Source organism: Medicago truncatula, chromosome 6 (assembly GCF_003473485.1).
Source record: "Medicago truncatula cultivar Jemalong A17 chromosome 6, MtrunA17r5.0-ANR, whole genome shotgun sequence".
Classification (NCBI taxonomy): Eukaryota; Viridiplantae; Streptophyta; class Magnoliopsida; order Fabales; family Fabaceae; genus Medicago; species Medicago truncatula.
Window position 1 is genome coordinate 10019407 of NC_053047.1, and position 62631 is coordinate 10082037.

At 32.6% G+C, this 62631-nt stretch overlaps 7 protein-coding genes across 7 annotated transcripts; 5 read left to right on the forward strand and 2 right to left on the reverse strand.

Moving 5' to 3' along the window:
• The first annotated feature begins 15734 nt into the window (after window positions 1-15734).
• On the forward strand, window positions 15735-19497 carry LOC25495818 (FT-interacting protein 7). The gene is made up of 2 exons (XM_013596066.3): window positions 15735-17597; window positions 18008-19497. The coding sequence occupies exons 1-2, from the start codon at window positions 15908-15910 to the stop codon at window positions 19345-19347; spliced, it is 3030 nt and encodes a 1009-aa protein (XP_013451520.1). The 5' UTR covers window positions 15735-15907; the 3' UTR covers window positions 19348-19497.
• Window positions 19498-24905: 5408 nt separating this feature from the next.
• On the reverse strand, window positions 24906-28156 carry LOC25495819 (beta-glucuronosyltransferase GlcAT14A). The gene is made up of 4 exons (XM_013596067.3): window positions 27409-28156; window positions 27196-27271; window positions 26537-26652; window positions 24906-25520 (listed from the first exon to the last, which is right to left on the reverse strand). The coding sequence occupies exons 1-4, from the start codon at window positions 27905-27907 to the stop codon at window positions 24997-24999; spliced, it is 1215 nt and encodes a 404-aa protein (XP_013451521.2). The 5' UTR covers window positions 27908-28156; the 3' UTR covers window positions 24906-24996.
• Window positions 28157-32297: 4141 nt separating this feature from the next.
• On the forward strand, window positions 32298-35494 carry LOC25495820 (protein PNS1). Its single transcript, XM_024785866.2, has 3 exons — window positions 32298-32551; window positions 33042-34190; window positions 35098-35494. Exons 1-3 carry the CDS (start codon window positions 32507-32509, stop codon window positions 35230-35232), a joined length of 1329 nt encoding a protein of 442 aa, XP_024641634.1. The 5' UTR covers window positions 32298-32506; the 3' UTR covers window positions 35233-35494.
• Window positions 35495-40363: 4869 nt separating this feature from the next.
• LOC25495821 (cation/calcium exchanger 2) lies at window positions 40364-42695 on the forward strand. Its single transcript, XM_013596069.3, has one exon. It carries the CDS (start codon window positions 40606-40608, stop codon window positions 42337-42339), a length of 1734 nt encoding a protein of 577 aa, XP_013451523.1. The 5' UTR covers window positions 40364-40605; the 3' UTR covers window positions 42340-42695.
• A 314-nt stretch (window positions 42696-43009) lies between these two features.
• LOC25495822 (cation/calcium exchanger 1) lies at window positions 43010-44933 on the reverse strand. Its single transcript, XM_013596070.3, has one exon. The coding sequence runs from the start codon at window positions 44820-44822 to the stop codon at window positions 43062-43064; it is 1761 nt and encodes a 586-aa protein (XP_013451524.1). The 5' UTR covers window positions 44823-44933; the 3' UTR covers window positions 43010-43061.
• A 2930-nt stretch (window positions 44934-47863) lies between these two features.
• On the forward strand, window positions 47864-53668 carry LOC25495823 (replication factor C subunit 3). The gene is made up of 11 exons (XM_013596071.3): window positions 47864-48035; window positions 48122-48232; window positions 49421-49453; window positions 50028-50196; window positions 50352-50533; window positions 51592-51728; window positions 51854-51952; window positions 52124-52193; window positions 52278-52352; window positions 52624-52669; window positions 53410-53668. Exons 1-11 carry the CDS (start codon window positions 47952-47954, stop codon window positions 53466-53468), a joined length of 1065 nt encoding a protein of 354 aa, XP_013451525.1. The 5' UTR covers window positions 47864-47951; the 3' UTR covers window positions 53469-53668.
• A 3534-nt stretch (window positions 53669-57202) lies between these two features.
• LOC25495824 (uncharacterized) lies at window positions 57203-60076 on the forward strand. Its single transcript, XM_013596072.3, has 3 exons — window positions 57203-57532; window positions 59611-59651; window positions 59815-60076. The coding sequence occupies exons 1-3, from the start codon at window positions 57274-57276 to the stop codon at window positions 59971-59973; spliced, it is 459 nt and encodes a 152-aa protein (XP_013451526.1). The 5' UTR covers window positions 57203-57273; the 3' UTR covers window positions 59974-60076.
• Window positions 60077-62631: the final 2555 nt, after the last annotated feature.

Consider the following 62631-nt stretch of genomic DNA (forward strand, 5'->3'; position numbering starts at 1 on the left):
TGAGTAACATGCCTTATGTTGAAGGGATATATATGTAACCTAGTAGCAGGACTACAACGCTCAATTCATGATTACCTGATGTAGTAGCTATGGAAAAGTTATCCACATACATCGACGAATACTTTAAGATACCTGACATGATCTGATATATTTATATCAACCCCGGAGGGTTTGAAGACACCAGGATGTCTTTGATTTTATGTTCATGAATAATCATCGATCATAAATCCACTTCACTAATATAACACTATAATAGTTACAAGAACTCAATGGAGAAACAATGATGACCCAGATCTAGATAAGCCATGGGGAATTTCCCCCACCTTTAGTTCAGGTTCAACCATGTTTCTAAAACCCTCTAGAAAATGTGGGGCGTCATCCAGTTGCAGTCGAGGTAAGACCTCTAAGGCTGTAACTGTTGGATCCAACCTCATTGCCAATATAATCAAGAGGTAGTTTGGGATACAACGGAAATTAGTGGATAGGCATGTGTATATGATGAAGTTTCTACTGCAATATACATTTTGAAAAAAAGGTCATGCACAGAGGTTGATCAGAGTTGTTCTTGGATAAAAATGGACTTGGAGAAAGCCAACTTTGAATCATTTGAAGAATGTTGGTGCACTATGTTACAATCATGTGGATGATCACCATGTTTCGCATATCCTAAGCTTTCAAGGTTCAATCATCTAAAAATTTGACCTTGATTTTCCTTGATGCATCCAAGTCAACCAATCACTTATTGTGACTTGTCATATGGTTTGAATAAGCAGTGTCAAGAAACAATAATTTTGAGCAGATCTCGTTGTTGGTTCCTATCATAAAAAAAGTGCATCAAAATACGAGTGTTCAAAATAAATCTATTGGACATTATTTGCTTCTTCACCAGTTTCCTTCGTTTTCTTGCCTTTTCCAAACCAACACATAAAAAAGTGTTCATGTTTCTCACAATTACAACACTACATTTTCTTCTTGTCAAAGTTAGTTGGTCTTTCCTCGGCTTTGGTAAGTTCTCCTTCCTTTTTGGTTGAGGATTCAGGTTTATCACCCCCTATCTTGAATCTTCTTGACACACCTTTCTTCCTCTTTTTCTTTGAATCACCTCATTTATTGCTTATTTGGGCTTGTGATGCTTGATGAGTATATTTATCCAGTAGACTTATTTCAGTCTAACGTAATTTCTTAAGCTTCCAAAGAACTTTGTAATTCTTTAATAGTCACGGTTACAATGTCTTTGTTGCCTTCAATTGCACACACAATGTAACTGAATTCTCTACAAAAAATTCCTTATTATCTTTTTTGTCTTTTTCAACTCTTTACTTTATAATTTAAGGGAAAAATTATAAAAAAAAAAAAAGAGTTAAAGGATAATTTAGAAATTCAAAATAAAAAAATAAACAATTTATATTATGAGTCAGACTAATATGATATGAACCATTAAAAATGTTCCAGATGTGGAATCTTATAATTTAAAAATAAAATAAAATATAATAATAAAAATTAGAAAAAAAAATATAATATTTTATTAAAATTTACTAAAATTAGTAAGATTCACCTTTGAACTGTGTCCGCATATCAGACATCCTCATATAGTACTATTTAAAATTAAGGTAATTATTTTTAGATTACTATTAATTAAATATGGCAGAATAATATTTATATTTCACATATATTTAATTTAAGCTGTTATAAAAAAATGACTTGGACTTGGACTTTTGCTAATTAATTTTTACATAATTAATACAACTAATTTTTTTTATTTGTACAAAATGTTTTTCTATAAAAAAAATGTTATTATGTTGATTTTGGGGTTCTAGAAATCACTTTTTTAATATTAAACAAAAGAAAGAAAAATAAATCACTTTTTTTAACAAATAAAATTATACCATTTTATTTTCAAACAATAATTAAATTTTAACCTTCTTCAAAAAAATAATTAAATTTTAACTTATAAGTTGTTTATGAAATTTTATTTATATATGGATATTATTAAGAATTATGAACTATGTATAATTTTAATTTAATTTTTTTAAAAGACATTCATGTTAATATGTTAAAACAATGATGTGCTTTTAGTAAATATTATATATTAACTATCTTTCAATACGTTGTAGATCCTCACCGCCGCCATCACCATCCTTCCACCTAATCTCCCGACCATCATGTAGCCTCGGTATTGGTGATGCGATCAGCCTCCACGGCTGCATCATCACCAAACTCCTTCGGGGGTATGTTTCTTCTGGTGCCGTCGTCGTCCATGGTGGCGGTCTGATGAGATCTGCAGGTTACAAATTTTACAGGTTTGCATCCACTGCACGAAGAAATTGGGGAAGGTCTTCAATAAGTCTCAATCATTTCTGAATGAATTTGGATTGTTTGGTTACTGTTAGGAAAATCAGTTCCGGCTTGTGTTGATTCTTTTAGAATCGCAACGTCGTGTTCATGGATGGTTTGGCTCGAAAGGGCGATTATTGCTTGCTGTTGTTTTGCAGGGAGTTGATGGATCGTGGATCGTTCATGTGTTGGCAGACGATTCATACGTCATTCTCGAGTATCCCAGTCATCTTGTTGATTGACATGGGACTGTGTGGACTCGAAAGAGTCACCAATGCTTGCTGTCTGTTGTTGCAGGGAGTTGATGGTACGTGATCCGATTAGTGTTGACGATCGATTCATTCGCCAAACTTTAGACCCGTGCTTAATTGTTATAATTGTTTAGCGTTGGACCCACTTTATGGATCATTTTTTGTTTTTGCCCGTTAGGGTTGTTGACTGGGTCAGGTTTTATGTCCCCTCAATTTTTATGTAATTTTTTTTTTTAATAATATATATGAGCAATTGACAACAGAGGAGAGTATTGTTCCAACCTAGTTGGACACTATTCTTTTTGATGTCATTTTGCTCTTGACTTATCAAAAAAAAATAAAATACGTTGTATTTACTCTAATAGTAGATTCATAAAATAGTCATTAAAGCGCGAAAATTACCTTTTAAGTTCATCCGCTTAATTTCATTTAAAAAATTTACTACCAATTTTTTTTTTCTTACTACGAATACTACCAAATTGTTTTGTCACTCCATATATTATTAATTCAACTATTTTGTGACAACATCATTTATGTCACTCCATACACAAACTTTTGTTTTCATTAAAATTATGTTTGCTTGAAAGTATATATTTTTAAAACTCAATATCTGGCTCAATGACCGATTAATTTGAGAGGTTCAATCACATCGTCTATTTGTGAAAGCCCTATTTAAAACAAAGCTTGTATAGACAAACTCACTGAAAGAAAATTATATTTTCGTATACTAATAAGCTGCGAGTATTTCTTTTGTAATCATAAAGTAATTCATTATATTGTATAGTGGATAAACCAAAAAATACGACAATGAGAGCCATGCCAAATGAGAGTTGCAACATATCTAAATTTTATTATGAGGAAAAAAGTAACAATTCATTAAACCAAAAGACGTAAAATATATCATTCAAAAGTAAAGTCTGAGATCCAAATGCTCATCATCATTTTCATTTGCATCATCACCTTCAGTCATTGGGCTTGTAGGAATTGTATTCTTGTCATCCTTGAAAAGAAGTAGCTCTTTCTTTTCGGTTTGTAATGCTTCAAACCCATTCTCAAGGGGAGTCATTGATCTATTTCTAGCTTCACTGTCTCGAATGTGGAACACACGATGACTCGTTGATGTATCACGAGTTGCATCCTGATTAGCATTGCCAGAAGAAAGAAACATGTTTAAATTATTATTGTTAATAGGATAAAATGGAGGAGGAGTTGCACTTGGTATAGAACCATCATTCAAGCTGTGAAATCTATTTGTATTACCACTTGGACGAAGGTTGAAATTGTTGAATAAAAATGAATTATTCCTACGATTTGAACCCTCTCTATATGGAAGATATCGAAAGTTCCTTTGATTTTGAAAAATTGGTCTTGAAGCATTTCGAGACCAATTTGCATAACCTTGGGAACCAACAACATTGGATGAGGAATTTCGAGCCAAGTTTGCATGGTTAGAAGATAGAAGAGTAGTGTTGGGTGAGCTCATATGTTGTTGTGGGCTATTTGTTACACTTGAGCCTAAGGGTAGTGCTCGACCATAACGAGTTGCAGTTATGAATGGTGTAGTATCATTGGCAGAATGGGAACCAACAAAATTGGATGAGGAATTTCGAGCCATGTTTGCATGGCAAGAAGAAAGAAGAGTAGTATTGGGTGAGCTCATATGTTGTTGTTGGCTACTTGTTACACTTGAGCCTAAGGGTAGTGCTCGACCATACCGAGTTGCAGCTATGAATGATGTAGTATCATTGGCAAAATGGGAACCAACAACATTGGATGAGGAATTTCGAGCAAAGTTTGTGTGGTAAGAATAAAGAAGAGTAGTGTTGGGTGAGCTCACATGTTGTTGTGGGCTGCTTGTTACACTTAAGTCTAAGGGTAGTACTCGACCATAACGAGCTGCGGTTATGAATGATGTAGTATCATTGGCAGAAAAGGAAAAATTCCTTATTGACAGAGTTGCATTATCAACATTGTTATTCATGTGGTACCGTCCTGCATTTGGCATGTGAAATAAATATTAACCTAAGTCGTCATAATAATAATAATAATAATAATAATAATAAGATAAAATTACTTTCATCGTCTCTTACCTTGGTTTCAAATAACAATTTCGTTCTTTATTTTTTAAAGTTATTTTTGTCGTTTTAATCAATTTGCATATAAATTTTCAAGATTCGATTTTATATGGATAAGAACTCTTACTATTCAAATCTATTGTCCTTCACTCATGTTTTCATATGAATTTTAGATTTGATGCTTGAAAATTCTCTTGCAAACGGATCAAAATAATAATAATAATAATAATAATATAGTGGGTTATTCCTTTGACACAAAACCTTATTTTTAAGATAATGACATTTAAGAAAAAATACGACATTTAAAAAAAAGGACATTAATAACAAGAATGGTACCTTGACTGAAATTGTTGACACCCATTAGATTATGATTTTGGAGTCTTTGTTGCATGGTTTGTGGTGTTCTGAGGTAACCATTTGTTGATTGATGGTTATTGCGTGTTTGACTATCAGGTCGAACAAGACGGCTAGAGCCATTGTTTTGAGTTATTTCTCTAGGCAAAGCCCAAAAATTATTCACCATGGCTATGAAAAATAATACTCTAAAGAAAGCTCAAGAAAATTAAGAAGAGACTAGTTAGCTATATGATAAAAATTTCATAGTCCTGAAATATTTATTTATAATGCTTTAAATTAAGTATACAAGGAAGGTAATACGAGAATGACTTGATACACGTAACGAGAGTTGGTCAAAACAATGTATAAAAAATTATATATAAGTCAAATCATATTTTACCATTTTACACTGTCATAATATTCATTGAATAAAACAGTGTATAACTTAGGTACAATGTCTAAGGTTTGTTTTTATTAAATTTTTACTCTGAATCAACCTTGATGTTATTAATTACCTTGTTTAATTTTATAATTATTATTTCAAGATTAAAACTATAAAATAAAAAGGAAAATAAAAGTCAATGAGAAAATTTAGCAAAATCATATTAAAAAGGAATGATGTAAATGCAATAAGATTTTTTTTTTTAATTTTACTTCTAGAATCTTGTAATACCTTGTACGATTTTAAGTATTGTCAACAGACCCCACAAACCATTACAAAATTTTTCAACATATTTTGTCTTTACTCGCATGTTTTTTAAAAAACTTCCCAAAAATTGATATATCCAAAATTACTTCAAGCTGAACACGCTTAGCTGTTGAGTTCTTATGTTATAGACTATCGAGAGAGAAAAAAAAAGTACAGTGTTCGTATAGGTTGTACAAATCAATTTGTATAATTTATCCATTAGTCCAATAGTTGCAACACTTCAAGACATGTCTCATTCTGATGTAAGTTCAGTACCATTGTGTGTCTCTTAGCTTAGAAGCATCCTAAGAGACACTCTTTCAACTAGGTAGGGGTGGGAATCGTCCAGACAGCTTGTCAGAGGCCTATGACCGATGGTCAGATATGACAAGTGTACCAAATCGTTTACCTAGTAATAAAGTGATAAGTAGAGTATCGTATCCACATGGATTGTCGTTTCGTCCAAACAACTCGCGTTACTTATTTTTGTAAGTTGACGATATAAAAGATAAAAGGGTTAGAAAGGTTGTAAGTTTTATCTGTTAGCAACATAGCAAGTTTACCTATTTTGATTGCAGAAAATTAAGCAGCCATTAGGATTATAAGAATCTCCCCTCTTTATATTGTTGGATATTAAGTAACAGTAATGTCGCGTTTATTTATCTTTGGTAGACTATACAGGTGATGAGTCCTCTAGGACGTTACTAACCTAATTTGGTCTATCCCTCCGATGGCTAACTGCACCTGTTGATCGCACCATGATCCTTACGCGCAGGGTCTTTCTAATTCACAGGTAATTGAAAAATAAACTTAAATTGGCATTCTAGTGTTTCCCAAAAGACAATGAAGGACAAGGTTCCCTTAGGTTGGCCCATCTATGAATCTTAGGACACTCATAGCACACCCTTTCTACGCTTTTAGTAGTTCTACAAACGGGCAGCTATAATCTACGTCAACCTTACCAAGGGTTGCAAGAGAAAGGTTCTATTAGGCTACACCTTATTTCCTTTAGATATGTATTTGTTTCCCTAATTACTAACCAGTTACATCCTAGGTTCAGCAAAGTTACTACTCAGTCTTAGTAATATCACCTGCTAAGTACTTACTACCAGGGTTAACTCTCTTTTGGTATCTTTCGCTAGTTACTAATCACTTACTTCCTAGACAGATAGTTATGAGTAAAAGGATATAAATATCAAGATATAAGCATCCAATTAGTGATAGCAATGTTAGGCCATGTCACAACCTAAGTACCTAATCTAGGGTTGCACCTATCACAAAAATAAACTAAAGAATTTCCTAATAAAACTTAATAGCGAACGAAAAAAAAATAAAATATAAACGGCATTAGATTAAATAAGTATCCAACAAAAATAAACAGATGTTCATCTTAGAACTCTAACCTAAAAAGATTTAGTTATTGATGTAGTATTTTTCTATCAATCAAAAGTAAGTATTGTATATCGTCTCCACAAGGACTAGCGCGATATTCAAGCCATTCAACAATCAATATTGTTCTAAGTATATGGATTTAAAATGTGTGTTTGTGTAAACCTATATAAACTATTTGACATAAAATAAATAGAGAAGAGATAGGGCCATTTCGCTTGGGTCAGACACACTCAACCAAGTGTAACAACTGCAATCTCACAATCAAATAACAGATTCTAGCTTTTTAAACGATATTAGCATAATCACTAAACAACATCATTCGTGTCCAAATGATGTCGTGATTTCTAATGGACTACTCAAAAGTCGATTTCCCAAACTATTAAACAATCACAAAGTCGATCGGATCGTTTAATCGACGATTTCTCAATCTATTAAACGACCCAAAAGTATTAAGTTCTTAATTACAAAGTGATTATCAAAGATTAAATCCTATGTCTAGAATAAAAACTTAGATTATTATTCTAACCCTAGATTCAAAAGTATTTGTCAATAACATTTCAAATCTCAAATAAAGCTTTAAATGCAAGAATAATAACAATTATGAATAAATAAACTAGAACCATATATTAAAAGATCAAGAGTTTACATAATGGCTTGTTTGAATACCTCAAAACCCACAAGGGTAGATGTAGCTACATATGTCTATGCAAACTTGGCAAAGGATGAAAGAAAGATGAAGATTTCATGCTAAAATTCATGATGTCTCAACAAATCTTCATAAGAATCTACTTCTAACATCTCATTTTGTGTTTCTCTCTAGAAATGTCATCTCTATCTAAGAAACCAAATCTCTCCAAAAGTGTGCTAGTGTTTGTCCCACGACCTCCTCACTTTTGTTTCATGATGTACCGTCATATATCAGACCTCACTTCTTTTTAATTCTCGGGTCATAAAGCCTTATTCCATCGACCCATCACTACACCAAAGCCAATCCACTTTCTTTCTTAATTCTCATTCACTTTCATTCACCTGCTATTCACACCCTTTTGTTGACAATCACTCTTTTATTCAAGTTAGCATTGCACTTGTTCCATATGTCCTGTCCACTTCATTTTCTCACTTTGATTTGATACACTTATTGACCAATAAAAGTATAATAATACTAATAATACATTACTGACTCAATAAAACAAAAATGAAAATTTATTAAAAAATGACTATAAATTAAATATTAAACTAATGAAAATAGACTAGAAACTTAACTAAAAGTGACTCTAAAAATAGTGTATAACTGACTGTCATCAGTTACACATGGTAACTAAAAACAAATTACTAAAAGATAAAAACATACACTAGAAAATCAAGGAGAAGATAGAAACTCTCCCGAAGCTCCAAAGTAGCCTTCCTTTTGAACTGCCACAGTTCTGAACGAGAATTTATGAATGAGGAATGTTGGTATTTACAACGAGAGTTTCTACCTAAGTTTGGGCTTAAAGTGCGGGCTTTACCCAACACGGAAGCAGGAAAAGGCGGTTGCGCCCCACATTTTTGCATGCACGGGGCGCATGCCAAATGCTCTAGGCGCATGTGAGTATGGAAATTTGCATTTCATAGGCGCATGGCTTGCCAAATCCATGCCCTAGGAGCATGAGGTCTATTTCTTGGGCCCAATCTCCGATTTTCTGTCGTTTTCGGTCTTCGTCTTCAAATAACTTGCCTCGGAAATTTGGGAACAAAACTCCCCCCATTTGTAAGTCTTCCGAGGCCTCCTAAATCTTCATTATTGGTTTTCATAAGTCGTCACAATTCTTCAGATGTTCTTGATTTGCTGATTTGCATGATTTCTCCGTGAATTATTTCAAAAACACCCTAAAATTGCGTTATTTCGGGAAAACTAGAATTACAGACTCAAATATAGAACACATTACAAAAGCCCCAAAATCATAGGCAATTGCTCTAATACTCCTCCTTTTTGCTGCTAAATACTACTGAAAATAACTAAAAAACATGCTAAAAATAACGTAAGATGAATTGTCATCACATACGCCACATTCCTATAATAGTACCTCCATATGAATATTATCTTCAATTCAATGCAAATCATATCATCCTACCTCTATCGTAATACATCGAGTATATTCATACTTTAAATCATCATCAAAAACTCATCACTTATAACATCTATCAATATAAGAATTACTCATCTTATTCCTCATTTTAGCCTAATCAACTCAACCAACACAATTCATCATTTCAAAAGTATAAGCAAGGAAATCATCGTCACCCAAGAGATCATCAAATCACATACATATAATTCACACTTCATTATTTTTCACCAAAATAAACATCATCAATTAAAATCACCAAGTGTACAAGTATCACCAAAAATAACAAAACATCATCAAGTACACAATTCACCAAATATATAATTTACCAAGTTTCACCAATGCAAGTATTCACCAAGCACATAAGCAAGTATGACACATATAACCAATTATCAAATGTATGTCATGCGCTTAGACATGACTCTATATGCATGTGGTACCAGTCGTCACCTCAAGATACATATGTATCATTAATCGTCGCCAATATGAATACATAGTATTCGGTCGTCGCCAATATGAATACAAAGTATTCGGTCGTCGCCAATATGGATATAAACATCTGACTCAACAGTTACGAATGCATGAACATATGACTCGACAACGCATACGTTCAACAAACAAATCATCGTCATTTTCGTCTTCATTTTTCATACATGCATTCATCACCAATTTGCATGTAAGATTTCACCACCATAAATAAACCATCAACACTAAAATCATCAACATAATTGTCATCAACAACAATCAACTCAAAGAAAACAATAAAGTTTCAAGTCACCTTTCACCTAAAGACGGACAACTATCCATCTTATGACATTCATCAAATTAAACACCCAATCATCATTGATTCATTCTTATTCTATCATATCATCATGAACATAAAGCCAATTGCAAGTTATCCGGTCATGGAACCATATTCTAACTTCATCATCAAAATCACAAAAGTCACAATTCACACAAAAGCACTTAAACCCATAATTAAAAATAAGAAGTTATGGCTTAATTGATGAAAAATATCTACCTCCCTTACCTCTAGCTTCAAAGATCCAATCTATGGCTTCAATTTAACTCCTAACTCTTCAAACCCCAAGCTCCCTCTCTAGTTTGCTCTTCTTTCCTCTTGTGATATACTTTATCTCTCTACCTCTTATGTTTTTGTGAAATGAAGTAATGAAAGACTTAACCTAATTTCTCACAAGAGTTATGTTTATATATCACCTTCTAATTGGCTAGGTTTCTAATTGTCAAAATGGACTCAACATTGTTACCAACTAATTCTCAAAAGTTACTACATACTTAAACCGTCAAAATACTGAATAATTATCAGAATTCTGCTCTTCCCCTGCAAGTTTCACTCGCTCCCAGCTGAAATACCCAAACTACCCTTGTGTTAGTTAACTAACGCAAGTGTAAAAATGTGCGCAAGTTAAGTTATGTTGCGTGACTTAAGTCACGCATAGTGACTTAACTCACTTTTTTTTAATTTATTTACTATATTCAAATTATTTTATAAGCTCTGCGTGACTTAAGTCACGCACCACTGGCATGTTCGCGACTTAACTCCCGCAGGGGTATAACAAGAAATCATGCTGGGCGCGAGCAAAAAGTGCAGGGGGAAGAGCAGAATTCTAATTATCATCTCTAAATAATTACCCCAACTCACTAGTAACTTAGTAAACCATTCTCACCAAAATACAAAAAATAACCTTCTTAACAAAAAATGACTAATTTACCCTTACTTGCCAAATGACAAAAATACCCCTTAGTCTAAAATGACCAAAATACCTTTCTAGGGCAACAATCCACTAATCCCAAATAAAATACACACAATGACAAATAATCACATACAAACTCATATAAACACATGATAAATTAATAAAATAATTCTAGCGAAAAACAGGTTTTTACATGATCAAAGGATAATGTTTCATGTACATCCTTTTCTCCATACACACATTGTACCATCCCATGTAAAAGTGTGTAGGAGACAATAAATATGAGTTTTTTGTGTGTGTATGTGGGGATCACATGAATATATGTCACAATTATGTGTGTGGGTGTACAAGTGGTACATGCCACCTAAGGTGATCTATGTATTACTACTCATGATTAAATTCTTCATCTAGAGATTGGATAACAGCTGGTTTATCACCACAGTTACCCCTGGTTCTCCTCCAAATGTCTCTAACTAACTGTTCACAATTGGCCTCTTTTGATCAGTATTCTTTGAATACGAAACAGATGGACTCTTGTGGTTATCATAGAAAATTCTTCAAGGGAAATCTTGATTGCCGAATGGTCTGAACCAAAGTGCTGAAGATATTTTACCTTAATAGGAGAGAACATGTTGATAAAACTATCAGAGGCTATAGCTCGGTCAAGACGAGACTGGATATTTTTCACTGAACCAAGGATTGTCAAAGGTAATTTGGAAATTGAAGGTCCCTAACAGTGTGCATAATTTTCCGTGGAGACTTGCAAAACTGATTCTCCCCACCAGAGGTCGACTAGAAAAGAAAGGAGAAAATTGTCATAAAAATTGTCTTAAAATGTGGTTATTTAAATATCATTTCTCTGTGTAAAATGAAATTTACCATATTCTGTTTCAGTCAAGAATTATCTTATCTTAACTGATTCAATTCTGCTTCTAATTCAATTATGCATGTCTCCCAAGGGAAGAAAGAAAAAGGTTTCACAAATGAATCACATATTCACATTAACAATATTAGATCAAATATAAACTAAATTAAGCATATTGCATTCAATTTGGATGCAATAAGTTAATAAAGTGTTTGACACATTATTATTAGTTCTTATTAAACTAATGTTGACCAATTAATACAATTCATAGTACCTACTAATGTTACAAATAAAAAATATCAGTAGCAACAAGTAAAACCAGCATAAGTGCCAACAACCAAAATCCGTTTTTGTGCAGACCTATGAAGCACGAATGCGGACATGGATACCAGACATGATACGGACATTGACACGCCTGTACGTCTAATAATTTAAAAAAATCACATAATTCAGTGTAATTACAAGTGTCGGTGTTGTGTCGGTGTCGGATCCGACACGTGTCCGACACCGAGACACGCCTAATCCAAATAGCATCCATGCTTCATAGAGGTGCAGAAACAACAATTAACTAGCTGCAACAAGAACAAGACAAAATAGACTCAGTATCAGTGAAACCTGCTAGAATCTAAATATCAATCAAACTCTAAAAACTCACAAAATGTGGCATGATTATTGGAGAATCATTAGAGTTTGATGGTTATAGTTATTGGAGAATCATAAGAGCATGATTATTGAAGAATCATAACAGAATCATAAAAACTCACAAAATGTGCTAGAATCAAAGAAGCTTGTGAGTTGATCTTTAAATTTAATTTAATATCAGATTCTACGTTGTACGCGATTTCTTAGAATAATTTGATTCCATCAAATGCGTCGCTCTTTGTTTGAAGATTGTTAAACGACCGTTTTCCAACTTTTGATAATATGATTCATAAGGGTGTCCATAATGTAGTATCCTCTTTTATGTGTGAAATGATGTATATAAATGAAACATCTAAACTTTTGTTTTTGATTGTCGTGTATCTCGAAAATTATGATCATTTGTTTTATCTTAGGTAGACATTATTTATGTTTTGTCAATAACAATCTACTCATGTTATCCAATTTATAAATTAGGTTTCCCATGTAAAAAGAAAAAGGGAAATAACGCCCTCATTCAATATGAATGGTTTACTTATGAATTATTTAAAAACGACGTAACCAAGACAATCTAAAGTTAATGTATCTGGTTAAAAAATAGGATCAAATAAATTCATTTTTGTTGACTCAAATTTCTCTTATACCTAAGAAATGAGGAGTAGGTTTGATATGTGTATTTAATATAACCTTTCCATCTCTTTTTTAATGTACACCTACTCACTAAATCAAACTCAACTTGAAAAGCATGAAGCTATCCCCACTAAAAAACTTGAAAAGCATGAGCATCAACCGATTCAACATGCAACTCCATTTAAAATTCGTTACCAAAATATTGTTAAAAAGTACTATAGTATGCTTTGTTTTTTTTTATGAATTTAAAGTACTATAGTATAGTATTAAATACTAGCAGCATGCATCTTGTCAGAACCGTACATATAGCGGTTATTGCCATTTGCCAACATAACACACATTATCACATTCAAGTGTTCATAAATTCATTCTTTAGTGTCATTTTCTAAACTTATTATCTGATCAAGAAATTATTATTATCATGAACACAGAAACAAAGCAACGTTCATATTTGCAGATTGATACTACAAGTGGGATTTTTTTCAATTGGACAAAGACAACATGAACATATAAAGAAAACAAAAATTTGGATCAGATAATAGGACAATAAAGAAGTTAATAATTCTGCAGGAACTGAATTTAATGAGAATCTATGTCTATATTATTTTATTTATTGATTGAAGACAATATCTTGAGTTTGATTTGTGCTGACTCACATGCATTAAACTAACACATGGTATGTGATTAAAAAAAGGTAAAAATTTTAGTGAAAAAATTATCCAAAACTACGTGTATGTAAATTAAACTAACACATGGTACTGTGATTTAAAATAACTGCACCCATACTGGGTCTTTTTCTTATGTAATAATTTAACTGCAATGGTACAGTGTAATGTAATGACTGTGGTAGCAGCCTTTGAATTTAATTTGAACCATATGTATAAGTGGTGCACTCAGAGCAGGCACTAAGGATTAATTAAAATCTATCCACAGCATTATCAGTTTAGTGTATATTTGATATCACAGTTGATTGTGATCAGAGTCATAATGAAACAATCATCATTTTATATAAGGATGATTCTAATGTTTTTGGTGGCTTTGACGAAACAATAAAATTATTTTATTTTAATTATTTTAATATTTTTTCTTGTATTTTTATTGTAAAAGATTTATTTATAATCGAAGTTCATTAAAAATATAGTTTTAATATAATTAATTAAAGCGAATTAATAAAAATCTATATAATACTTCCTTCAAAAAAAATCTATATAATACTAATTACTAAGTACAAAATAATAATTTTAATATAAAAAAAATGATATCCTAGACTGCCGCCCTTGCTTCCCACCCTCAAGACCGCCCATGATTTTATATATCTAAACTACAATCCGTCAAATCCACCATGATACCAAATTGTACTTTTTTTTCTCTCTTGAGTAGAATTATTTTTGTTTATATAATTAAAAAGAAAAGAAGGAAAGTAAGGTAAAGGAAAAGATGAATTATGAGTGCCTGCTGCAGTAAAAGTTTCTTTGCACCAAATGCAGGCACTCATGCATTTTCACCTCCAACGCTTTTATCATGAACAAAAGAAAAGCTTCTTTACCCATTACATTAAAAATTTACTACCAAACTTCAGCTTTCACATGGTACATACAAAATGTCAATTTTGTTATTTCTCCCAAACACCAAGCTCTAATACAGACAAAATAATAACTATTAGCAACATAGTTGGTGAGTTAAAGTTGTAAGGACTAAGGAGGTTTAAAGTTCAAACCTTAAAAAAACAAACACTTATAAAAAGGATGATATTTTATCAGGATATTTCTTCATTCACACAGGCAATGATCTTTGGATTCATACCAGACAATTCACAAAATATGTAGCCTAATTTTTCTTTTAAATCAAAATATCAAATTTGAAAAGGTAAAATAACAAGTGTTTTTAATACATTATTTAAAGAATTAAAAAAGATACCAATATATTGAACTTAGAATATGAATTCAATGTTGTAACAAAAAAAAAATATGAATTCAATGTTCCAGATAGATCACATAGTAGTTAAATTAAACCCAATTGTTTCCGTCGGTTTAACTCAGTTGGCAAGGACAATGCAAATATATGCAAGATTCTGAGTTCAAACCACGGACATCAAGAAAGAAAAAAAAAACCCCAATAAATAATCTCAAGTCTCAAGTATGATTTTAAATGATAAATTCTTATTTACCCATCAATGAAAGTGAACAAAACTACTCATGCTAAGTTGACACTAATCTATGAAGCACAGACATTCCTTGAGTTAGACGTATCTCGATGTTGGACACGTGTCGTGTCTAACACCGACACGTAGATTAAATTATGTGATTTTTCAAATTATTAACAGTGTCGACGTGTGTCAGTGCCGTTGTTGATATTTGTGTCCGTATCTATACTTCATAAACACCAATCAAAATCATATATTTATCTATTTCTACATAATGATTTTGATTGATGTGAATTTAGCATTATCGACAATAACTTAACTCCCATCATTCAAATAATCTCTATTATTCTAATTTGTATTGAACAAGTAGCAGAAAAGATTAACTTACAGCACCAAATAACAGAGAATCCAATTTCTTCAATTTGGTAGCACAATCACATTCAGCAGCACCAGACACGCTGACTCACTCTCTCACGTGTCACATCTCATCCTACGTGTCACGCTCCTTCCTTTCTCTCTCCTCTTATAAATAAACCTTATAACTCATTCTCTCTCATAACTCATAACATTCACATTCATTCATTCTTTCACTTCTAACAGAACATAAACAAACTCTTACACTTATTGTTCATTCATTCAACAATAACCTCAAAAAACCGTTGCTGTTCTGTTTCTCAATTGTTACCTCTTCTCATTAATAAAAACACTTCAAAGCTCAATCAAATAATTCATCAATGACTACGACGGAAGTAGTTTCTGTAAGGAAACTAATCGTCGAAGTCATCAATGCAAAGAATCTAATGCCCAAAGACGGTCAAGGAACAGCGAGCGCTTATGCGATCGTTGATTTCGATGGTCAAAGAAAGCGAACAAAAACAAAATCAAGAGATTTGAATCCTCAATGGGACGAGAAACTCGAGTTTTTAGTCCTCGACCAAGAGTCGATGACCTCTGAGACGATGGAGATCAATCTTTACAACGACAAAAAAACAACTGGGAAGAGAAGTACTTTTTTAGGAAAAGTTAAAATCTCTGGAAGCACGTTTGTGAAAAGCGGTGAAGAAGTGATTGTTTACTATCCGTTAGAAAAAAGGAGCGTTTTCTCTCAGATTAAAGGTGAACTTGGTTTGAAAATTTCTTACGTGGATGAAATTTTACCTGTTACCGATTCAGCCGGTGATGACAAGAAAGAAGAGAAAGTTGAAGAGAAGTCACCGGTAACCGAATCAGCCGGTGATGGTGAGAAAAAAGAAGAGAATCCACCGGTTACCGATTCAGCCGGTGATGAGAAGAAAAAAGAAGAAAATACAAAAGAAGAGGAAAAACCAAAAGAAGAAACTCCAGCAGAGAAAACTCCGGCTCCGGGAAATCCACCGGAGAATCCACCGGCAACTCCGCCGGCACCGGAGGTTGTTAATCCACCGGTAGCTGAAACGAAGGATGTGAAAATCAAAGAGAAACAATATGAAATTGTTCAGAAACGTGCTGATGTGATCAATGTGAGTGATCACGAGCTTCGATCTCTGAGTAGAGATCGAAGCAGAAGTGTGGCATACGATCTAGTTGATCGAATGCCATTTCTATATGTTCGCGTTGTTAAAGCGAAGCGATGTGAATCAAAATCTGAATCTGTGAAGCTTTTTTCAAAGCTTGTGATTGGAACTCATAGTGTGAGAACAAAGAGTGAAAATGAAGGTAAAGATTGGGATCAGGTTTTTGCTTTTGATAAAGAAGGACTTAATTCAACTTCTTTAGAAGTTTCCGTTTGGTCCGAATCAGAATCAGAATCAGAAAACAAAGAGAAACAAATAACGGAGATTTCACTCGGAACGGTGTCGTTTGATTTGCAAGAAGTTCCGAAGAGAGTTCCACCGGATAGTCCATTAGCACCGCAATGGTATACGCTTGAATCGGAGAATTCACCGGGAAATGACGTCATGATTGCGGTATGGATTGGAACTCAAGCAGATGAAGCTTTCCAGGAGTCGTGGCAGTCGGATTCCGGTGGTTTGATACCGGAGACACGAGCAAAAGTTTATCTTTCTCCGAAGTTGTGGTATTTGAGATTAACGGTTATCCAAACCCAGGATTTACAACTGGGTTTGGCTGGTTCGGGCTCCGAACATAAGGTTCGGAGTCCTGAGCTTTTTGTTAAGGCTCAGCTTGGTGCTCAGGTTTTTAAAACCGGTCGGACCGGTTTAGTCAGCTCAGGTAATCCGACATGGAATGAAGATTTGGTTTTTGTGGCTTCTGAGCCGTTTGAACCGTTTCTAGTTATTACATTGGAAGATGTTTCAAATTCAAGATCAATTGGGAAAACGAAGATCCATGTGGCGTCGATGGAGAGGAGATTAGATGATCGGACGGATGTGAAATCGAGATGGTTTAATCTTTGTGGTTCAGAGGAAAATCTTTCTTACACAGGTAAATGTTACTCTTTGTCCAAATATATTGCATATTTCACTGTTGATATTGTACTTGATGTGTTTATTTTATATATGTATATACCTAAAATGCCGTATGTATATGTATATAGTTGATTTTGATTTTTCATATTGCAACATACTTAGTGATATTAAGAGATAATTAAGAGTTTATTTATAAAAGAATGAACAAATGTATTTAATAATTTGAAAATGAGCTTATATTTAGGAACGGATAAAATAGTAAATTATTGTGTTATGTTAGTTTATATGATTTAGAACTCATTTAGTGTCTCTTATGTCATCAACCTAGCTATATGCACGAGATGTTCAATGATAAAGATGTCATTAATTTAATTGTATATAATCTTGCTCCCACTAATTGACATTTTTGGATTTGTCTCTGCACAGGTAGGATACATATTCGTGCTTGTTTAGAAGGTGGATATCATGTGATAGATGAAGCAGCTCATGTGACCAGCGATGTTCGTGCTTCTGCGAAGCAGTTAATGAAGCCTCCAATTGGTTTACTTGAAGTTGGGATTCGTGGAGCAACGAATCTTCTTCCGGTGAAAACCAAAGATGGGACACGTGGAACAACTGATGCTTATGTGGTGGCGAAATATGGTCCAAAATGGGTTCGAACCAGGACTATTGTAGACCGGTTTAACCCGAGATGGAATGAGCAATACACATGGGATGTTTATGATCCTTGCACGGTTCTCACAATTGGAGTTTTCGACAATGGAAGGTTTCAGAAAGATGCTAGAGATGTTAGAATGGGGAAAATTCGTGTGCGGTTGTCTACACTAGACACTAACCGTGTTTACGTTAATTCTTATTCGTTGATTGTTTTATTGCCAGGCGGTGCGAGGAGAATGGGTGAGATTGAAATTGCGGTTAGATTTTCATGTTCTTCATGGTTGAGTTTAATGCAGGCTTATACAAGTCCAATTCTACCAAGAATGCATTATGTTAAACCATTCGGCCCGGGTCAACAAGATGTGTTGAGACAAACCGCTATGAAGATAGTAACCGCTCGTTTAGCCCGGTCCGAACCGGCTTTGGGTTCTGAAGTGGTTCAGTTCATGCTTGATTCTGATACTCATGTGTGGAGCATGAGGAAAAGTAAAGCGAATTGGTTTAGATTAGTTGGATTTTTGTCACGTGCGACGACTGTGTTTTATTGGTTAGATGGAATTCGCACATGGGTGAATCCTGCAACAACGGTTTTAGTTCACGCACTTCTCATAGCAATTGTGTTCTGTCCTTATTTGATTCTACCAACAGTGTTCATGTATGCTTTCTTGATTTTGATTTTGAGGTTTAGGAACAGAATGAGGGTGCCAAAGAACATGGATCCGAGGATGTCCTACGTGGACATGGTAAGTTTGGATGAACTTGACGAAGAGTTTGATGGGTTTCCAACAATGAGGTCTGTGGAAGTGGTTCGAATCAGGTACGACAGGGTGCGTGCTCTTGCGGGGAGGGCACAAAGTTTGATTGGCGACGTTGCAGCACAGGGTGAGAGATTGGAAGCTTTGTTTAGTTGGAGAGACCCACGTGCTACAGCGATGTTTGCGGTGTTCTGTTTGGTAATGTCTTTGGTTTTCTATGCTGTGCCGTTTAAAGGGTTTGTGCTTTTGGCCGGGTTTTATTATCTGAGGCATCCAAGGTTTCGGGGTGACATGCCGACTGTTTTCGTGAACTTCTTTCGGAGACTTCCGTCATTTTCTGATCAGATCATGTAATCAAGATATGTAGCTTATTACTTTAATCACTTATTAGTAGTTTAATTAGTTCTTAAGGTGGCACTGTTTTTTTAATGGTGTTTGTTTATGTTATGCTATGAGAAGTGTTATTTCATTTATTAATTCATTTATTTAATATGATTTGAGCTACTTTGGGTAAAATGAGGCTGAAAATGAGGAAAAAGGTGTTCTTGGTATGTGGTCTGAATGTGTATAAAAGGGTCTGAATGTGTATAAAAGGTTACCGTTGATTGGGGACTGAAATAGTGAAAAGAGGATTAAAGTTAAGGACCAATAACCAATGGTGTAGGATACTTGAAAACTAAGTAAATGCAGCCATTTTGAGAATTATTAGACCGTTGGAACCTACTACCACCTTTTGTTTCCCATCTTAATTAAATTAACATATGTTCGGTTTTTTATTAAATGTTGGTGTTTAGGTATTGTCAATGTTATTTTTATCGAATAAACCATTAAATTGGTCTCTGTCTTTGTAAGTCATTCTCAAATTAGTCTCTAACTTTATTAATATTTCAAACTAGTCTCTGTCCAATTGAGAAACTTTTGAAAAGACAGGGACTAGTTTGAAATATTGAGAGTCGGAGAGTAATTTAAGAGTGGTTTACAAAGAGAGGGATCAATTTGATTGTTTACTCTATTTTTATATGATGTGTGACTCAGCTACACTTTTTTCACTCACTTCAAAGCTATGTTTAACTTGTGGATGTGCAGTGAAAATCCATCTGCACAAAGCAGAAAGTTTGGAGAAAAGTGCTTTTTACAAAGAAGTTAGATTTGATCTGTTCTGAGTGTGATGGTTGAGAAATTCTTTCTATTTTTGTTGGTTTGGTAGTTGCAGTATTGTAGACAAATGCCATCTGTTTTTGACTTTTTGTTGGTTTGGTAGTTGTACTTAGGTAATGCTATCAATTTTTACATGTTGAAGATTTTTTTCATTCCCACTAGGGAATGTACTCTTTATGTTTCCTGAACATTTGGCTCCATGGCCTCTTTTTGGAATCTTTGCCTCCCTTGCTATTTCATGGCCTCTTTGTGAAATGTTTGCTTTAAGTTAGTTTCCTCTGCCCTTTCAGTGCACATTGCTGTACTGAGATTGGAATCTTGGATGATAATCAAATCAGTATAAATGTAATATTGACGCGTTGTTCTCTCCTCGTCATAGCTAGGTTGGACTTGAGATGTGCATTCATGAAGAGTTTGATAGTTTTGTCTTGGCTAAAACGGAGTAGGTATCCCCGATTTGGTAGTTCTTGTGTTTATGTTGTGTGTTTGAACTTTGAATTTTAGTTAGGTCAATAAAAGTTTAATCTACATTTATAATTTCCTAATTTGAAATCGTTGAGAGAATTCTATTGTATGAGTGTCTTGATTATTTTGCTATGTTTTAGTTTTACTTTTGTTTAAAAACTAAAACATTTTTAATATATTATTATAATAAATTTATTCATTTTTTTAGGGATATTAATTAATTTATTCATATTTTTCCATCTAATATATATAAAAGTCATAGTTTGACTGTGTATAAAAAAAGTCAAATGCATCTTAAAGTCTTTTAGTTTAACGTTTGTATCTAATTAGTCATTTTTATTTTTTAGTTTCAAATTAGTCCTTTTTTTATCGCGTGCATTTCTTTCTCTATATATAACATAACCCTTTTTAATTTTATCCAAAATCACATAACGCTCACATATTATGTTGAGTACGTAAATGGAGTTTACATATCCTTTGTATGTAAATTGAATTTAGGTATAATACACATGAAAACTCGGTATATGTAACATGCGTAAACACTATTAAGCCTAGTTTACGTACTCTACGTAAATCAATTCACGTATTTCTTTAAAATATGAATTTACAAGGTCAATTTCAGTATTATTATATAATTTTAATTAAAATCGGATGTAATATAATTTTTTTGAGACGTGACTAGAAATTGTATTTTAAAAAAAATTAAGTCCTTGTTGTTTTCAATATATTTTTGAGATGTTACTCACAATACATCATTCTAGAACACAATTATCGTTTTGAGGAAGACATGGTTCGATCATGTGTTCATGATCTTTACCAAACAAATACAACCTCAAGACAATGAAAATCATAACAAAAACTCATAAAATATGTTTATTTTTTTATTTTTTTTATAAATATGAAAATATGTGTTCTATAGTACAGTAAAAAAAAGGCATGCTTAATTAGTATAAAAGAAAACATGCTTAGTCTTAATCAAATTTATAAATGAAAGCATGAGACAATAAAGTTAAGAGCCATGAAAATATAAACGACATAATATATAACATGATATAAAACCTATGTTTAATTAATGTCCTCTCTCCCTATATACATCTTTTTTTAAAACTATATATATATTTCGGACAAACAAATAACAAAGTCAAAAAAATGTTCAACTGTCAATTCATATAACCTATTGAGATTAAAAATAAAATAAAAAAGGAGCTAGAGATAAATTCACACCTTATAAGTATGAGTTGTTTCAAAGTGAAAATTGTGGAACCCAAACATATGCACAAGGTTTGTCATATAAACTTTGGTAAAAAATATCGGATAAAAGATAATTAACTGATAGTAGATAACAAGTTAGTTAGCAAATTTAAAATATAATATTTGCTAAAGTTAATTGTTTTTCTAAATATGTTAAAGTTTATTGTTGGTGTAGTTGATAAATATGAATGACAAAAAAAATTATAATTAAGAAAATAAAGGTAACATTGACATAAAAAGTTTAAGTTATAAATCATCCAATATAAGTTTAAAAATTTGTAAACATAACTACAGAAAATTGTCCTATCAATATAGCTATAATTTGTAAATACACGAATCGTTCAATTTTGATCGGACAATCAACTATGCGTGATTGCGATAAATAATTTTTTTTTTCAATTGTATGAAATCTAAACTTCTAGGGTTTAATGTGTTGTATTTCTGCGTGTGTGTAGATGCATCATAACTATTTTTCTTTTTTATTATTGTAGCTTAAATCAGTGATGATATTCAATAATGAGAAGGAAAAAGACAAAGTAAAAAAAATTCTTCAATGATTACAATTGGAGTGAGAAAACATTAGGTAAGTTCACTTTATTTTTTGTTGTGTCTACATACACTTGGATACAATATACAATCATTGATATGCTAAAAACATGAAACAATCTTAGCTATCTCAACACCACACACTAAACTAAAATTATATGTATTATAAAAGTGTGTTATAGCAAATTCATATATATATATATATATATATATATATATATATATATATATGTATGGTTTTGTTAGGAGACACCTTTAATGAAGATGTCTTTTAGTAAGTTATTCTATATATGAGCATTTGTTAAAAGACACTAACAAATTTTTATGAAGGTGTCTTTTAACAAAGTTATAATTAAAAGTGGAAATCACACCTTGAGGTGTGGATTGCTAATTTCATCGTTAAACATATGTCAAGATAGCAGTGATTTGAACATATGATAAAATAGAATTACAAGAGACTATTAAGAAGAAGACTCGCATAAATCCAATCATATATCCTGTTGAAAAACTATGAAAGAGTATGGCCGTTCCTAGAGTTTTACGGATCTTAAAAAGGGCCCTTTGTATTACATCATAATTTTTTTTTTCTTCTGATAAATGATGTACAGTACGTGAACTCTTGATTTTGAATAAATCATGTTATATGCTTTTTGGTGTACAAATCATGCTATATGGAAAAATAAAAAATTCAATTGGAAAAAACATAAATCATTCTATTAGAATTTTAAAATTCAACACCTGAAGCAATTAGATAATTCAAACAATGATTATCAAAGAGAATTGGAATAAGAAAAAAAAACATAATTAGAATTCAACATTTGAAGCAATTAGAGAATTGAAACAATATTATCAAATAGAATTGGAATAAGAAAGAAAAAAAAAAAAACCTAAAACAATTCACCTGGAAAGAATGACTGATTTTGGAACCTTTTGGTTTTTCTTTTTATGTTTCTTTTTTCATCTGTCTTTCTAATTGCTCAAGAGAAGTTTTTGTTTGTGTGTTAGTTGGGCCCTTTCCATTATTTTCCTCTTTATTGGGCCTTTCCACGTTTTTTTTCCTTTCTGTTTTATTCCTAATGGGCCGAGAAAATGATTTAGATTTAGGCCTGCTGGTACGAATTACTATACGCACCCCACTTTTTCCTTAACTTTGCTATATACACTCCCCCTATAAAAAAAATGTAGGGCCCCCTACGGGCATGGCCTTAGGCCGTCGCACTCGCGGCCTATGCCTAGGGCCGGCCCTGTGAAAGAGAAAAGGTTGAACAAATATTCAATCATAACTAGAAGAATTATGTAACACTTAAATTGTTATACAAGAACCAGAACTAGAACTAGTACAAGTATTAATTAGCTTACTAGTTAAGCATAATAATACATGGATCTTAATACATGTTTATTTTCGATTGGATAGGCATATATTACCTTGTTCCATGTAACATAAAAAATTATGTGATACATGATCTGACCAAATAACATACTACTTCCTATCAAGTTGTTTCCTTCTACTCAACAAATAATGCTAGATATAAAATCTAAACAAAAAGTTCTTACCTTAGATCAGTGGTTGAGAAAAATATAGTGGTTGGACCTATATAGCATACAACAATTTAAAGTGATGCTCAATATAGAAGTAAGTATTTCTCTGCATGTCAATGTACTAACTATATTATTTTATTTTTTTGGCAGTAAAATAACTAAATAAATTTCATTCAAAAGTTAAAGTAGAAGGGTATTCCATAAAAAAACAAGTAAGGAGAGTACAATTAAATTAGTTGAGTCGGGATTTGGGACATTCTCCTTCAACATTTTAAGAGACAAATACACATTATCGATACAAGTATAAAGGGTCTCTGCAAAACCCCAAAAGAATCTGGTTATATTAACTCGAAAGGATCTAGTTACTAACATATTGGACTGATCACTCACATTTGAGTCTCTTACGCGTCTTGTTAAACTTGTTGTGTTTGGTGGTTTGAATTCTTCAATTCTTTGTTGTTCCAGATTTGTTGAGCTCTGCAGATTCCAAGGCTTCATGCCTGCCCACACTCTGGTACTTCATACTCGAAAGATCTTTTATACTTGCTGCTTTGTTTAGGGAGCTGTTGGAATGCGAATTTTGAAACCATGTTGGCAGTCGATTCATTCGTCAGATTTAAACCCTAACTTTTTTTTTTTTACAGATGTTCATTTCCATATTTTTTGTAGCTCGATTTCACACCCGCACGCGGGTTCGTGCATGCATCCATGATTAGTAAATTTTTATTAAGATAATTTAAGATTGATCTATTTGGTCTAATTTATCATTAATCCACTAGGTCTGATTTATCACAATGTATTCCCGTTTAGATTGTACCCGAATCAGGTCTAATATCCCCTCTATATCTTTTTGTTTTCATTTATATAATTTTTTCTTTTGCCTAAAAAAAAATACTACCTACGGCACTACATCAACCTTTATTGACAATAAAGAGATTAATCATTTGCATAAGTATAAACCTTGAACTCACAAAATTTCTCCATTATATCATATGACTAAATTCTTTACAAGTGATCAATTATATATGAAAATTGAAATTAAAGTTACCTACATTGTTGTTTGCGTAAATTTTTAAATGAAATAATATTTGAAATCATGTTTTTCATCTTTTTTGAGGCTAGACTTGGCTTAAGAACACCATAATTCTCAATTTTCAAACTATGACATGCTCTTTTCTTTCCACCTTGTGATGATGATGAACACCATCCTCCAAAAGAAAATTGTCCACGATTTCTTCTCAAAAGCTCTCTATCAATTTTATCAAGAACAATATCATTTTTCTTAAATTTTCTAGCAAATGGACGGTTGCTCAAAACCATTTTCCTATAATCTTTGAGTGTTAGAGATCTTGGATGTTGTTTTGGAGGATTATCCCAAGTAATGTAGTGTAGATCACTATTAGCTGTAGTGTTCTTGTAGTCTTTAGAGTTGCATATAACTGTTTGGAAATATCCTTCTGGAGATGAAACAAAATTTGTGTAGTATAAGAGGAGGATTCTTGGTAAATTTTCCCACCCAATAATGCAATACTCAGAAAAAGATCTTGATAACATTGTCCAAGCTGAACCTATTTTGAATAAAAATAACAAGTTAATGAATGATTGGAAGTTCAACTCAATAAAATTAGAGAAACAATCTTTTTGAACATAAATTTGGCATTGATTTAGAAAACAATTTATCTAGAAATTACCATCCAACTATATGGTTGATAACACAATCATTTTTTTTTTTGAAGAGGATAACACAATCATTTGGGCACCATATTTAGACGCACTCACATATTTTAAAAAAAAGTAGGAACAAAAATAGTTAAATAATATATTTTTAAAATAATTAAATAATATGTATTTTGGTGCATATGTATCTAAATTTTATGGTAAATTTATTGTGTTCGTATAAGTATTTTCTTAACCATAATTGTTATTGGTCATGAGGCGGTCCTAAAAATCGTCACATTGACCTATGACCAAACACACAAGTGGAATTAAACACTAAAGATCATCATATTTGATGATGCAAACTAAGATGGTAGATCTTTTTATTTTATTGAAAAATAATTAAGAGTGTGTTTCAATAAACAACTATTCTGCATCTTATAATATAAACGTTTATGAATAAACTATTTTCTTGCGAACTATCTTAAAGAACTGGTGCAGACAATGTCACGAATGCTTTTAGGGAGAGCCTACCGTCCATTTAGATTCCACAATGCTCGAGGGATTAGTCTCCGCAGTTGCGCTCGGAGGATATCAAATTTATATCAAAAAAAGATAATGTCACAAATATTTATATCGATAAATAAATTCAAATAAATCAATCCAAAGTAGGACAAATATTTTTAGAAATTATGGTGCGTGAAATAGATCCAACCGACCAAAATAAATGATGCCCTCGAGGGATGCAATATAACGATTACTCTGTTTGGATTCAGAGCCTCACATGGTATAGATAAGTCAATTAATAATAAAATACTTCACGTGAAAGGTAAATTACAAATGCATGGAGTTGAAGATTTAGATGCATATTGCATATGATGATACTATAGGACAAATTTAAAGGATTAAAGATAGAAGAAAATGACACCTGTATATAGTTTAAAAGCTGTTGGGAGACTCCTTTGCTTAGTAACCTGCCAAATATCTGATTTCTTTTGGCTATATAGTGCTGGATCTATAAATATTGGCTTCCCTCTCTTATTGCTGGAAAATATGTATAAAAAATTAGAATTGAGTTAAATGGTCATAAAAAATTGAGTTAATCACCAATTAAGTCACTAAATTTAGATAATAGATTCTTTAAAAAAATATTTAGATAATATATTAGTTTTTTAAATTGATAAACTTTTAGTGCAGGGACATAATACTAGTGATTGGTGAACAACATGTGAGAGTTGTAAAGTTTGAGGTATATATAGAGTCTGATTTATAACGATAAAAATAAAATATTAAACTTTTAAAATGATATACAAGATTAAAAATAATACATTACATTAATTACTTTGAGATAATTTTAGAGACTAAACATTGACTGACCCAATAGAACTAATGTAATCAAAGTTTTTCAATTTCATATATTATTTTATAAATTTTGTAAAATTTAGAAAACAAATTAATCAAATTCTTTAATTTTAGGGGCTAAATTAGTATATTGATCAACCAAAAATATTGTAATAGAGCAATTTTTTTTTATTTTTTTATATATATAAAAGTAATAGAACAATACTAGTACTACTAAGCACTTACAATTTCCAACCCAAATGACTGTTATGATGAATGAAATTAATATGCTTTGGAACTCCAGAAAAGGCATGGATCAGATCTGAAAATTGGAAGATTTCATAATTAATTCACATAACATAATGCTAGATAACAAAATATGCAATTATTTAAAAAAAAAAAACCAAATGATTAAAAAAGAAAATGGCATGATCCAATATTAAAGGCCACTCACCATACCATCTTGTGTAACCAAAGGATAATCAGAAGCACTAAGATTAATAAACCAATCCCATTTACAACTCCTAAGAAGAATTGCCATAGCATGAAGAGTTGTAGAAAGCATAGTTGGACCTTTATATGTAACAAAATTACTCTTCTTTATAATCCAAACATTTCCCACTTGACCAAAAACAGGTTCATTACTCACATAATCAATCACATCTCTATGATCTTTCTTTGGTGCACCATGATCCATATGAATCAAATAATAATTCCCTGGATGGTACAAAGCCTTTAACAACCTTTTGATTTTGATAGCATCTCCTTTTGAACCTGAAATTAAATATGCAAAACTAATTGGATATTTTTTGTTGGTATTGGAGATGTTGAAGGTTTTATTCATTGGATTTGGAGGACTATAGTTTGAGGTTGGTATGGTTAATTTGGTGGGAATGTAAAGAACAAAGAACAATGTTGAGGTTAGGATAGATGCAATAATGAAAATTTTGATATCCATTTGAAGATGGATGATTGTGAAGAAATTAAGTTTGAGAATTGGAGAGGAAGTTAGAAGAAAAAATATATGAGAGTTGAGTAAAGAGTCATGAAGAAGTGGTTAAATGCTTTGATAAAGGGACTTAGTTGAAGAGTGAATATAATGGTACTAAATTTTTTGAAGTGTGTGGTTTACTTAATTTTTGGATTCTTTTCTTTTATAACAAGGCCTCTCCATGTGTCAATAATTTTTTTGATAAGGGAAATATTTAGATTCTGTGGTAGTAGCTATAAGGAGAACTATCACATGTACCATTTTTTAGTGATGACCGAGGTTTGAACCCCAGACCTTATAAATATGATACATTGTTTATACCAACTGAGTTAAGCTTTCGAGGACATCACATGCATCAGTTTATAGTTGCAGATTCTTCTCACACAAATTTTTCAATGATATATCAATTTTGTTGGAACATTGTTGAATTATTTAAATTATGAACTAAGTTCAAATATGATTTTTTAAATATACTATTTTTTTTTAACTCATGCATAAGATTAGAAACTCACATTTAGATTTCCTTGTGTTATTTTTTTCATTTCAAGTGTCATTTTCTTAGATCATGCCTTGTCAAAAAGAGGTTAGAGACTCATATTCTACCACTTTCGGATGGAACAAAGAAGTTTGTAAAGTAAAGAAATATTTCCTATTCTTTAGCTTTTTTGTTTAGTTACTAAAATACCCTTGATTTTGATTGACTGCCATGCGGGTTGTAATTACCATTCATGAAATGTATGGCCAAAATTGGAAAATAATTTCTAATCAGTATATGTCACACCAACTAGCTCCTGCTCATGAAAAGCTATGTGAGAACTAATATCAAACTTTTCAAAAATCATCATGTTCTTTAATTAAATCAAGAAAACTTGTATTTCACACTTGTCCAGCCTAATTTTTTTAGCATGAAGTTGAGATGAATCAATCTTAATTGTGTACCTAATGTTAGTTTCATAGTCTTTAGCCTTCACACAATGGTGAGGTTGTTATATTGAACCCACTTTGATTGGTCTGATGATATTGACTTGAGATCCGCGAGTGCACTCCTCCGAAACTCAGGTTCGATTCTCCCCAATGCCAATTTGAGTTAGCTAATTTATCTTCTTAAAAAAAATCTCTAAACCATCAATTAGTCATATTTGATGCCATACCTGTTAATATAGTTCTAAGTTGTGTTCTACAACCGCATGCAATTGTGGTCGGAACATAACAATATTTTAGGTTTCTACAACAGTATCACAGTCACAATTGTGGCCGCGTTAACTATATTTATCGACATTTTACCGCAATATCAAAGTTTATTATGCAACTACAACAACAATTTAAAACCATAAACTATTATATAACTTATCTCAATCTCATTAGTCTAATAATTTCTTTTTTGGAACATAACAATACCATGTTGAAAGTAACAAATAATTAAACATTTTCATAGTAAATACTATGCATCATGCTATACAGGACCGACTAAATTGATACTCTAAAATGTGGTCTCTAAATTGTTTAAGACGATCCTGACTCTATACCAAGAATACTAATGTTTGTACCTATAGTGCTCATCATGAGGTACATCAAAGCAACAATGTAAGGAGTCTATAACAAGTAAACAAAAGACATTGCTTTCTTAGAAGGTTACAAAACAGAACAATAACATGAACCATGCCAAAAGATATAACAAACTTTCATGACTCAATACTTATATTTATACATTGGACAGCAATACAAAATATAACCACCATTTTCTAAATATCATAAAAGAAAGAAAATTAAGAGATATCTCTCCTAAGGATCTTCCAAGTTACTATAGTCATAAACAAGGCACCTTCTTTTCCCATTCTATTGAGTTTCTTGCGCTTCCTATGCAGTTTAAATTATAAAATTTGAATGACATAAACACCCTATAAAATCCTTCAAAAAACGGTAAGATATTTCAGATTTTAGAATCTGAATAGGGCGCGTGAGAAACTCATAGGATGAGAAAAGTAACTTCCCTAAAAACAATTGCATTAGGCAAAAAAGACCAAGGTCCAATAGGCTCAAATCGTTCAAATACAAAGGCATCATAAAAGGGGATATCTTCTATCCACACCCCATCTTTTGGTATTACTAAAATACAAATAACAAAAGCAAAGCTCAATAATCCAACATTGCTTGCTACATACTCCATAAATTATAATTATATTAATTATGATTGAAATATAAGAACAAAAAACTTCAAAAATTTATTAATACTAATGTATTTATTAATAAATATAATAGCACTTGGATTTGAGGCATGGTTTCATGTATAACAAAAAAATTCATAAACTTCATGAATTCATCAAGTCAATCAGAATTAAGAACTCAAGCAATTTATATCTTCCTTGTACCTTCTTTGGTCACTAGCTCTTACTAAGATAAGGATCAAATTGTAATGATCCCATTTTCATGATTTACGTAGATGACTTAATATAAAGATTAGAGTTTCAACTTTCACCTTCCTCCCTTAAAAAAAAACTTTGACCTTCCTCACAAAATTTAGCCAAAATATAGTTCCTAAATTAGCTTGCTTTCCTACAATTTTGCAATCAGTGCCATAGATTGTAAAGTAACTTTAGAAATTGGAAAGTAGCTTTAGAAATACTTCATATATAATTGATATTTAAATCTATATTAGAGTAGTAGTTTAAAACTTCTTATAATTTGTTTGCATAGAAAAACCTTTTTCTATTTGGCCAAAAATCCCATTTAGCTCTCCTAATCTTCTTTGAACAGCACATTTCAAATCATGTACACAATATGGGTTCCTGAATTCTAAATTGTTGGTATATAGTGTTATGTTCCACACTAAGTAGTAAGTACATTACACTATATTATAAGATATTGTCTGTTTTGGATCGTTGTGTGACCTTCCATGGTGTTGTTATTTATAAAAGACGTCTCATTGAATTGAGAAATGTGTGTATTGTATATAAACTAACATTGGCCTTAGTTTTCAAGCAATTTGATACTTTAAAGTGCATGAGAACAATTGTTTCGAACTTACTTGCAATGGTCTGGGGAAAGTGTGAGTAGAAAACTCATATGTCCAATATACTGGAGTTGTTTGGGATAAAAAGTGGTGTCCAAATCAAATGTAAGAAACCAATTATATTGCACATGAAATCATTTTAACCTTTTTTCTTATACAGTCCTTTAGGTTAAAAATTCAACGTATAGTTCCACAATGCAACTCAATCTGAATTAACATCGAGATTGAAAATCACGAAGAGTCATCGTAATTTTTGTAAAACTACAAAGTGTAGATTTTATCAAATCACAGCGGCTTCAAAGTGATTTTTATCAATTAAAACTCTCATCGAACCCTACAATATTCATTATGAAGAGGTATTTAGTGGTTAAATGGTCCCAAAACTTTATTTACTTTTATTTATCCCTAAAACGTGTACGTTACTTGTGTCTTTTAGAAGTTCCTATCTTAGTGGTAAGCAGGCAGTGTTTGAGTTGTTCACTTTAATCTCCCTATTCCATTTCAAAGGAAAAAGACCATTAGATGATTGGTTTAGGTCCTTTTATGTTCTTCACTGATTACCATCATGAGCACATATTATTAGGGTTAGGTTTCACAAGGCAACATTACTAATTTGTAGTAGATGATAATGTCTAATGTGTAATGTGTTACCTTTAAAAAAAAGTATAACATTTGCATGATTAACTTATTTGTTATAAGTTCCCCGGTATTATTTTTTTTTAGGGATAAGTTATCCGGTATTAATTAGCTTATAAAGCATCGTCATAACAAACAATTGTTACTTAAATAAATGAGACTAACTTTTTTAAAAACCTATTAATTAGAAGTATCTAGACTTAAAAAATATATATAAAAATCTTTTAGACCTAGCATGTGCCGCCATTTAAATAGTCGTGAAAAATGAAATATTTCCAAAAAAAATTGTTTTAATATTTTTCAAAATTTTATAATAATTCAATTAAAGGAGTTACAACATACTTTTGTGTTAGACACTATATTTTTTTTGGTTGGTTTAGTTCTAAAACATTGGAAATATTTAGTTAGTTTTTATATTGATTTTAGTCTATGTAATAAATATTCATATTCAAATTTGTTCTATAAAATATCTATGAAATAAGTCATACAAAATTTCAAAAAGAAAGAGCTATGTATTTATGATATAATTTGGTCACACATACAAAAAGTTTTTGGAATATCCATCACGTCTCAAACAAATCAATTGATGGATAAGAACTAAAAAGGAACCCTTTGCTTTTTCTCACTTTTCCGTTACAACTTTTAAAGATTCAACGTTTTTCCTGGGGAAATCACTTCTTCATGTCACGTGAATTACAAGAACTTCTTCCACGTCACCACGTGACATTAAAAAAACTATATTATACCTATATAGTAGCTTATACTAAAGGAAATTTGAATGATTTAAGAAGGTTGAGATTAACATTTGGAAGGTTTATGAGAAATTTCCATCACTAACAAAAGGCCAAGAAATTGAAGCAAAATTTCAAAATACTCTTGCATGGAATTCAAAGTGAAATTAGCAATAAAATAGAACCAACATGGCTAGTTTGAAGAACTTCAATGTCACCACAAACTCTACTAAGGTTTAGTACATCTCATTCTCATATCTTCAATCTTCAATCATATCTTGTATTGCATCCTTGTTTTTGTGTCAAGAATAAAAAGAGCATACATGAGATTTTACTTTAGAGAATTTTTTTTATATGTAACATATAAGTGTAATTCTATGTTGCAGTTGCGATTACACTTCAAACTTTGATATTGCGGAGAAAAATGTGGCCGATGCGGCCACAATTGTGCTTGCAATGTTGCGGATACCTCTAAAATTTTATTTTGCAGCCGCAATGGCGATTGCATAATGCAATTAAGAACCATGCCTATAGGTGGTGGTGGGGTTATGATCTTTAATATCGTCGAGAATTGTGGAAATATAGGGTCTTTGAATCCTCAATCGCCATTCGCAGCCCAAATCGCAATTGCAGATTTTTTTAAAACCCTAAAATAATCATTGCATTTGTCACATATCTATGTGAATGAAAAATTATCATGTCAACTTGGTGTTTTCTTGTGCAGGCACAAGATTCAAGCTTTCTAAACCAAACACTAACCGGAAATATTGTGAGGAAAATCTTCAAGATTCTTTTCTATCTCCACTTGCTTATAATTTCACTTTTGGTAATTATCCTCACAATCTATGGCCTAATCACTACCTCTCAAACCCACAATTTCCATCCAATGAAGTGGTACCCTCCACTCTTCATCTCTATAGCATGTGCTGGAGTTTTTGGTTTCACATGGCAATGGATCACTCTCAAGAACCCTAAAAAAGCTTTAAGCGCAATATTTTGGCTTAGCCCTTTGCTTACATGTGCAATGGCCATTATGCTTGTGTACATTGAATCTCCAATAAGTCTTATAATAGGTATTATTGCTTTGGTTTCTTCATTGATTCAATCCCTTTATAGTTGTTGGGTCAGTCATAGATATGAATATGCCAACAAAATTTTGTCAACTTCAATAGCTGATTTTCCATTCAAAAGCATGATGATATTGACATTTTCATCAATCCTCATTGGAATTCTTTATTGCTTTTTTCTTGTAATTGGAATTGGAGGAGCAAAAGCAATTGAAAACAAAACAAAGCTAACTTCCTTATTCATTATGGTGATTTTGTTGAGCCTAGGGTGGACCATGCAATTTCTTAAGAATGTGATTCAAGTCACAATTTCAAGGGTAAAGTATATGAATTTAGGTTGTGGAGTAATGATGGACCCAAGTGTTGCATTGAATGATACTTTAAAGTACTTCATTGGAAGTGTTTCAATTGGTTCAATATTAGTACCATTTATTTCAACCTTTAGGGGATTTGCTAGGTCAATAAAAATTGCTGGAGGAGATAGTGATGAATTCATGTTTTCTTGTGTTAGTTGCTATATGGGAATTGCATCAATTCTTGTGAGTTGTGGAAATAGGTTTGGTTTTGTGCATGTTGGAGTTTATAATAAAGGGTTTGTGCAAGCATCATGTGATACTTGGGACATTTTTAATAGGGTTGGATTGGTGCAACTTATAGACTTGGATCTCACTGGATCATTTTGCTTCTTTAGTGGAGTGGCTGGGGGTGCAATTAGTAGCCTAGTGAGTGGAATTTGGAGCATTGTGTTAGACAAGAACTATGCTACTGAATTGTCCATTTATGGTTTCCTCATTGGGTACTTTATGGTAAGAACTACGAACTTATCTTCATTTCACATTTAAGATTGGTTTATTTTCACCCCTTTACAATATATATGGTTTGACCCTTCCTTTGCCGACTTCCTGAAGTTCTTGATAACATATATGGAAATGACCAAAAAACTCAGCGGTAGTTAATTACCGTCGATTTTCCAGTTATAAATCAGCGGTAGTTAACTACCGTTGAAGGTATTTTAAACATTTTCATGTGTTATTAGGCACTTCTGAAAGTCAGAAAAGTAATTTTCATATGGTTTTAGTATTCCTATTTTTATTCAATATGGAGATTTGATCCTTCTATTTTTATTTTGAGTAATTGATCCTTCCATTTTTAAATCTTCTAACATTTTGCTCTCTTGTGAAATTGGGTTAAAAATCCTATGATGTAGAACATTGCCCAAAATAGGCTAAAATAGAAGAAATAGGTGCATTATAGGCTGTTTGGAAATAATTCAAATTGAGCCAAAAATGTCATCAATATCACCTTTCACATCATCATATCATTCATACAATCATTACATGACCTTCCACATCATCACATTACTTGACACATCATCTGATTTCTATCTCAAAATTTATTGGTAGAAAAATGTCAAAAATTGTGGACCAAATTCATATATTTTAAGGGACAAAAAACTTCAATTTAATAAAATAAGTGGATCAAAATTGCAATGAAATCAAATAAGAATTTATTGATTTTGGTTTATACTAGTATATCATATATTTTAGGTCCAATAGTATATTTTTAATCCTTCATCAGTCACTCATTAAGACTAAAAGCACTTAGTTTTGCATTTCAAGGACTTAATCCACACGAAATTCTTATAGAAACCAAAATTAATATATCTCAATATTTTTTAAGAACTATAAACATATTTAACTTTATATTGTGCAGGTTCGATTGGCTTTGGCATGTCCACAAGCATGTGTCTCTGCTTACTATGTTGCTTATGCAGAGAACCCACAAAGCACTCATTTTGACTCTACTATCCCAATGCGATTGGAACAGTTGCAAAGATCTCAAGTATAGAAAACATTAGGAGAAATAATTTTGAAAGATTTATATTAGCTGCAAATTAACTTGATGAAAATAACAAGTTGAAGATAATTTTGTACTATCGATAAATGTAATTTTGTAGTCTCCAATTATGATACATTGATGCCATGTAATGTTCCTTTCATTCTCATTGGCGTGTGACTAGAAGGGCTCCCTTTCCTATTAGTACTTACAATATGTGTAACCAAAGATGATTTCAAGTTAATATTAACAAGATCCCACATAGTTAATACAATGCCCTATAATGTTCCTTTCATTCTCATTAATCGTTTCTTCAAATCCTTTTCGTGTGTCAGTGTAAATCGAGTCAATTACTTCATTCGAAGTGAAATATAAACAAAAATAGTAGTTGAAACGTCAATGTATGTAGTTAAAAATTTAGTCCAAATACATAACTTTTTTTTTACTTATATTGTTGTTATTGACTATCAAGGCAAAATTACAATTTTAGTCCCTTAACTTAATTTCAGGTAACAGTTTGGTCTTTTATCTTTTTTTTCATTTCAATTTGGTCCTTTTTGTCCATTTTTATATACATTTTCAAGCTTCAAATCTAATATTCTTATGCAAACATAGACGAGAATCATAGATTTGAAGATTGAAAGACCATAAGAAAATAAAATCATGAATTTTAAGCTTAAAAATTCATATGAAAATGGACAAAAAGGACCAAATTGAAATGAAAAAAAGATAAAGGATCAAACTGTTACCTGAAATTAAGTTAAGGGACTAAAAGTGTAATTTTGCCGACTATCAATACAATTGTTTGTGTTACGCAGTTTGACCAAGCATGTCTACGTCTACAACTACAAAACAATTATATAATTCTTGTATATTTCTTGAATGAATAAGGTTTAGAGTGTTGCAAGCCATCATCCAACGGTTAAGATTCACAATTAGCTCAACTCTCCCCCTTTACGCGTCTTTTGTGTTTATGAGCCATATTGAGCAATAACATTGGAGGAGTGAATGACGGGTAGCACTTGAGTGCCATTTGTAACACCTTAATTCTCACATTTTATTTTTATAAGAAAAATGCATTTAAAATAAAGAAACACAGAAGGGTGTCACACATCTTCTAAAAAAATAATTCAAAAGTACTTCATGCAAATTAAAAACATTGCAATGGAATAGTTTTCAAAAACTTTAAAGTACATGTTGCATCACAATTTCAACACCAAAACTAAATTCAAAACAATTCTAAAATAGAGTCTAAAATAAAAAGAATCCCCAGTCCCTAGTGTTATTGATCAGAGCTTCGACTCAATAAAACTCCTAAAAAGCGATGAACAAAAAGGAGAAGGCCCCAACGCCATTCTCCGAGACTCATTGCTACTAACTGCAAATCTACACCACAAGGGTGCAGGCGCCCAACCCGCCACTATAGGGTGAGAATATATTCAACATAAGAAATGTATAAACACATGTATAGATTCATAACAAAGAATACATCATTTACATTTAGGCATGTATACATCACAGACGGAGAATATTCACATTTAAATATAAACCTTCTTTAATAAAAATAAAATAGGCATTAATCAACATCTTATAATAACATATAAGCATCAACAACATTTAAGTATATCAAGTACACATTTAGAAAAAATACAAATCATTCACACAGAATCATATAGAAGCACGTCATTGAATATCACATCTTTAAATAGTCACACATCTTGAAACATCACATCTTATAATTACACATCTTCAAATAGACCTACAGTTATGTATGCAATGTCTCTAACTCGACTCTACATGCATGTGGTACCGGTTTTGGATATCAAAGTTATGTTACTGATTTATCCCCATCTTTAAATCACATCTTTAAATCGAACTGACCATGCATGCATGTACATCAAATACTGACTCAACAATGCACATCTTTATATGACTCAACAACTACACATCTTTAGATAACACATCTTTATATAACACATCTTTAAATCACACATCTACAAATAACACGTCTTTATATAACACATCTTTAAATCACACATCAATAGACATTCATCAATAATTCATTAATGCACAAGTTCACATAAACAACCAAAGTAGTCCACACTCTCAAAAAAAAAAAAAAAACCAAAGTAGTCCATGCATTCCATAAATTAAAGAGTAGGCACTCAAAGAAAGCAATAATGCATGAACCGAACATATATTCTAAAAAAAATGATAAAAACAAATATTCCAAAAAATATATAATAACCGAATAGATATATATTAAGTCTTTATTTTGCATTATGTCTCAAAATTAAATTGAAGTACAAATATATGTGAATCAATTAAAGGCGCAAACAAAATAAAGTAGAGGATTTCAATACATAAGATTCTGCTTTATAAATCACTTTGTATCAATTATATATATATATATATATATATATATATATATATATATATATACCGATTAAAAATAACAGTAAATAAATGAATGCATGATGCTCGAAACTAAAGTGACTATAGTTTTTCAACAGCATGGATGACATAAAAGGACAACATAAAATTGAGAACAGAAAGGGAGATAAATTAATTCAAAATAGTAGTATAAGGTAGGACAAATAGAAGGGTTTGTTTCACATCAATTTCGGGCATTTGATAAAACCATAACTTGAAATCTCAAATATAATTTACGCAAAATAGGATTCATGTAAAGGCATCGATGGAAAAATAAAATAAAATAAGCATCGATAAATAATTAATCATTGATAAATAATAATATTAAAAGATCATGAAAAACAAAAAGAAAACAAAACTCTTCACTACCATATGATCATACAACCCTTATGATGAACAGAGACTCCCCCCTTATCTCTAGTTTTTGCGAAATTGATGATTTCCTACGGTGAAATCTCTCTACGTTTTTCTCGCTATGCCTCCTTGTCTCTTCTCTCCACAACCCTAGTTTTCCTTTGATCCTTAATATTTTCTCTATTTTGTTTGGTTGTAACCCTTTTTCTCTAATTTTCTTCTCTATTTATAAGCTCTAATTGAGTTTGTTACCAATTTCTTTAGATTACTATTTGTACCTCTAGATTTTGTTACTATTCTTCTTGTAACTACATCACCTAGCTATTCACACCTCCCTCTCCTTAAATCATTAAAACACTACTCAGCTCACTAACTACACCTCTTTTCTACCCAATTTTACTAATCCACCTCCGTTCACACTCTACTTTCTTTTTCTCTCTAAAAACTTTATTTTTTTCCTAAACATTATTTTCTCCTACTCTTTAACCGACTAACCAACACATCTACTTTCCTTACCTATTCTTCCAATAAATACGAATATTTAAATTAATATTACCTATAAACAAATACTAATAATAATATTAATAAACTAATATTAAAGATTGGGGTGTTACACCATTGGCTTTTGATTCCATTGGTATCTTTGTGTTTATCTCTCTTAACAACTCATTCTCTCTAATTTAAATAATTTATTTTAATCATTCATTCATTCACCATTCTCTCTCATCTAAAACGAACCTATGTCATTAATGGACATAAAACTATAGCACCCAAGTATTTTCCGTGATGATATGGCAGAGAACATAAACTTAAACGGAAAGTTACGTAAGATTTATAAAAGAGGCGATGTTTGTTCTTGCGTAGGGATTAAATAACCATAACTAAAGGTGCAATATTATAATTTTCTTTTTGAGAAAACAATATTATAATTTGTAAGTTTCCCCAACTTTACATCAATCTCTATCTCAATTGCGGCTGCTTGCTTTTTATTGGTTTGAAATTTTCCACAATAAAGATTTTGATAATGAATAATTAACGTAGGATCAGAATGATAAATTGATCCAACTAGTAAGGGACTTAAATCCCTTAAACAAGTGAGGAAGTTTGATCTTTGATATTTATTTATAGAGAAATTAAATTGAAAAAGAGAATTCACTTTATATGTCTTATAGATTATTCGATAGAGATTAATCATTGATAAACAATAGCAAAAACTTCTTTATGATAAACAAATAGAGCCAGAACCACAATGCAATTTTAAATCGTTCTTCTATAGTTACCAATGTTACATTATTTTTTGGTGAATTTTCAATGTTAAATTAATTATCCTTAAAAAAATATTATTCCAAGTAGAACTGAATTTAGATTCTTTAAAATAAATCAAGATTTTAGGTTGGATGAAATATGTGGTTTAGAAGTAAAATTATATTAACGGTGATCAGTTAGATTTCTCAACAATATTAACCATCAACTAGATTAGTGGTAAATGATTTGTATTAATAATTAATTTTGCAATCAGTGATTTTGGTTATTTTAAATATGATTTTGGTCTCTATAAATATACCAACTTTTCGTTTTAGTCCCTCTAAAATTTTCCTTCAACTTTTAGTCCCTCTAAAATTTTCCTTCAATTTTTAGTCCCTCTAAAATTTTCCATCTTCATTTTTTGTCCCTCCTTTAAAGTAAACTCATATGTAGAATACATATTTTTGAATAAGATTTTGCAGAAAAATTCATAATATTATAAGAATCTCTCCCAAAAAAATTTAGAATTTTTTAACAAAACATGAATTTAATATGAATTTTTATATTTTTTATGGTTAAAAATTCATATTAAATTTACGTTTTGTTAAAAAATTCTAAATTTTTTTGGGAAAGATTTTTACAATATTCTACACATTTATGCACAATTTCAATAAAAGAATACTAAAATTAAATTAAAAATAGGGACCGAAAGTAGTGATTGAAAATTTTATAGGGACTAAAAGTTGAAGGAAAATTTTAGAGGGACTAAAACAAAAAATTGGTATATTTATAGGGAGAAAAAACATATTTAACTCTTTTTAATATACGATGTAAACCCTCAACTTTAACTATATGTTAAAATTATCTCTGAAGTCTTATTTGATGAGTTTACCTACTACCATTATGGTCCACTCGATTCTAACCTCTATAATTTGACTTTCACCATTCTCAAATTCTTCTTCAAAATACAAGTGTATATAGTCATTTTCTGTTGCATTCTAAATAATTTGATGATGTGCTATCTTATTGATACCATTACTATTTTTACAAATCTAATTATTTTTTATTTACCATATTGATATCCTCACTCAACCTTTTCACTCTCTTCCTTTCATACAATAAAAATTCTTACAAAATCAAAATTTGAGTTCTATTCATTTCCTTCACTCTCTAGCTTTTTTCTTTCATTGTTCTATTTCTTGCGTCCCTTTTTATTTTTAGCGTAGTTTCTTTTTTTCTTCATGTTCACAAGTGCATATGGCTTCCTTAATCAACAAGTTACCATCTTGAAATTGAAGTCTCTCTCTCTCTCTCTCTCTCTCTCTCTCTCTCTCTCTCTCCCCCACAAACACCATGGCTATACCAAGTTCTTGGTCCAAATATACTTTGTTCATGAACACCTCTTTCCTTTTGGTGATTTCTATTTTCATGATTGTTGACTTTAACACACCAAAAGATGTTGTTATGGTTGTGATGAACAACAAAAACTACTCTACCTTTGATGATGGAAGTGATGAACAAGGTTGCAATAGATTAGACAACCTAGATAACTACAAAGCCAAATGTTTGTACCTTAAATCCAACAATTCATGTGTCTCTCAAGGCTACATTGATTACCTTTACATTTTCTATTGCAAATTTGGAAAATTCCCTTTATTAGGTTATACCTTTTTGTTTCTTTGTCTCTTAATTTTGTTTTATTTGTTGGCAAATACAACTTCCTATTATTTTTGTCCTTCACTTGAAAAATTGTCTAAATTGTTGAATTTGTCACCAACAATTTCTGGTGTCACTCTTCTTTCTCTTGGCAATGGTGCTTGTGATGTTTTCTCTAGTCTTGTCTCTTTTCAAGAAAGTGGGACCCGCAATATTGGTTTGAACACAGTCATTGGAGGTGTTTCTTTTGTGTCATGTGTTGTTGTTGGGATAGTTAGTATTTCAATTCATCAAAGAAGTGTTCATGTTATAAAGTATGCTTTTGTAAGAGATGTTTGTTTTCTACTTTTTGTTCTTCTTTCCTTGCTTTGTGTTTTGATCATTGGTGAGATCAACTTTTTTGGAGCAATAGGTTTTTGTTTTATGTATGTTGTTTATGTAATTTTTGTTTATGTCTCTTCTACCAAATGGAAAGATGATGAAAAGGGTGATTATAGTGTTTCAAGTTATGGAAATGAATTGAATTTGAATTTGCCTCTTGTGAGTGGTGTGAAGAATGAGTCCATTGATTGTGTTGAAAATGGTATTCAAGAATGTGATTTGAATATAGAAAAAAAATGTTGCTTCATGAGATCTTCAATATGTAGAATTTCACTTTGTGTTCTTGAAATGCCACTTTACTTGCCAAGGAGATTAACAATTCCTATTATTTGTGAAGAGAAATGGTCAAAACTATATGCAATTTCTTCAATGATATTAGCACCAATTCTCTTATCTTTCCTATGGAACACTCATAAGGGATATAGTATTTCAAGCACAAACCTTATTGTTTATGGAATTGGATTTTTAATTGGGATTATTTTTGGTGTAATAGCATTTTTCACAACAGAAATGTTAGTGCCACCTAAAAGGTATTTATTTCCTTGGCTTGTAGGAGGGTTTATAATGAGTGTGACATGGAGTTACATTATAGCTGAAGAGTTGGTTGGTTTGTTGGTTTCAATTGGTTTCATTTGTAGAATTAGTCCTTCAATTTTAGGGTTAACGGTTCTAGCTTGGGGTAACTCAATTGGTGATTTGATGACAAATTTAACAATGGCTTTATATGGTGGACAAGAAGGGGTTCAAATAGCAATTTCAGGTTGCTATGCCGGTCCTATCTTTAATACTCTTGTTGGATTAGGATTTTCTCTTGTAAGTTCTACTTGGTTAGAATATCCACAACCTATTGTGATTCCTAAAGATCCATATCTTTGGGAGACATTGGTGTTTTTGGTGTTTGGATTGGTTTTTGCACTTTTGGTTTTGTTAAAAAAAGATATGAAACTTGATGGAGTATTAGGCGGAGGACTTTTAGTTGTTTACTTCATTTCTCTGTTTTTGAGGTTGATTCAAACACAAGGGTCTCTCCAATTTTATGATATGTTGTAAGGTTTAGCCTATGTTTGGTATCACGACGAGTATGTTAGAATTACGGTGATCTATCGTGATTTTTTCAAAAACTATACTTTGTAGCTTATGTAAAATTACAATAGATCGTCGTGATTCTGGCATACCCACCGTGATACCAAACACACACTTAGATTCTTAGTAGTTATAAGATATAACATATTTTAAATTTGTCATTACTATTAGCAAAAGGCATTTTTTTTCTTTGGAACTAGATTTGTAACAAAGATAGATAGGTGTAACTTTGCTAGTTGTATATTTTCAATTGCTCTTTTGTACCTAGCTTTCATGTACATTTATACCATACCACTGAATTATGATTGTAAAATTGGTTTGAATTGTAATCTGATTCTTCTGGCTTTATTGCTAGTCTAGATAATGTAAAGCTCAAGTTCATAGTTGTTTAGCTTAGCTCTTATACATATGGTATTAGGATGTGTTTCAATGTTTAGATAAACACATTGAGTATTTATTGAATAAATTGGTATTAGCCTCTTTTCTACAAAACCAAAATAACATAAAAAAAATTATCTTATTTTGATGATCATTGATAATACTTTTTCAATAATTCAACATATATTACGAAGTTACGCTTCCGGAGACGTAAAATCTCTTGATTTAAAATTAAGTAGAAAACAACGACATAGCTCAATTTCATGAATTGGACATTTTTTTTCCATTAAAAAGTGCATATGAGTCTACAATTAGTTAAGAGCACCAATTGCCATGGCTAACCTTATAAACAAGAAACAAAGGTAAATGGTCAAGAGACCAGCCCCTAAAAACTTATCAAGCCTCATATTTTTCTTAACCAAAACAACAAGTGACCAAAGTACCCCTACCATCAAAAACAAAATTGTCCCCAAAAGTGAACTATCCTTAGGAACAACATAAGAATTAGGGTATTCACCCCATGCTGAAAGAACAAGAGGTAACCCTAATCCCATCAAGATATTGAACATAGGACCAGCATAACAACCTGAAACAGCAATTTGTGCACCATCAACACCACCATTTTTAGCCATAGCACCATTTGCTATCAAATCACCTAGAGAATTTCCCCAAGCCAAAACGGTTAACCCTAAAATTGAAGGACTAACACCAATTACATATCCAATTGAAATCAAAAGTGAAACAAGTTCCTCAGCTATTATATAAGTCCATGTCACACTCATTGAAAATCCACCAGCTAACCAAGGAAACAAACATCTTCTTGGTGGTCTTGTACTCTTTGTTGTCACACATGCCATGTTTCCAAAGACAATTCCAATTAAGGATGATGTTAAATATGCAACTAAACTACTCTTTGGATCCACATTTTCCATTTGTGTATTGCAAAGAATTGCGAATAAAATTGGTGCTAAGGTAACTGATAAAACTGCGTAGGGTTTCGACCAGTTTTCCTCACTCACAACCGGTATAGTGAGTTTTCTTGGTAAACAAAGTGGTAATTCAAGTACTTCTAGAAACTTCCACAAGTAATAGGTACTAAAAATTTCTTTCTTCTCCTCTTTTACTTCAATACTTTGTAAAATCGGTTTCTGAGGAGAATCATTATCATGATCAGTATCATCGTCGGCATAACCCAATAATGGTATGCCGGATTCAACTAAATCATCACAAGATGATGAAGATTCAACTTCCTTTTTGTCAACTTCGTAGATGAAATGTGTGGCCGAGACGGCACAAACATAAAGAAAATAGATAGAAAGATAGCAAATTGAACCAAAGAGACTAATCTTTCCGATGGAAATGATGATAAGAAGAATGAACAAAGAGAAAAGGAAGAAAATGACATCTCTAATGAAACTAGCTTTATCAACTGAAACATTATTGGAACTAACTATAAAACTTATTATGCCTAAAACAGCTGTGGAAACAAAAAATGCACCCCCCAAAATGCTATTTAAACCGACCGCGCCATTGTTTGAACTTGTGAAAGAAACAACACTAGCAAAGAAATCAGGAGCACCATTACCTAGAGAGAGTAATGTTACACCAGCTATGGTTGGAGAAAGTCTTAAGATGTTAGACAAACCTTCTAGAGATGTGCAAAAGTAATTTGAAGCTGTGTCGGCTAAAAGATAGAATAAAACTACTAGCCATAAAACAAGTAGTGTGTGACCAAGAATTGGTGAATTTCCAAGGTTGCAATAAAAGATTTGAAGATAGTTTATGTAACCTTTTGATCTACAATCAGAATGTGTTTTGACATAAATACACTTAGAAGTGTAATTTGAGTAATTGTGAAGTTCTGAGCATGAATCAACTAGGATGTCACTAGTGAGAATTCTAGCATGGTTGAAGAGTTTTGAGGAAACATGATGAAAATGAGAATTAGAATTTGAAGGATTGATATAAAGTTTGATGGAAAAAAACAGGATGAAGAGGAAGGATGTGTTGAGGAGAAGAGTGAGTTTTTTTGGTTGTGATTTGGAGTTGGAAGTGAAAGTATAAGGTGCCATTTAGAGTAGGTAGGTTCTTGAGGATATGTTATTAGTGTGAATATGTAGAGAATTGAGAAGATTTGTTCACATGATATGGTGAATTTGTGATTTGGAATTTGGTATATATGTTGGTTGAGGTTAGAATAGAACATGCATGGGAAGTTCCAAAAATAAAGGGACCTAGGGAGAAGAAAATGACAGATAAAGAAAGTTCAATTTTGAAGACCGTTTTTAGTACTACATTTAGCTTATATATACAAGAACATTTAGCATGTTGTTTTTTATGCCATTGCGCATTAGTATGTGGTATAAAATTAATATATCTCTCACTTTTTTTATAAGATAATTAGTATAGAATATTTGAAAATGAATATCTAATGAGTGTGACTTAGTTGGTTAAGGAATATTACGAAAGAAGACTGTGATTCAATTTAGGCATAACACATTTTAAAAAAGGATAAAGAATTTTAAATTACAATCTAAACATTCGAGTAGAGATTAGTCACATAATCGATACAAATAATCGATGTTTGTATCGATACTCTTTATAGCCACTTGAGTAAAAAAAGATTTATTTAATATTTTTTCCTAAAAATAGTAGAATAGTGACCAAAACTCCTCTTAATTTGAGTTAGGGACAAAAAAGATTCAAGGAAATTGCTATTAACAATTAATTATTGTGTAATAAAAGATTAAAGATGTGGATGAAATAAGAATAAACAAAAAAAGGGTGAATCATTTAAAGACAAAGTTGTTAGCCATGAATCCTTAATTCTAAATGCAAGCAGACATATTAAGAAGTTTCGTATAGTGTCTTTTGGACATTATGTATGAAAATGAAATTACATGTCAAGAAAAAATTTGAGTAGAAAGTTATCTATATTGTCTCAAAAAGGAAACTTCCTTTTGTTTTTATTTTATTTATTTTTGACTGATTGAAGGAAACTTCGTAATAAGACCAAGAAAGAAGAGTGTGTGTTAATATTTTGTGGGTCATCATATTTATTTGTGTACTTTGTGTGTTTGTGTTACATCACCATATCATGTGAGTGGATGGTCCCATTGATAGCATCAGAAAGTGAAGAGATATTCATGAATGAAGTAATTGAAGGAATTCTTATATGGAAAAAAAAAAGTTATTGAATGAGTGAACAGGGAAATTCTCGAATTGTATCCGTTGATTAAAATAATTCTTATTTTTTAATTGACATGAAATTTTAAAGTAACATTTAAAAAATAGTTCATATGTAGCTCGTTAATTAGACATGTTACATTGCACGTTGATCTCACATTGATATAAGTTTACTACAAACTAATTTACTAATAAAATTTAACTATTCTAAAAACAAATTTCTATAAGAGAATACGTAGAGCACGCAATGTGGATTTGTTCCTCTTATCGAATTATTTCCATAACCAAGAATCATTTGTCTAACTTCCTATTCCGACCACATGCTTTAGAGGTCCAAATCTCTTTTAATTTCAATCATATCAATTCGTTTTTGTTTTAATGGCAAAGATATATATATATATATATATATATAAACAATCATCAAAAAAGCTGAATAAGATACACCTGAGGAGCCGCCCAAAGGACGCTCAAAACCCCACGGAGCCATGACTAGCTCCACAAACAAGCCAGACGGAAGCCACGAAAAAGAACCACCAAAGAAAACAAACAAATTCAGATACAACATACAAAAAGCAACAAAACAAAAACCACCACCGGAGAGGCTAAAGCACCAATCGCCGAAGACGGGAAAGGAAGGGCAATGAAACCCCGCCAAACCCGCACCCGAACTAAGGAACACCTCCACCACCAAACCCTACCAAAGCCAGCAAAGGACGGGCTGCACCTCCCACTCATGATAAGTGCAGGAGCTAGCAGGACACTTAGTCAGGAATCACTTCCAAGCTAAGAATTTTGCCCCATCCACCACCGACCTATCACAATGGGTGCCACCAGCAGAAATAAGGTCATTTCGGGACGTCAAGATGGTCCAAATAACAACATGCAAAACAAGAACCAAACATAACCTAACTCTCTTCTTCCCACCTAAGCCTGTAAAGCCCTGAAACCGATTCACAAGACCAAAAGGGAGAACAAAATCCCAACGCAACCACCTAGACACCTGATACCAAACCGAGAATATCGAGGGGCAAGATAGAAAGCCCAACCCCTCTTCCGGTAGAGGAACACCACGCCTCACAAGGTTAAGCCTAGTAGGAATCTTATCTAAGAGAAGTTGCCAGAAAAAAACAACCACTTTAGACGGCGCCCACGACTTCCACACCATGGCGATCGCCCTCAGCGTGTCCCCTGAGGTGCACCCGTAGCCGGAAGACCTTCAAGAAACAAAGAATAGGCTGATTTAATCGAGTACCAACCATCAGAGGTGTGCAACCATGACCAGGCATCCTCCCTATCCAACTGAGAGTGTCTGGACGGTGGACGCCACCAATAGCAACTCATTAAGAAGATCCAACTCCCAGACAAACAAGGACCTCCAATTCGTGTATGTTTGGTATCACGATTCTATGTTAAGATTACACCGATCCATCATGATTCTGACATATCCATCATAATAGCAAACATAAACTTCATTATTTGTATATTAAACTATTTTTAATGAAAACTAAATAAATAAATAATAGTCATGCTAACAAATACCGTTAAGATACTTGTTAAAGATTAAAAAAAAAAGTAATTGATAAGTTTATGTAAGAAAAAGTCAATTTTAAACATACATCATTATCAAGATAGATTTTCCTATCTAGACCAAACGATTGTCTAATAACATTTTTTTTTTATCATTTCCCAATAAAAAAGTCAAACAATAAGTGGTTAATGAACTAAGTTCAATTGCTATATATAATTTTTAACCTTAACTGTAAAATAATCAAATAATTTATTTATTGTCCTCGTGAGCTTAGCTCGGTTGGTATGAACAATACATAATATATACAAAGTTTGAGTTCGAATCTCGACCACCACAAAAAAAAAAAAAAATGACTCCTTTATCTCAAGACTGAAAAAGTAGAAAGAAAAAAAAATAAAAAATTACGTTGAGTTAGTGATCATCAGCATATACAGAAGGGTGTAGTTTTCCCGCCACCACAATTTCGACACAGTGAGAGAGAAGAAAGATGTTGTGGGTAGACAAGTATCGTCCCAAAACCCTAGACAATGCTCTGGTTCACAACGACACCGCTCAAAATCTCAAAAAATTGGTAATTTTTCTCACACATTCAATCTCCTTAATTGTGTTTCTTATACAACATTCTTGTAATTTTTGTTAGGGTTTTTTTGATTGCAGGTTTCGGAACATGATTGTCCCCATTTGTTGTTCTATGGTCCTTCAGGCTCTGGCAAGAAAACCCTAATCATGGCTCTTCTCCGTCAAATGTTTGGACCTGGTGCCGAAAAGGTTGTTTTTTTGTTGCTCTTTAGTGAGTTTGTTTCAACTAGAATTTTTTAGTCTTTTTTTTAAAAAGATACACATTTGGGGTCAAATTTTTATTTTTTTGGTCTGTGGATGAAGTGACAATCACCACCTGAAACTCACACACACAACAACGAGGCCTTGGGTTCGAACCCAGGTGAAAGTGTTCAACCTAACAATATCAGTATTGTCAATTGAGCTAGGCCTTACGGACCACTTGGTTCACTTAAGCATGGTTGAGTTTTGTAATTGTAAATATAAAAATAGGCTCGTTGTTAACTACGTTTTCAAATTGTGATCGCAGTAACAGTGTGTGAGATTTTTTTGTTGTACATATAATTGTTGCCAAATGCGGCTTATGTGATCGTTGCACCTGCTTGGATTTGCCTAATTGAGATTATCTATTGGCATAAGTTTTGTGAGACTGTTTAGGAGAAGTTATGAAAACAGCTTACAACATTGTTCATAAGCTGTTTTCGATTTATTCTCATCTTGTTTGGATTGGCTTAGTTGCGCTTATCTATTGGCATAAATTTTGAGACTATTTGGGAGAACTTATGAAAACAACTTATGACATTGTTCTGCGTAAGCTGTTTTCAACTTATTTTCATAAGTTATTCAAGATAGCTTTGAAAACAGTTTGTAGTTTCTACGAAAACAATTTAAATTTATTTTATCTTTTGCTATAGAAATAACTTATACATAAGCGCTTATCTTGATAAACTCTTGAGCTATAAACTGCAAATAGGTTGTTTATGCAAACAAGGCCTTAGTAACAGTCATGGAGAATTGGAGATAGAAAAAACCTTAATGTTGTGACTTAGATAGTGGACTTTTTATCAATATGTTGCTTGTGTGTGGAAAAAAATATGTCTTAGCTTTTGTAGGTTGTTTATACGCTAAGACAACTCAATCATTGTGTAATTTATATTTTTGGTTTATACCCTGATAGTTGCGCTTTGCCTTAGCATCACTAATACAATCTTTAAGATAAAACTGAAGTAATTTTAGTAAATGTTTTGTTGTCTGTTTCAATTGTTGTTATTATGTATCATGAGTTTTGATTGGTTATGATTATAGCTATCGTGCTCATGGTTGAATTACACTGTTGTTTACTTCTTGGTGCTGTAATTCGTGTCCTTTTCAAATCGTCTTTGTTGGTTGGTATTTCAGGTGAAGGTGGAGAATAGGGCATGGAAAGTTGACGTAAGCTTCATTCTTTCTCAATCTGTACCCCTTTACTTTTGTGTTGTCATTCATTCTGAATTTGTGAGTTTCCAGAACCGCTATTAAATTTGAACGGTTTGGGAGTTTCTATGATTGTGCCGGTACCCTTAATAATTAGTGAGGAATACATGACTGAATACTGAACACTTATTGCCAACTGTAACTAGTACCTCGACAGAAAATAAAGGTTCCAGAGAATCACTGATATGTTTTTTAAGATTTACTGTTTTTGTTATTATGACAGAGGAGCTTGTTTATATACATGACTCGAAGTGAATGCTTTTAGTTTAGCAAACACAAACATTTATGTCGATTTTGTTCTGTAGAAATATCTTTACTGTGATTCTTGGATGTGTGAACACTGAACTCCATATATCATGTGAACACCATGAAGGAGCACAACATTCAGCTTTATGTTATTATCCTTGGTGCTGCTTCTGAGGCAATAGTTTGAGATGTGTTTCATTGGATTGGATTTGTTGTGCATAGTAAACTGAATCTTTGGTTTTTATTTAGCTATTTTTATTTTTAAGTACTGTGGAATTGGTTTCAGGCAGGGAGTAGATCTATTGATCTAGAGCTGACGACATTATCAAGTGCCAATCATATTGAAATGACTCCGAGCGATGCAGGCTTTCAGGACAGATACATTGTTCAAGAAATAATCAAAGAAATGGCTAAAAATAGACCCATTGATACTAAAGGGAAGAAAGGATTTAAAGGTACCAAACTTGCTACCTTGTTTTAAACCTATATCTTAGTGCTTCCGCCTTTGCTTGTATGATAAATGTTTAGGACCACAAGCATTCACATTACCTTTTTTATCCTTTAGTTTACTTCACTTTTCAAGCTGATATTTTGTTTTATTCTCTATAAGTGCTGGTGCTTAATGATGTGGACAAACTCTCTAGAGAAGCTCAACATTCACTTCGCAGAACGATGGAGAAATACAGTGCTTATTGCAGATTAATTTTATGTTGCAATAGTTCTTCAAGAGTCACAGAAGCCATCCGGTCCCGTTGTCTTAATGTACGAATAAATGCACCAAGTGAAGAACAGGTTAGTAAATTTTAAATCTGCGACAGTGACATTGGAATGAAAAAAATTATGTTTGTTTTGGCCTTTTTAAGCACTGGGACGATTGTTTTTTCTGGCAGGGTTATTAGTAGCAAACTGTTTAATTGTTTTCCATACTATTTTGCTTGTTAGTTATTTCCGATAGATGAATGATGTTCTATCAAGTGGTTGTTGGTATTGCAAGATGATAGTAGGTTAGGTCCATACTTCATAAATTTTTTATTTTTGTTTTTTTCAATTTGTCAGGAGTTATTCCATGTTAAGATATATTATTACATGCTGGTTAAGAAACTCAGAAAGGAAGTTTTGGTTTTAGATAGGCGTCGTCAACTGCGGGTCACATAAAATAGCAATTTTGTTCTAATTCCTCTATGTTATAGTGCTAATGCTATAGCCTCGTTATTTGACAACATTGACGGGCATATCACGGCCACGGACAGTAGTGATTTGTTAATATTTGGCTATGCTTTAGTCCCACTAGAAAACGTTGTTTTAGATTATAGAATGCTTTTGTAGATTTAGCGAAGGGCTTCTATATCACTTTCTGGGATTCGGCCGTGGTCTCTGTTATAAACACTGATTCGACCAAGTTCTCTTTTATAAACATTGTGGTTAGGCCAAGTAATTCCTTGAAAACTAAAAAAAGCCTGAATATAGATGGGTAGTTAGGTTATTTGACTCTGATACTGCTCTCCTTTTTTCGCTCCACTTACTATAAGGATCATTCCAAAGGCATTCAAAGGATTCCGAACACTTCCTTGAAAACTAAAAAAAGCATGAATATGGATGGGATAGTTAGGTTATTTGACTCTGATACTGCTCTCCTTTTTTCGCTCCACTTACTATAAGGATCATTCCAAAGGCATTCAAAGGATTCCGAACTTTCTGTATAATATTTATCAGATGAGCATACACCATAGAATACCATGTCAATGGACTATATTTTTTTATTTTATATACTTTCTTTCTACTCATATTGTCTAGCATATCCATTTTATAAGTTGAATGTTCATCTTTACTAAATATTTGGAGTGTGGCAGATTGTTGAAGTTTTACAGTTCATTGGTAAGAAAGAAGGGCTACAACTTCCTTCTAGTTTTGCTGCTCGTATAGCAGAGAAATCAAATCGGAATTTGAGGAGGGCCATATTATCATTTGAGACTTGCCGTGTCCAACAGTAAGCTCCACAAGCTTCTCATTTAATATGTGATGCATAATCTCAGATCTTCATCTTTTTAAAGTTTTGCTTTAAGGGTAACTACTGACAGCCAACTCTTTTGTATGTTGTAACGTTGCTTGAAGGTATCCTTTCACTGACAAACAAACAATTCCTCCAATGGACTGGGAGGAATATATTTCAGAAATTGCATCTGACATAATGAAAGAACAGAGCCCAAAAAGGTTTGCACTTTGGATACAAGTTTCTGATTTTTCATTATAAACATAATGTTATACTGAACCTTGAAATTGATCAGTTTTATGAATTGCCTACCCGATTATGTTGTCAACTATCTTTTTGTTTTAGTTACTTACATGCAATGCATCTTTCATTTCCCGTGTCATATATTTTAGGTTGTTTCAAGTTCGAGGAAAGTTGTATGAGCTTCTAATCAACTGTATTCCTCCAGGGATCATTTTGAAGGTAAATGTGTTGCTTTAAGCTGTCCCTAGGTAATTTTGTTTTTTCCTTTCATACTAGATTTTTAACATCATTTTGTTTGTTCAGAGGCTACTTTATGAGCTTTTGAGGAAACTGGATGCTGAACTGAAGCACGAAGTTTGCCATTGGGCAGCATATTATGTAAGTGCAAGAGTTCTGGCCTGCTGTATTTGTTTTACATAAATTTGTAAACTCAAGCAATAGTTCGTATGTAGTTCTGCTATGCACTTTCAGTGTATTAGCATTTGTCCAATATTCTTTTCATTTTATATGCACCCCTCTACCCACCATACACTCCTCATTTCCTTGAAATTAAATAAATTTATAGGTAAAGATTTTGTCTACCCTTTCTTACTTCTATATTGTTTCAAAGTATGGAGTTGCTGATTCTTTTTTCCCCTCATTGAACCAGGAACATAGGATGCGCCTTGGACAAAAGGCCATTTTTCACATCGAAGGTACTTTGAGTTTGACCTGAATGTGTGCAATATGAGATTTACAGTTACATCTTTATGAGCTCGTGTGCTGTCTATGTTACTTTGTATAAACCGGTTGTGATTTCTAATACAAACATTGCCTATAATTTTTTTTGGGATTGATAGGGACTTGGCTATTTTGCGATGTTTAAGTCTAACGTTGAGTAGTATCAAATGCTTAGTTGAGTATTTAAGTAGCTTGGCTCTTCCTCTTTGATAGCTAAAGTACTTGGATACTCATCAGTCTAAGCGTGTGTTTGAATTTGCATCCGAATGTCACATCTTCCAAAGCTGCATCCTTTGAGAAGCAACATTTTGTTGTGTTGGCTCTGATGCTTGTTTAGTGATGTTTTGCGGAACACATGTAACGTGCATCAGACACCACCCCAAACACACGCTATTTCGGTTTACACCTACTTGTTTATAAAAAGTAAATATGGGTTATAGCACCAATATGGTGTGGCATGGTTAGCAGATGACTAGATTCCCTAAACACGTGGTCCAGGAAAAATTTGAAACTAATGTATAGAAGAACATTTGTTGAAAAGATTAATACTTTAAATAGGTCTTGGTGCTTTGAGAGTTTTGTCTATGCTCTCAGCCATAAACATGGATTATATCAATAAGTTTATACAAAGTGGGTATAGATTGGGATATAAGTTATTGGTTTATACAATATCTAATTGATTGCTGACCATCCTTTTTTCTCTCTACATTGGCAGCATTTGTGGCCAAGTTCATGAGCATCTACAAATCCTTCCTCATTGCAACATTTGGCTGAAGGATGGTTGTTTGCTTTTCTATGCTACATTTTCATTGTATTAATTACTGGATATTTCACTCATTCTTTGGCTAAAGTTTATTGTTCTTATATGCATACTATAATTATCATGACTCAAGATTATGATGTTTTGGTTTGTAGAGGTGTTAACTTATGCTCCATTAAGTTGTTTGTACTTCAAATTATGTTTAATTTTCTTACCTCCCTCCCCCACCCAAGTTTTCCATTTGAAGGGAATCAGTTAAAAAAAAAAAAAAACTTATGTGTAATTCTTGATTTGTTTTTATTTTTTTGACAAATGTTTAATTCTTGATTAAAGCATTAATAGTATGTTTGGATGATTAAAGCATTAAAAGTTATACTGACGTAAAATTTGAAACACAGTATACCCGGATGGATGGATTAGCCTCTCCGACTGCCTGTAGAGAATACCTGGCTGTTAGGATTTGGATTTTGTTTTGTTAATGCCTTATTGTCTTCTGAAAATTCATTATGTATCCTTAGAATATATCTCGCTATTTTAAGAAGTCCTGATTTGTGGATGAGGATTGTCTCAACGGACGATCTTTTGATTGTATCGTTGTATTTTAGCATTTCAATGAATGAAGTTTATTTCATGTTAAAAAACAGAATTTTTTTTTTTTTTAAGAAATCAAAATGAAATTATATATCACACCAAGCAGTTTTCAAGCATAAGGTGTGCCTAGGATATCACTAAAAGTTACACGAGATTAGTATCACAACAAATGGAGATTACACAAGTTAGCCAATGCCCAAACAATCTAAAGGGTTTGACCATCACCTTTGCGTACCATAAATAAACACAACCTTTTTAGCTTTCAGCTACCTTAAAGATAACAATTTAACCTTATCTAACAGTTGAGAGACTAAAGTAACAGTATTATTGAACAAACGATTATTACATTCGTTCCAAACTACCCAAGAAAACAAGAGCCAAATAAGCTGCATGAACGAACTTTTAGCTTTACCAACATCCGTCAAATGAGTAAACTGCACCAGATGATCTGCAATAATATTAGAGTCCACTCCAACAAAACCAATCCAATCACGCATCTGCTGCCATAAAGATGCAAACATAGAACAAGATAAAACTACATGCTCTGCCGTCTCCACGTGACCGCACCCACATACACAAAATATATCATCCGCGGGAATAACACCACAAATAGCCAGATTAGCTTTCGTTGGTAGACGATCCCGAATAAGCCGCCACGCAAAAATCGATACCTTCAAAGGAACCTGAGGATGCCACACCAACTCAAAAGGTAATCCCAATTGAGAATCATCACCGTTAGTTAACAAATCATAGGCACCTCTCACGGAGTATCCCTCTGCAGTATCAGGCAGCCACTCCTATATATCTAAAACATTAGGAACCAAAGAGATATCAAAAAGTAACGTCTTACACTCCTCTAGCAAAGCCTCCTCCCACGCCCACAACCTACGCCTCCAACTCCACCCCTCCCCACCCTGCTCCAGACCCAAAGAGAACAAAGAAGCCACCGTAATGATTTTGTTCTCAGCTAAGTCAAATAACCGAGAAAATCGCACACAAAGCGGGGAACCACCAATCCACCTATGCGACCAAAACAAAGTCGCGACACCATCACCCACCCTCCGTCTAACACTATCACCGAACCACCCTCCACCTATGTCACCATCACCATCACGAATCCTACCTACCTCCCGCCACCACGAATTGATTATACTTATAGTTAAAATTTATAACCTGACAAAAAAAAATAAAATTATAACTTTGTCTTCTACAATTGATTTTTTTTTTTTTTGGTTTAAATGTGTCATTGGTCCCTGCACTTTCATCAGATTTTGGCATTGGTCCCTGCACTTTTTTTTGTTTGGCATTGGTCCCTGCACTTTGTAAAAATATTGGTATTGGTCCCTCTGTTAACTTTCTGTTAAAAAAAAAAAACACAAAACCAACGGAGTGCCACGTGGCCCAATCATTTCACGCCACGTGGCACCAATATCAATATTTTTACAAAGTGCAGGGACCAATACCAATAGTTTTGTGTTTTTTTTTTAACAGAAAGTTAATAGAGGGATCAATATCAATATTTTTACAAAGTGCATGGACAAATTCCAAACAAAAAAAAGTGTAGGGACCAATGTCAAAATCTGATGAAAGTGCAAGGACTAAAGACATATTTAAACCTTTTTTTTTTTGAAGAAGTTAAAATGAAATTTATTTAAAACACAAAGAATCCTAGCAAGCACAAGGAATGTAGAGAACTTAAAAGCACCATGCAAAGGAAAAGTGTCCGTATATATGCGGAATACTCAAACAAACACTCATCTATCAAATATAAACTTTTACAAGTAAACCAAAAACACCCTCCAAACCGTTAAAAAACATCTCCAAAATAACCATCAAACCTACCAAAAACCCATGTAACCGCACCTTAAACAAACTACACCAGCTAACATCCATGTATTTGAAAACCTCATCAACAACAAAACTCGTAGAAGAAAACCCACAAAAAGCATAACCACCACCAAAACTACCATTAACCACCAAAAAACCACCAATAATCCTCACCAAAAACCAACACCCGCCACCTCGAAAACCAATAAACCCCACTGACCCTCCCATCAGCCACCACCACACACCCCTAGCCACCACACAACCACCACGAAAACAGCTACGATGTTTTCGATGCTCTCTCACCACTTCATCACCACCACCACACCACCATAAGTTAGACTCTTCTCTCCATCGATTCACCAAAACAGCATCGTCGACACCACTGCAAAACCACCACGTCGTCACCACCTTTCACCTTCTATCAACGCCAAAATCGTGCCCTACTCCACCACAACACACCAATATAAAATAAAACACGCAACAGGTCAAAACGAAAAAAGTCGTCGCCGTTTCGAAGAGGAACAAAAGCAACCAAAACACACAAGACCATCGGAGAACAACAACCTTAACGCTGGCGTTGATAGATTTGGCGTTTAGAGGTGGTGCGGAGGACTGGTGTCACTCGTCGCAACACCACCCGAACAGGCTACATCTTGTGAATTGAGGGTTTGGATTGGGGTGGAAGGTGTAAGCGGCGGCTGTTTGTTAGAGAGATGCGAGAGCTAGGTTTGGTATTTGATGTTCATTCTGCAATTGACTTTAATATTGAATTTATTGTTCAATTCACCTCAATGCTAATAACCCACTTTTGGACAAAATAAATTGTAATTCATAATCAATTATCTTAAGAAAGATTCTCTCATCCCAAAATAAACATATTTTTCTACTATTATATAAATATAAATAATACTTCCTTCAAAAAAATATAAATAGTAACATATAAGATGTTGGATTTTCCATAAAAAAAAAAAGATGTTGCAAGATGTTGTTGGATTTGTTTTATATAAAGATAAAGATAAATAGTATATATAAGATGTTTATTAAAAAAAAGTTATATATAAGATATTGTTAGATTTGTCTTAAAGAAAATTTTCGGAATATTAAATTTTTATAATATTGTTAATACATAATTCAAAGATATTTAATATATAAAAATGCACATTAGCAAATAGACAATCAAATTATTTATTTTTTAAAAAAAAAAATTAAATATGTTGGACTAATAAAAACTAAAAAAACAATATTTAGCGAAAAATAATAATAAAACACAATCCTAAGTAGTTTAGTTATTTAAGGATCCAAAACTGTTGGACTATAAATAAACAACACAAGTACAAAACAAAAAACACAATCTCTCTGTCTCTCAACAAAAGTCAAAACTCAACAAAATCGAAGTTCGCGATGGCTGAAGAAGACGACTCACCACAATTCCTAGAGGTCACCTGCCGAACCTCCGGCAAGACACTACGGTTTGCTCCGGGAACCGATGCCGGATTTGCGGTGGCTCTGATAAACCGGAAACTCAAAGGAACGCTTCCAATAGCAACACATATTGAAGCTGTAAAAGATGGAAAAGAAGAAGAAACAATTGCTTTTGGATCAAATGCTATTCTTTCCAATTTTGGTCATAATTGGAAGCTTCAAACTGTTCTTTCTTCTGGTACGTAAATTTCTACTTTATCACAAATTTCTTGTTTTTTGTTTTTGTTTTTTTAAATTTTACTTTAGTTAGTTTTGACAGTTATTTAAGTTTTTTTTTTTTATTCATAAAATTTTAATGTTTTATGTTGTTTTAATTTTATCTATTTGTATGTATAGTCAATGAATTGAGTTAAATATATTTGTTAGCGTTATATAATTATTTATTTTCGACAACACATTGATAAGAACCAACACGAGAACAAAGTGGAGCGCACATTAGGATGTTGCGTTGGATGTGTGGTAAGACTAGACATGATAGAATTATAAATGACAACATTAGAGCGCCAGTGTTGAGGTAGCACTTATAGTAGAAAAGATGATGGAAAATGGACTTAGATGGTTTGGGCAACTAGAGGGAAGACATGTAGATTATGTGGTAAGGATGGGCAACTAGAGGGAAGACATGTAGATTATGTGGTAAGGAAGTTGATCAGATGGAGGATAGTCAGATAGATGAAGATCTAGAACAACTATAAGAGAAACTATTAGGAAAGATTTAGATTTTAGAGATTATTGAGTTGGATCCAAATATGGTTTATGATAGACCGTTATGGCGTAATTTGATCCATATAGCCAACCCACTTAATGGGATAGAGCTTGTTTGTTGTTGTTGTTGTTGTTGTTGTCGTTGATAATTCAGGTAAGAAAATTTTCATTCCCATTGCTAAAATTAGGATCATTACAAGCAAGTTTATTCAGCCGGGCAGAGGCATTCCCCATTCTTGAGAGAGATATGACTTAGAAATCATAGAATGGGTGTAAAACTTAGTTAGAGTCAACAAGCCAATTTTCATATCCTAACATCCTATCTCCAATTATAACAAATTGTCGTAGCTCCAAACACAGTTCGACGACTATTAGTGGTCTTGCAAAAGTCCAAACTTGACCTTATGATCAGTAAGCATTTGCAGGTAGGACAGTATACCGAAAAATGATTCAGCCACAATATTCTATGCACATACCGTGATTTGCCACAATGTTGATTCTATGGCCATTTTCACAAACAACTCAACAACACCCTTGTCCATACTAATGTTAAATCTGGTGGTTTCGGCGATGGCTGGAAAAAAAGTAAATCTGGTGGAGGGATGGCATCCTCAAGTGGTTGTGAATAAGAGATCCTTTAGCTCGTATGATTTTCAACTTCTAACGTAACTGTGGTCCTGCCTAACAGTGGTTGTGTTGGTGGAGGGCTCATAACCGGCGACGTCGAAGAAAAAGATACTGAGATTATTTTTTTTTGGACTCACTGCGGGAAGAGGAGTGAAAAGAGAAATTTGATCTGAAAGAGGAGCCACATGAACTGGGTCCAATGGGAGAGTTGACCGCCACCGTGAAACAGGGTCAGGGAAGCTTGTTGGCTTGTTGGAGGGAGAGGAGGGGATACCACCATCGCAAGGAGGACGTGGTTCTGGCGTTTCTTCTGTTTGTAGGAAGGGGAGAGAAGGTTGAACAGGTGAGAACTTCGCAAGGAGAGAAGAGAATGCCGTTCACAAGGAGAAGAAATAATGACCATTGTTAGGGAGAAGAAACAGGTGAAAATGGATCTTTTTCACCAAACATGACCCGTTTTCAGCAAGGCCTGACAAAATGGGCAGTCCAACACGAAAACAACTAACGATCCTGTTCGGAACTCTCGACCTTGACCATGAAAAGTAATTCCGGCGATCTTCCCTTGATCGCAACACGAATCCATGAGGGTGACCCATCACTCGATCTTAACTTATGAGCCAAATACTCGAGGGTATCAAGTTATTATTGTGTGATTGAATCAAATCGAACGTAAGGATTTAACATTTGTATTTCAATTAGTTGTGTGTTCAACCCACAAGTGTATTTAAATATATAGTTTTAACCGTTATATTTCGATGAATGTTTCTCTCTTTATATATTGAGTACATACATTTAAGCATAGTTTCACAATTTAAATAAAAAACAGCTAAAAAAAGTTCCATAAAAACAATGATCTATGACTTGTTTGGCCAATGTTAAGAGCCATTTACAAATAATTGATTAATGTTTCATTATTGGTTGCAGAAGAGCAGAGAAAAGGAATGGCAAAGGAGACACCAAGACATGTAAGTTTATTTTCATATTAAACTAAAAACATAACTTTGTACCCTTTTGCATGAATGCCATGACTTCTAGTGTTTCTTTGTAGAAATTATTAATTTTCCTTTTATATTGTTTTAACTTAAGAATGATTAATTAAACCTTTATTTGTTTACTTTCTTTCTCCAGGTTGCAGGTGGTAAAAGCAGAGAACCTAACCAAATAAGCTCAGCATATATTGTTAAAATAATTCTAGCTTTTATTTTGATTTTTGTACTAGGTGCAATTTTTACTTTGTTTCTTGATAATCTTCCTGAGTTGATAGTGTTTGTTAAATCAATGATATAATACTTTTATTTATTTGATTGTAACTTATGATTTGAATAAATGGCTTAAATTGTATAGCCTTTTGTTTTTTAATTAATGGGAATATAACTCAATCTTGTGCACACATTGGCTCAGCAACTTTGCCCTAAAGAAAAAGACACATTGCAGATAGAGTCCAAATCTGCTTCATTTCCCTTCTCCTACATTTAATCCAGTTCCTTTAGAAGATGTTTGCCACGTGGCAATTAAGTATTTTGATGGTTCGGATTAAAACTTTTGTGGTCAACTTAATTTTTTTTGGATGACCGCGAAAACATAATCTGAGGGTGAGGAAGGGTGGTGGATCTGAGGGTTAGAGAGAAGGCAAAGAGCGGGTTAGAGAGCAACAACAAAAATTAATCATAATCTTCACGAAGGATGCTAGCAACACCCATAGATCCACATGACCCCAAAAGAAACTTGCCATCATTATGAGTAAACCACCAAAATCAGCTTGATTACTCGAACCTAACTACCTACCATCAACACTTAGACAAAAGCAGCCCTCGTGGGGACGATTTCTTGGTGTATAACAAATTTAAATGACATACACCATTAAACCACTAATTTTAAAGCAGTGTCATGAACAACAACAAAAATTTAAAGACCCAAGGATCATATAAAAATTAGAGTTACTCATCGATTTTGAAAATAAAACCATCTTGTGGTTTATGTAATGCTTTAAATATAGATTTCTAAATGATTGATCATCCACTTAGAAACACATTGAACATAGTCTTCATTTGTATCTTTCTTGAAACATTTTCACCCATAATTTGTTACTCAAAAGAAAAATTTCCCAAAACAAACTTGCCTAACTAAGTGCATCCCTAAACCAATTCAATATGAATCAATTTTACAAGGACTAAAACAAAATACGAAGGATCAAAATCAAATTTTTCATATTTGCAGGGACTAAAACCAAAAAAATATTTTTACAGGGACTAAAACTAAAATGTCAGATATTTGCAAGGACTATTTTCATATTTAAGCCTATAATTTTTTTATGACTTACAAAATCTAAGTTTTGTGTTTAATGTTGAAGAGTAATGTTAGAAATTTTAATTTTAATTTTATTGGCTTATGTATGGTAAAATTCAAATTTTTCATATACTTAAAGTTCATTCTTTGTGTCCCCAAATTTACGTTGGAACCAAGATGTGATATTTACTTCAAAAATAGTGGATAATAGATGCTTCATGTTTATGTCCAAATTCTTAGTTTATATTCAATTTTTTTTTTTTGTTTTTGGTATTCAAATAGCTTATATTCAAGCAATTTATTTATTTCAAGTTCCATATTTATATTCCAGCCTTTTATTTATTGTCAAATTTTATATTTTTGTTCAAGCTTTATATTTATGCTCAGGTTTATCTTATGTTCATGTACAATGATCAAAGTTATGTTGGAAGGTTAAGCCTTGTGTTAACGCCTCTATTTTGTGTTGAACTTTCAATTTTTATGTTTTAAGATTCAAGCTTTTTATTCCAAAATTATGTTGGGACCAAGATGTGATCCTTACTTTTAAGATGAGGTGTTCTTGTGTTTCATTTTTTTTTTGGTTAACTTTGAAATTGAAAGTTTGGAAATGAACTATGAAGAAAATCTTAACAATCAATTACTTATTGTTACATAAATTACTCCCTTTTTTTTTTTATGTTGTCTTGGTCGTGAGCTCCTTCAAGATTGGTTGACAAAGATTTTCCTACAAAACAAAATTAAATACAAAAATAAATTTGAATACCGTCATACACTTCTCTAATATATTTTGCTTGTCAAAGTTTATATATTGTCACACTAAGGCCGATTTAGCGACCACACCTTGGATTACGCATCCCTTAATACACACACCCTCTTTGAATCCGACTCAGCTAATTTGTTGTAACTCTTTGTTAAGAACCCATTGATAGTGGATTGCAGAGATCAATCTCTACTTTAGAGTAGGTCATCATTGAAACGAACTGGGTAAAATATTTCTTGATGTTGTTATCTTTTCTCTCGTGTCTTTATCTTATCTATTCTTTGATTCGATTGTGGTATTTCTATGCACTTGGTTTCTAGATTAGATCTAGATTATTGTTGCTTGCAAGACTGAATCAGGTATCTAATCACTTAAAAGGGGGACAATATCAATGGACTAGATCCGAGATATTATGTTTTTAGATGAAAATTTAATATTAGTTTGAGACTTTTTGTTTGTTAACAAATACATTTAATTCAAAATTTGATTGTTGACAAATACATTTGTTAACAAATACGTCCGGGATATTTCATTATGTTTAAGTTTAAAATCAATTTGATTGCATTCAAATTTACTAAAACCGCAGTGAAGTTAAGGTTAATTTGTGTTTAACCCAGGATAGTATTTGTGTTGACACTTCTTCTTTTCCTCTATAAATACTTCGTCATTCCTTCCATTTTTTATGATAGACACTTTGTAAATTTTAGAGAGAAATTTGTGGTGAACTCTCCCTCTCCCTCTCCCTCGGCCAAGTTGATATATGTGTAGCGAATAACTTCAATTTCTTCTATCCATATTATCTCTTTCATTCTACTTTTAGTTGTCTTCTTTTTTTGTTAAGTTTAAGTTCTATATTTAAGGTTTTTATTTAAGCTTATTAATTTTTATTTTTTTTAGTT

Bases quoted from the DNA above. Each gene is read 5' to 3' on its own strand.
- LOC25495818 (XM_013596066.3), top strand. From the start codon at position 15,908: ATGACTACGACGGAAGTAGTTTCTGTAAGGAAACTAATCGTCGAAGTC. The intron at 17,598-18,007 runs GTAAATGTTACT...GTCTCTGCACAG, and splicing joins GGAAAATCTTTCTTACACAG to GTAGGATACATATTCGTGCT.
- LOC25495819 (XM_013596067.3), bottom strand. From the start codon at position 27,907: ATGGATATCAAAATTTTCATTATTGCATCTATCCTAACCTCAACATTG. The intron at 27,272-27,408 runs GTATGGTGAGTG...TCCAATTTTCAG, and splicing joins TCCTTTGGTTACACAAGATG to ATCTGATCCATGCCTTTTCT. The intron at 25,521-26,536 runs GTGTCATTTTCT...TATTCAAAATAG, and splicing joins AGCTTTTAAACTATATACAG to GTTCAGCTTGGACAATGTTA.
- LOC25495820 (XM_024785866.2), top strand. From the start codon at position 32,507: ATGGCTAGTTTGAAGAACTTCAATGTCACCACAAACTCTACTAAG. The intron at 32,552-33,041 runs GTTTAGTACATC...TTTCTTGTGCAG, and splicing joins TCACCACAAACTCTACTAAG to GCACAAGATTCAAGCTTTCT. The intron at 34,191-35,097 runs GTAAGAACTACG...TATATTGTGCAG, and splicing joins TCCTCATTGGGTACTTTATG to GTTCGATTGGCTTTGGCATG.
- LOC25495821 (XM_013596069.3), top strand. From the start codon at position 40,606: ATGGCTATACCAAGTTCTTGGTCCAAATATACTTTGTTCATGAACACC.
- LOC25495822 (XM_013596070.3), bottom strand. From the start codon at position 44,822: ATGGCACCTTATACTTTCACTTCCAACTCCAAATCACAACCAAAAAAA.
- LOC25495823 (XM_013596071.3), top strand. From the start codon at position 47,952: ATGTTGTGGGTAGACAAGTATCGTCCCAAAACCCTAGACAATGCTCTG. The intron at 50,197-50,351 runs GTACCAAACTTG...ATTCTCTATAAG, and splicing joins AGGGAAGAAAGGATTTAAAG to TGCTGGTGCTTAATGATGTG. The intron at 50,534-51,591 runs GTTAGTAAATTT...GGAGTGTGGCAG, and splicing joins ATGCACCAAGTGAAGAACAG to ATTGTTGAAGTTTTACAGTT.
- LOC25495824 (XM_013596072.3), top strand. From the start codon at position 57,274: ATGGCTGAAGAAGACGACTCACCACAATTCCTAGAGGTCACCTGCCGA. The intron at 57,533-59,610 runs GTACGTAAATTT...TATTGGTTGCAG, and splicing joins TCAAACTGTTCTTTCTTCTG to AAGAGCAGAGAAAAGGAATG. The intron at 59,652-59,814 runs GTAAGTTTATTT...TTCTTTCTCCAG, and splicing joins CAAAGGAGACACCAAGACAT to GTTGCAGGTGGTAAAAGCAG.